The sequence below is a fragment of the Nuphar pumila genome, chromosome 4 (genome assembly GCF_984573655.1).
Source record: "Nuphar pumila chromosome 4, dmNupPumi1.hap1.1, whole genome shotgun sequence".
NCBI classification, from domain to species: Eukaryota; Viridiplantae; Streptophyta; class Magnoliopsida; order Nymphaeales; family Nymphaeaceae; genus Nuphar; species Nuphar pumila.
This window is the reverse complement of record NC_143252.1, coordinates 110,958,359-111,030,447: the sequence shown is the minus strand read 5'-3', so window position 1 is coordinate 111,030,447 and position 72,089 is coordinate 110,958,359. Positions and strand designations below refer to the sequence as shown.

Below are 72,089 nucleotides of genomic sequence, written 5' to 3'. Positions count from 1 at the left end.
TTACTGTTAATGAAATGGATGTCCCTTTCATGTTACCTTGTGTTGTTTAGCTTGCTGTGTTTTATTATGCCATTGCTACTTGCTTTTATTGTTTGCTCTCTCTCCTTCACACACACTTATAATGAAAACCTATCCACTAGAAAACCTACCAACCCTACCCACTATGACATATTTTATTGGATTATTTATTTATTTTTATTTTTTGAAATTTTGGCCTTAAGGATGTGATCAACATGACTGATTTACTAGAAATTGACATTTGGATCATGCATTTTGGATGGAAAAAATGGTATTTGGATCCTCTAAAATTTATGAAGATTCTAGGTGGTCGATTTTTTAAACCTTATAAAAACCTATCCATGCATTGGAATCAAATGCTCCAATAACAAATTCCTATAAAAACAAGCACATGGATTATATATGTAAGCTCAACATTTTGAAAAAAAATTGAAGATCCAATATAATGTTTCTTAGTGGATAAGGTTGGTAGTTTTTTTAGTGGGTAGGTTTCCATTACCATATATGTGTATATATATTTTATGAGAAAGAACCCTTGTCAAAGTGAGAAAAAACCTCAAGTGGGACCCCACAACCACCCTGGCATATGTGGCTAACTAGTGGAGTTTGATCAGAGTTCTTTAACTCAACACCTTCACAACGACATTGTTGGCCATGCGGACCACCCCCACTGTTGTCCCTGTAAGAACATGTTTGTTCACATCTAATTGTTGCTCAACGTGTGGACATCCATGTAAAAACATGTTCGCCTACTCTGGAAAACCCTTTCGATGGAAACACACTCAATATGAGACATTTCTGCATGCCCCCACCACAACAACGCAAACATGATGATCTCTTTCCATGAGAAAACATAATTTCCTTTTCGAGGGGTGAGAATTTGTTTTCCACACCCACGACAATGTGCCCTAAATGTTTTATTTCACATATTTACATGCCTGACATGCTTATGTATCAAATGCAACCTACGAAAAAGTGCAGAGTTTTGGGTGTGGGATTAGACCAATTTAAATAGAGTCTTTTGCTGCTTTCTTACATCCATATTTAGCTGGGAAAACAGTTTATTGCCATAATGTGACATAAATTAAAAGCCAATAGAAGGTAACCCATTTCATGGTATTTAAGATATAGAAAACCACTCTCTAAAACAAGTTTCAATCTAAAATATCACAACTACCACTCGACCCGTCGCTAAAGAAACTATATTCAAAATCTTTTTTATTTGGCATTAGATTGAAACCATGTGCATCCCAAACACCTCTTACTAAAATCAATATAGTATGCATACTTACACCTGTCTGGGTTGCCCTCGTGGTAGTGAGACTGAGAGAAGATGTTGGCCCCTTCATTCAAGGTTTGTCTGTCACATAGTGTGACAGTGACTTTCACTGGTGGGCACACTAAGAGCTCATTTGCATGCTACGGAAGAGGAGGTCGTGGCACCTCTTTCATGAAAATAAAATTGGACCTCCCCCACCACGGGAACACTTTTGGTGAAAAAGGGGGGTCATGCATGTATTTTAGCATGCCCATCGAGGCAAATCCACATTTTCATGTTTATTTTGTCATAATTGGGCCCCACAAAAATACATGCCCGTTGATGCATTTTTGCGGAGAGCACCCACTTTCTGTGATAGGCAAACGACCCTAAAGGCTTGGGTATCAGTGACCACACATGGAGATGACCGACTTTAGCAGGGACGTTCATCATAAAAAAAATATAGTACGCAAACCTAAAGCAATATAAAGAAGTCCATATGTGTTTCGCTTCTACAAGAGAACATGTGCTAAGAGTACGTAACAACAAAGACCATTTGATAGTTTGGAGATGGCGCTACGTGGGCCAATGAACCCCATTATCAACGAATTGGATTCAAATCAATACTTTTAATGTGTATCAGGATTGATGGTAGGTAGGGTATGTAATTTGGGATGCTCAAAGACGTATCTTACACTACAAGAAAAATGTTAATTAGCGACGGAAATTTGCGACGGAAATTTGCGACGGATTTTTTCCGTCGCAAATTAGCGACGGATTAGCTAGAGAAAACTTTCTTCATGAATCCGTCGCTAAGTAGCGACGGATTAGCGATGAAAGTTTTCTCTAGCTAATCCGTCGCTAATTAGCGACGGATTAACGACAACAATTGTTTCGTCGCTAATTCTCAATACCGAAAAAACATTTTAGCGAGGGATTTAGCGACGGAATTTTTCCGTCGCTAATCCGTCGCTAATTAGCGACGGATTAGCGACGGAAAAATTCCGTCGCTAAATCCCTCGCTAATTTTCGATTTAAACCGAGCGCGAAATTTTCCCTCTCTCCCTTTCGAAATTTAAATCGATCACACTCGATTTAAATCGATCGCACTCGATCTCTTTCTTTATTATTATTATTCAACAGATCGCTTTCCTTTTTGTGAAGTGAACGAGGGCGGACTCATCGGCGTGTTGCATTCAACGAAGCAGGCCGCGGTGTTGAAAAGCAGGAAAGGGAAGGAAATCGTGCTTGACGCCCACGAGCTTCTCCATGAGCTCAACACCACGCAAAATCGCCTCGTCACGACCGAGGCCCATCTCTCCGAGGTGCAGAACCAGCTTCACTCCTCCAACACCCTCCTCGAGAACCTGCTCACGGAGCTGGCTCGGCTGAAGGAGTCGCTGCCGGAACGGGGGAGCAATAGCGGCCAGAACGACCCCGTGGTCCTTGAACAATATGATGGTGCCAAGACAGATCACCTGGCTGGTTGGGGCCCCGATGTCCCCGACGAGGTGAGGAACGTGGTGGGTCCGCACAAGCTGCCGCTGGGTTTCTCGCCCACCTTCGGCTCCGAGGAGATCTACCCACCGGTGGGTCACGCCTGCCGACGGTTCCAGGAGGAGCTGAAGCAGTACATGTCGTACGACATCGGGGGGACGTGCCCGGCGGACGACATCTTTGCGCAGCGGCTGATGATCAAGGGGTGCGAGCCCTTGCCCCCGAAGGCGGTGCCACGTGGTCTGCCTTCGGCGTCGTCGTCCTCCGGTTCACGGAGGACGACGACGCTGGTTCACAGAGGACGACGATGCCTGTCGGGTGCGGTATAAGTCTGGCTTATTGCTGTCGGAATACCGCCCGACAGGGATCATTTTTTTTAATTTTTTTTTTAAAATTTAGCGACGGATTAGCGATGGATAATGTCTGTCGCTAATCTGTCGCAAATTAGCGACGGAATTAACGACAAATAAGTTTTTTCGCTAATTAGCGAGCAAAAATTCGCGATGGCCTCTATCCATCGCTAATCCGTAGCTAAACTGTTTAGCGACGGCTTAGCGATGGATTAACGATGGATATAAGTCGTCGCTAATCCATGATTTTCTTGTAGTGTTAAAGGCAGGCTGGTCTATTGATAATGCGTAGGGATGGCAGTGGATCGGGGTAGGGGTGGGGGACAAGGTATCCACCCTCGCCCCATATCAAAACTTTGCCTGTCATCCCTGCATGAGTTTTGGTTTTAACCTCCATCCTCGGTCCATTATCGATTTCATGTCCTCTATCCCTGGTCCAAACGGGGCAAGGTGGGGCCCTGTTTTCCTCGTCCTTCCGCTGCTAGAGGAAGGATGAGATGAGATAAATGGGAGCTTGAGTGGCTCGTAGAGGAAGGAGAGGAGAGATTCAAGAAAAGGGTTTTCTGTTAGGATTAGGAATATATATACTAGTTAAGAAAATTACTATTATACTCTTATACATATTATAAGATCATGTGTATATATATACATGATCTTATAATATGTATAAGAGTATAATAGTAATTTTCTTAACTAGGCAAAGTGGGGTAGAGGCAAGAATAAGTCCATCCCTGCCTCCATCCTTGCACGAGTTTTGAATTCAGCCATTATCCTCAGTTTATTCTCCATTTCATGTCCTCCATCCCTGGTCCAAACAGGGCAAGGTGGGGTGGGGCTCCATTTCCCTCTGGTCCACTGCCATCCCTAATGATGCATCCATTATAGAGATAGAGAGAGAAATCAAATTTTGGATACAGATTTTGAACACTCTTTAGGCTTTGACTAGTATTATACTGGAATCATCACAAAGGGATTTGGTGATTCATATTAATCAAAGTTTGGAAGGCATAGGAAGAGTGAATGGTTCCATGGAGCAGCTCACTCAATGTTTATATTGTTTTTATTATGTTGTAGTTCGGTTTGTTCCCAAGGCGCGTAATAGAGAAGCAAAATCTCTTGCTATAATGCTACAACCACTGATGATAGACACTGGTCTCATTTGAATCCAGTATGGATTCTTCTATTCTATATATATAATTATTGTTATCATTTCAATAAATAAGTATGGGTCTGCCTAACCTAGCTTTCTATGTCAAAAAAGACGTCCAGAGAACTCTGTTGTTAAGAATAGAGAATTATGATTTGCAGTAACTATTAGAGATAGGCATTAAGACTCAGGTTTGCATCGGATCCTGACCTTTCGATTTCTATTTCGTAAGGCTTTTGTTCTAGTATTCTAGTTAGTGGATATGGTGATGAAGATTTAGGTCTTTGATTGTTAATTTTTCAATCACACACAGTGGTGGAGCCAGTAAAATGAGAAACTACAGAGTGTCATAATCATAATTAGGAACCTTATACATATACATATATATTTTTTAATAGTTGCACAGTAAAAAAAAAAAATTACAACAATAAACTATGCTAACAAGTGCAAAAAAAATGAAAAACTACATAGTGTCATATTCCTAATTAGGAACCTTGGTTGAAACTAAACATGTTTTCAGTAATTAAAAAAATTATTTAAAATATGCAGAGTATCATAATAACATGGATGTATACTTCAAAATTTAGGTTTGTTATATATAAAGACCAAAAAAACATCTTTCATGAATAATGCAATGTGACTAACCTTAAGTTTTGATCTTGAAATGCATTCCGCAAGATGTAACAAAGGAACACAAACACCCTACAAATAAATAGTATTTTAATTAGTTACTCTTTCAAAAATCTAATCATATATATTATATAAATAATTAGAAAAAGTACAAGTTACACAAAACAAAAAAGAACATCAAACATATTTAATAAATTTTGTGTTTTTTATAAATTGATTTTTATTATAAGGTTAATAAATGAAATCACTAATCCAATGAACAAAAGACAATAAAACTAATAAGAAAGCACTCAAATTCTCATCTATGCTAATTAAAAAAAAAAACTTTAAAATTTGAAGTTCTAACAAGAGTCAATTTTCATTATTCATAATTAAGGATAATTAAAAAGAATGCATAACATCCTAAAAGAATAATCCAAATTTTATGTCATTTAAACAAATACAAAATCAAAACCCTAGTTTTAATTATACAATTATACTATCAAGCATGTAGATTCATGTTTAATGTTAATTAAAAAACAAAAATTACCTAAATTGAATATTCATCAAATTTAGAAATAAAATAAAAAACTAAATGCTATTCAAAAAAATACATACAACTCTAAAACCTAATTAAATATTCATGATATTTTAAAAAAAACTAAATGAAAACTTCAATCCTAACAAACAACATTCATAGTTTTCATACATCAGCTAATTAAAAAAAAAAAACAACAGAACTCCAAATCTTCTTACTAAAATCAAGTATGTGTATAATTTATAATATTAATTAAAAAATACAAAAATACCTAAATTAATATTTTTTTTTGTTTAAAAACAAAACAATCTAAATGTTATTCAAAAAAACACCAAAAGCTCTAAAACTTAATTAAAAAATAAATTTATTTAAAAATAAATAAATAAAAACCTTAATCTTAGCAAACATCATTCATAGTTTTTATATATAAGCTAATTGAAACAAAAAATAACAAAACCTACAAATTATTTAAATGCAACTATTTAAATAAAAACCTAAAACCTAATCCTAATCCTAACCGACCACAATCACAATTTCATGTTCAAATTGAAAAAATATAATAAAAAACACTAATTTATAAATATCTATTAAAGCATCCAGAAAAATGAGAGAGAGAGAACCCTGTACTGTGTTGTGTGCTTATGTTGTTGTATTGTAAGGTCGCGTCATCGCGGGGAGGGTGAGGGCATGCATAACTGCATAGTGGGTTTGCTTAGAGAGAGAGGACCACAGGAAGTGGAGGAGGCCCAAAGAGATAGAGACTAGGACGAATTTGGGGGAGGAGGGGGTGAGATTAGGGAACAAAATAGGGTCGTCAAGCATAGTGCCCACCTTGACTCAACAAGGGTGGGCACTGCGCATGTTATACACGGGTTAGGATCCCCCTTAAAGGATTTTAGTTGGTCAGGGTGGACACTTGCCCACCCTCACGTTAATACACACACACACACACACATATATATATATATAGTCACTAGAATATCAGAATTAGAAATATGAGAATTGATTTGTGAATTGTGATTTTCATGGATTTTTTATTCCTTTCTCTTGAATCTAAATATACAAATGTGATCTACATGTTTGGTTTTGTAAGAACACGCTCTTGAATCATCTAATTTTGATGCATAAACAAGATTTTTTTTTGAGGCTTTATAATCATTAGCCCATAATCTTTATAAATATTCAAGCATTTAAAAATCATATTTTTCATCGAAAATACACAATCCAATGGTCGATTCCTATCAAATTTACCATGGCAAGTACATCTACATGGTTGGATTTGCAAAAAAAATATTGGAAATGTCAATATTTTTAGTTCTCATATATATATATATATATATATATATATATATATATAGAGAGAGAGAGAGAGAGAGAGAGAGAGATGCTATAGTGCACTCGGAGCACCTACTCCCACATATTAGAAAACATAGTTGTGGATTACATATTCTCAATCAAACCTTGTAGATGTATTCAACATACTTTATTTATTAGCAATTTTGGATGATATTTTTTGACATAAAAGTAGGCCTCTTAACTCATGAATGTTGATTTTTAGACGTCTTAAAAAACCTACATGTATGTTATAGTCATGTAATCCAAAACTTGTTTTATACTAAATAATGATTGTAGATCATATCTACAGGAACTCATCAACAAAAGAAGTTTTAAAAAATTAAAAATCTAAAGCTTCTATTAGGTAGGAGTAGGTGCTCTGAGAGCACCCTATCATTACTAATATATATATATATATAATATAGGAAAAGTGATAGGCAATTGAACATTAGGTATTTGACACGAAACTTGAACATGCTGGAATCCATCGTGTACTTGATGGATGGCTAGCATAAAAAAAATTTAACTTTTACCATAATGAGAAATAGCGATGACATAAATCACTGCTATTGACCTTTGGTGGTGATTTTTGTCATCGTTATTGACCTTTAGTGGTAACTTTTCTCGCTGCTATTGCTTGTTTGGTGAAAAAGCTCATTTTAACGCTGGTCGTCAATCAAACCTTGTATGCAAGTATGTGGAAATAGGGATGGCAGTGGACCGGGGGAAAGCGGGGCCCCGCCCCGCCTCGCCCCGTTTGGACCGGGGATGGAGGGTATGAAACGGGGATGGAGGCGGGGACGAAGGTTAAAATCCATCCCCGTCCGGGGGTGGAGGCGGGGATGGACGTGCACGTTCCCCCGCCCCGCCCCGCCCCGCCCCGCCCCATCCCCGCCCCATCCCCGCCCCGGCCCCGGCCCATCCCCGTCCCGGCCCCGCCCCGCCCCATCCCCGTCCCGGCCCCGCCCCATCCCCGCCCCATCCCCGCCCCCAACCCTTATACTCTTAGTTGTTTTATTTACTAACCCTAACTTCCTAATCCTAACCCTGGAGCCGCCGAGCAGGGCCATCGTCTCTTCCCCTTCCCCAATCCCCATCCGCACTGTCATTGGAGCCGGGCTGTCGCCGACCACCATTGGCCGTCGCCGACCACCGTTGGCCGTCGCCGACCATCTCCTCCCTCTTTTCTTTTTCCTTTCCCCGTCTGTAGCCTTGCATCGTCGGAGCAGCGTAAGTTCTCTTTTAGCTTGAATAGTTTAGAGCATAGCGCCCGCTTGATCATGAGTAGGTCAGGTGATAAGAGTAACTACTTGCTTGGCCTGGGTGGGATAGGTGATCAAGCGTTAGCCTTTGTTACTTTGCAAATTGAAAGGGGTTAAAATATGGTAGAGAGCAAGCAAGGTAGCTTGTCGAGAAAAAGAAAAACAGGAATTTTCCAAAGCTGATATTTGAGAAATGTGGAATTTTGAATCTTCTATTAGTAGAAATGTTAAGAATCTTGGAAATTTTGCACACTTGGTTTCATGTAACCACTCCCTAGATTTGATGAAAATCTGGAACTTTTTGTTGGTATTTGGTAGTACATAAATAGTTGGAATGACAAAAACCGTGACAATGTGACTTTTTTACTTTTTTTTTATCATCCAAATGTACCCTAAGTTTAAAATCCTAGGTTTCGTGAAGGATGCTTCCTTTTCTTAATGCTTTTACTTCATGGCTTGGATACCATTCTTCTTGTTAGTCTATAAGTCACCATGTGAGGCGATTTTCTGATTTATGCAAGTGACCACAAAAATCTAACTCGATTAAATGAAGATGTATGAAAGCAATTGAATCCAAGCTAATTTTTCAAGAAATTCATTCTGTCAATGTTTCCTGATTAAATTACGATAAATTATATAAAGTAATCAGCTAGAAATATTTTCTGGGCAGCTTACAATTATGCTTACTAGTGCAACTATAATTTGGTTTGCGAAACACCTGGTTCAATGCTATTTCTAGAATGTCCGAGCCCTAAGATTCCCTTGTTCTTAAAACTTGGTTGTTTTATTTTTTGTTGCCACATGCAAAATCGTCCACCTTGACATGGTCATAACCCTTAGGCCAGTCCAGATGCATCTTTGATATCAAATGTGCTCAAGTTGACCTGTACCTTGAATGTACTATGATAATCATGCAAGCCTGACTGGAATGCTTTTGCATTTTTCAACTGCATTTCTTGGGGATTAATTTAAAGTTGTAAGGATTAATCCATGGTTGGTAATAGCTTGTCCTTAAAGGTCATGTTTTTTATTTTCTAGTCTGGTTGTCTGGATCTGTACATTGCTATAAATCGTGGTAAGTTTATAATGATATTTTCCTTTTATTTGGAGTACAGTGAAAATATTTGGATATACTAAATATTCAGCTTGGACTGTATGATAATTATGTGTCACTCTACTACTTGATAGCGTGCCTTTCTCTTTATTAAATATTTTTCATCGAAGTTTCAAGCTTATTGCACCTGCTAACATCCAAGCCATTTTCAATTTTGGTTGGTTTCGGTTGGTTCAAGTTGTTTCTGTATAAAATTTAATTATGGAGAAATCAATTAAAGTTCATATCTGATAAGCAGTCTGAATATTTGTTGATAGTCTCTTTTTTGTGAATGTTTTGTAGATCTATAAGTTGGTGGCCAGTAATTTGATATGGAAGAGGAAGAACCATTAACCAATAAATTAAGTTCTCAACCTTCCAGTTCACATAGTATGTCTCAAGCTCTGGTTACACCAGTTGATAGCAACCATGTTTCAATGGAAGATAATGAAGATCAATCAACTGATTCAGGTAGATTTGCACTTGAACAGACAAGTAGGCATAAATCAGTTGTATGGAAACATTTCACTAGGAAAAAGATTGGTGGAAAGGATAAGTCAGAGTGCAATCATTGTCATAAATGTCTTGCTGGTGGTGCCAAGGCTGGAACTACTCATTTGCATGATCATATTAAGATTTGTCCTAGGCTTAAGCATAATAATATGAAGCAATATATTTTGGCTACAAACAATGCTACAGTGAATGCCGAAAAAACAATAGAGAATTGGCAATTTGTTCAAGATGCTGGAAGAAGGGATCTTGCTATGATGATTATTCTACATGAATATCCTCTTAGTATGGTTGATCATTATGGGTTTAGAAAATATTCTAATACTCTTCAACCCTTGTTCAAAATGATTACTCGAAACACTGTAAAGAAAGATATTCACAAAATTTATAATGTGGAACGAGACAAGACAATAAAATTGTTGGAAAAAACTAAGAGTAGAATTGCCATCACTACAGACATGTGGACATCTTCCAATCAAAAGAAGGGATACATGGCTATCACTGCACACTTCATTGATAATTCTTGGAGATTGCAAAGTCGAATCATAAGGTACTTGTCAAATGTCAATCATTTTTTTTTAATTCTTACTAACATGTTTTTGCAATATCAATATTTAATCGCCTTATTAAATTATGTTCAGGTTTTTATATGTACCTTATCGACATACCAAAGAAGTTCTTGCTGAGTGTTTGATGGATTGTTTGTTTGAGTGGAACCTTGATAGAAAGTTGATAAGTTTGACGATGGATAATTGCACCACTAATGATGCAGTTGTAGATATTTTATTGGATAAACTTCCATTTGGTTCATTAATATTACATGGACGGTTGTTTCATATGCGTTGTTGTGCCCATATTCTCAACTTGATTGTCCAAGATGGTTTGAATGTGATTGGAGAAAGAATTGAAAGAATTCGTGATAGTGTTGCTTATTGGACATCATCTCCCATGAGAATACAAAGATTTGAAGAGTCTGCTCATCAAATGCATATTTCAATTACCAAAAAACTTGCTCTTGATGTTAAAACTCGATGGAACTCAACTTTTATCATGCTTCAAACTGCTTTGCTTTATAAAGATGTTTTTACTCGTTTGACATATCGAGATCTCCACTACAAGCGTTGTCCGACGGAAGAGGATTGGGAGGTGGCACAAGACAATTGTGAGAAATTAGAGTTATTTCATCGTGCAACAGAATTATTTTCAGGTACAAAGTATCCTACAGCAAATGCCTACTTTCCAACTATTTGTGGGATTAGAGTTGAGATGACTAAGTGGCTAAATGATCCAAAAGATGTTGTGAAAAACATGGCGCTTAGAATGCTAGAAAAATTTAATAAGTATTGGAGTGTGATCCATGGTATTATGGGAGTGGCCACTGTTTTAGATCCAAGATACAAGTTGAGCATGTTGGAATATTATTACAAGAAGATTTATGGAGACAATGAGGCTTTAAATGAAATTATGAGGATTAAGAATCTTTGTGTGGAGTTGATTAGTGAATATGAAAAACAATAAAACAACTCCAATGAACCTGAACTTTTTCCTCCTCCTCCTCAATCAAGTATTGGATCCAAATGTTCACTAATTGATGATCTTTCTGACTTTGATAAGTTTATACAATCTAAAGATATTGAAAAAGCATGTGGGAGATCAGAATTTGAACATTACTTAGAAGATGGGATGATGCCAAGAACTCCAGATTTTGATATACTATCATTTTGGAAGTCAAGTGGTCCCAAGTATCCTCTTCTACAAATGATTGCAAAGGATATATTTGCCATTCCTGTCTCCTCAGTTGCTTCAGAGTCTGCTTTTAGTACAGGCGGAAGGGTGATCAGTCCACATCGTAGTAAACTCCTTCCAACTACAGTAGAGGCTTTGATGTGCTCTCAAAATTGGTTGTGGGCTGAAGCACGAGGTAATGAAATTTCATTTTTTTATAATTAGTGAATGCTTATGTTATAATGTATAACTAATGCATTATTTTTAATTTATAGGTTCATCATCATCGAAGGATCCACAATGTTACACATTCTTAGAAGATATGGATGTGGTAAATTTTATTCTTTTACTCACTTCTTTTATCTGCTACTATTACTTGTTAACAAAATCTATTTTGTTTGGTTCATAGGAAAGTGAAGTAGAAGATACAAATGCTATCAATGCTGATGATATTTAGAGTTTAATGAGCTAATGGTAATTCTTTGATGTTCAACAAAATCACTTAATGTTGTATTGCAGCTAATGATATAGTGCATTTGACTATTCCACAGGTCTTGGTTGTAAGAAATGACTTGAAGATGGGGAAAGGGAAGATTGCTGCTCAATGAGTTACAAACTTACACGAGTTGCCTTTATTCATGAAAGTTCCTGTAGATGACACAATTTTACTTCTGCCAGGGTGAGTGCTCAGACCTATGCGGTATCTCAGTGAAACATCTTAATAGGTCTAGCTGTGGATTTGCTGATGCTTAAGCTGTTCATGCATGTAATTTGTAAGGAGATGCCCTTAGTTTGATATATAGTCTCGTTAGTAGGCCAAGCTGGACGTTCAATGGTTATCTGCTGTATGCTTGATTAAAGAGAATTTTGGCTACTATAGCCCATGATAGTTGATAAAGTTCACAAAATCCAAGTAGGTCACTTGTTAGAACTTATCTTCAAGGATTATTCTGTCCAATCTAAAATAGCTTTGATATGTAAGTGTTTGGTTCACATATGCTGACTACTTATAACAGTTGCTAAAGAAAGACTGCTGATTATTTATGTACCATTGAGATAAGGGCATGTTGCTACATTAACCAAGTTAATGTAAATCCAATGCTATCTAGATATTGTGGCCAAGTTCCATTTCTTGGATCCTGAACCAAAATGTTATTTGGAGACGCCTAGAAGTCCGACACTTTTGTGTTCAGTCATGTTTGATACTGACACCGACACCAACACTTCTTGACATGGGTTGGCATGATTATTTTCTAACTTTAAAGTGCCCAATACTATTGGTATGCTAGATATGGCATGTCATATGGTGAATAGTGATGACCTCTAGCAGAAAATAGCCTTTTGAGCTTTATTTTTCACAAGATCTTAGAAGTTTTTCATCAAAATTTCAATGTTTTTACAAATTATATGTGTAGGTTTTAGCAGGTCTGACAAAGTCTCAGGCACGTCACTATGCTGTTTGTAGCTCTTCAATCCCAAAGTTTTTCCGCCTTTTTTGTCACAATAGCTTCAAAAATAATTTGAATCTACTTAGTGCAGTGTTACCTGTGACTGTGAGCATCTGCAAATTACAGAAGAAAAATGGATATGTTGATCAAAAGTTGGGTTTTCTCTGTTGCTATATGGAATAATTGAGCTAAAATAAGGTAGCTATGAACTAATAGTGGTATTACAGGTTATATTGGTTTTTAACATATGATCCATTATGTTTACAAACACCTTCCCTTGCTTGAATGAATATTTGTGAGACTTATGCTTTGGTCTGGGGGTGGGGGGAAAGGGTGCATTTATTGCCTTGTTTTTCATGACTGCGTGGAGTTTTGGCACATTGCAAAAATTAAAAGCTAAAAAATAGTAAATGAAGGTTGAAACTTTCTTAGATTTGTTGTGAACAAAATGGCTTGATTTCACTGAGATACCCAAAAAAACTCTAACAACATGTTTTTTTCTAGTCAAGTTGGGTTTGTCACCCTTGGCGGTATTGTTGAGTTTCTGCTATTGTAGAGCTAAGGCCTGATTTCTCTGTTGGTGTTGGTTTGATACCATGAATTTCGTGGAAAGATCTGTAGCAAGTTTATAGGTTATGCGTTATCTTGACTGTTTTCCATGTGGATGAATTCATTTATCATCAACTGGAATATTAACGTGAATGATTTGTAAGTAGGGATGCAATTTGACGGGGACGGGGACGGGGACGGGGACGGGGACGGGGACGGGGACGGGGCGGGGACGGGGACGGGGCGGGGCGGGGACGGGGCGGGGACGGGGACGGGGACGGGGCGGGGGTGGAGGACATGAAACGGGGATGAAGGCGGGGGTGGAGGATAAAATCCATCCCCGCCGCGGAGGCGGGGCGGGGGTGGAGGATAAAATTTTGAGGCGGGGCGGGGGTGGAAACCTTGTCCCCCGCCCCGCCCCGCCCCACTGCCATCCCTATGTGGAAAGTACCTAATGTTCAAGCACCAACACACTACTCTCTCTCTCTCTCTCTCACTATATATATATATATATAGAGAGAGAGAGAGAGAGAGAGAGAGAGAGAGAGAGAGAGTTTTTTTTAGATTTTTACTCAAAGAAACTGGACCAAGCGTAAGGACCTAGCAGCATTGGCTTAGTCTGTCGTAAACTCTAAGGGCTTATCTCTTGATCCCAAGGAGTTGCTAAGTTTCGGCCAACTCATGAGGGTTACACCCATGGGATTTGAATATAGACTGCCAGTCAAACTGTCTAGGCCCCCCTCCCACTAGGCTAAACCCCTTGGGTTTAAGAAAAAGCAGTCGATTTACTGGAAAACGAGACTTGGATCATAATTTTTTGATGAAAACAAGTTTTTTTAAGCCTTAAATGTTTAGAAAAATCTTAGACCATCTATTTTTTAAACCTTATAAAATCCTAACAGCCCATCAGAGTCGGTTCTTATAAAATCAAACATGTTGAACTGATCTGTAGTCATTCCTACGATTCGTTAACTGAGGACCCAACCAATCCGATCCGAGACATTAATAAACCGTATCAGGATCTTCAAAAAATTGGGCGCGGAGAGCTTCCGGGTTGGGAAAGCTATAAAAGGCGAGGCGTTGCCCGCCCTTCAGAAGCAGCAAATGGCGTCCGAGGGCTCTTCAGAACCCGCGATGGTGGAGGTTTCATGGCGGCAAGACGTCGCCGAGAAGCTCCACCGCCTTCATTCTCTCCTATTCGGCGCGGAACTCGCTGCAGAGCGGCGAGATCACGACGCCGCCCGGATCTTCGCCCTACGCCTCCTCGGATTCCTAGATTCCCAATCCAAAACCCTAACGGACGATGCGTTGATCCATCCCATCCGCAGGGAGGTCCTCGCCAAGATCAACTCTGCGCGCCGATCACTCGCTGCGGAATCTGATCGGTATGATTCATTCCCACCATTAGTTCTATATTTATCTACACGCCAATCGCTTGCTCCTGAATGTGATCTGTTTGATTCCTTTTCACCATTAATTCTATATTTACGTGGATTCCAATCGGTTGCTCCTGAATCTGATCGGGTTTGATTACTTTCGATCAATAACTCTATATTTATATGCACGCCGATCGCTTGCTCCTGAATCTATTCGGTTTGATTCCTTTCCACCATTAATTCTATATTTGTCTGTACGGGGATTGCTTGTTCCTGAATCCGATCGGTATCATTCATTACTACCATTAATTCTGTGTTTCTTGATACTCTTTTCGCGATTTTGGAAGTGTTCTTCATTTTTTATTGTGGATGAGTGTGAATTTTGGAAGTGTTCTTCATTTTTTATTGTGTATGAGTGTGGATTTTGGATGCATAGACGAGGATGTGGGTCTTGATGAATCCGTATGCTTGAACTCTACATCTGAATGCTGTCGTTCTGTGCTTCAGTCCTCGTTCTTGTCCAGTGACTCGGAGGGTTAGTGCACTTTTGGGGTTCCGTGTGTTAATTTTTGTTTCTACAGTTTTAGGGCTCTTATTTGAAGGCAGTAGGTGGTTGTCTGTTGCAGAATTTAGGGTTTCACGGTTAGTGCTCTCAGAATTTCAATGTGTTTGATTATTTCAGAATCATAACACTGTGCATATGTGCACGTCTGTGTGTGTATGAGTGCATGTGCACGTCCGTATATGTGTGCGTGCGTGAGTGTGCATGCACGTCTGTATATGTGTGCTCTCTCTCTCTCTGTGAACTTTATATCACTGTGTAGCTGAATTCCACAAATTTGATTTTAAGTTGAGAAAACAAGCAAATGGGGTTGCCGAGGTTTGCTTGTTAACATATGATGCCAATATATGAACGGTATTTTTTTTGTCATTGATTGTTAACCAATTATCGGGAGTACATTTAAAAGCATACTTTTTAGTTATTGTTAAATGCTGCAGTTTGTCTGCAATGCATAGAAACTAATATTCACTATGTTGATATCATAACATGGCACTACAGGTAAGATGAAATGGAAAATTTGCAGAATTGCATAACCTAATTTTTCTATTAAAACCTATTTCAGAAAACCATGATTTTTTTTACTCACTGATATCATATTGGACTTTTGCCTTTTTTATTAAGGCATGCTTGTTTACTAGCATTTCATTTATGCACTTCCTTCTATTTTTCATCTATAATTTCTAATGTACATGCTATGCTCTTTTCAGCCAAGCATTTGAACAGGCAAGGAGAAAACAAGGCTGCATTTTTGTCAAGAGAGGTGATGTGGACATGGAGAAGGTGATGAAATCAAAGTATTTTGAACCTTATTTTCGTCAATCCAAGGAAAGTGTTTCCTATGCACAGGTATGAGCTGTTAACTTCTACTATATGTAGCATGCATGAAATTATTTTATGTTGTAATTGAAATAAATTTGCTTGTACATTTTCAGAATTCAAAGTCACCACGTCAGCCAAGTTATGGCGGTCTTCATCATTCAAACATCTTGAAGGAGAAACCATCTTTTCAAACAAGCCATCTAGATAAGCAAAGCAGCGAGGGAGTTTCCAAGACGACCAAGGTTCTTGCACAAGCCAAATTGACATCTCTATATGGCAATACTGTTTTTAAGCCAACTAATACTTCATACAAGAAGCTAATCAAGTCTGGCAGCAACAGTCCAAGTGAATCCATCTATTTGGAGAAGGCAAATTCAAATGTGCTGGATGGTTCAAAAGGAAATGTGCCATCTTCACCTTTGCAAGTTGATGATGAAGACAAACTGAATGAAAAAGTTTTGAGGACAAAACGGCAGCACATGGAAATGACAAGGCCCATTATTGAGAATACAATGTCTCCTCCAGAAAATGGCAGTTCCAATCCTGATTCTGTTACCAGTAGCTTTGTCACTGCAAGGATGAAACTGGTACTAGTTCTTTATTACTCTAGTTGTTACTCCAGTTTCTAGCATCAGATGCTTTACTCTGTTATTGTTTATTGTTTTCTTCCTCTTTCTCCTACTACACCTGGTAAATAATAATGATAATGATAATAATGTAACTGCGACTACTACTACGCTGATACAACACCAACACCAACACCAACACCAACACCAACACCAACACCAACACCAACACCAACACCAACACCAACACCAACACCAACACCAACACCAACACCAACACCAACACCAACACCAACACCAACACCAACACCAACACCAACACCAACACCAACACCAACACCAACAATCCTTTACATGTGTTTGTGTCTCTGCATCTAATGGCTTTTCTTGGAAAAATAATGGTAAGATATCCAAAACATTTCTTGCAGAATGAGGGGAATTGTCAAAAATGTGAAAAAGAAGCTATTTCTTATTATTTTATTATGATATTTAGAAAAAATACATTTTTTTATTTTTCTCCCAGGATATTTTGACATTCATGTTTTTGTTTGATCCTCTTACTGTTTTTCCTGGAATTGTCTCTTACAAGAATAAGTTTGATGGTTCTCTGTCATCTAGGCCCGTTTTCTTTTAGTATTTTATTTTCTAGTGGTGCAACAGATGCTTAAGAGATTTATGAATAGTGTGTCTGGAGGCTGTCATTGTGAGTCCTGATGTATAATAGAGATTTTCTGGTTAATGGCATTGATATTTTAATATACCATAAACACTTGTAACATGTGCAATCCTTTTATCATGTTCCAGATAGCAGACTCTTATTTTAATATTTTCTAGTGCATAGACTCAGTATCTTAGATTTTCCTCTTCCTGAACTCTACATTTGTTTGAGGGAGCCTATGATTGATGTTTTGCATCTCAAACCAGATTGAAGATCTTGTAAGAAAATTTTAAAATTTAATCTATGATACTGTTCTATTATCTATTCTTTGAGTACTTATTGGTAACCACTTTATCCTGCAGGCAATGGATTCAAAGCAAAAGAGTTCATTGACATATTCACCTGGTGTTTCTGCCTCCTCACCTACAGGTTTTGCCCATCAAAATGACAATTTGTCGAGAAATGACATGCGACAATATGGTGTAAGACCTGTTTTAATTCCACGGCGTGGATTGCGCAGCAATTTTGTTCCTCCTGTAAGATCTAATGGAACCACAGTGAGTGGTACATCTGGCTCTCGAGTCCCTTGGAAGAGTGATGATGCACTTGAAGACTCAACAAGAAGATGGTTTGTACTGTGTTATGCGTCTCTTGCATTTTCAGTTTGTTATGTGATTATTAATGGGATTTGCCATCGAAAATTGGATCCTTCATTGATGTTTTGGTACCTGTTTGTATTTGTTTGAGTAAAACTTACCTAGGTTTCTCCAGTCTTATTTATATTTTCCGATGTTTATATGCTTTATTACTTAAATTAACTAACATTTGATTTCTGATTTGTTTCAAAAACCTTTAACTGAACTAGTTCAGTGTTGTGATATTCATTTCTCTGTATTTTTGTGCAACTTATACTGGCAAAACATAATTATTAATATACCTCATAAATGATCATATTTTTCTCAGATAAAGTATTTTATGTTGTGTGTTTCACTTCCAGTTTGTTTTGTCCTGCTAATTAGTCATTTCCCTGTTTGTAATATGTCTTGCTTTCATTGATATGTTTGAAGTTACAGCTATTTCTACAGCTACGTCACATAGGTACTGGTTAGGTTAGATGTACGGCATGGGAATTTCTATAGGGTGGTTACGGGGTACAGCTATATATAGCACATGCACATAGAAAAATGCAAACTATATTACAATCTGAAAATGGTCTATCTATAAAGTTGTAGACTCTTAATTCTGAACTAAAAGTCTAAAACATGTCAAAGATACATAATTAACTGACAATTAATAATACAAGAGTATGTAGTTAACAACTTAGCGTTTTCTACTTTCTTCTTTGCAGTTTGGAAATGCTTTGCGGACCTGATGGAGAGCTTCCAGACAAGCTAAGAAATTTAGAACCACGGCTTATTGAGCATGTGAGCAACGAAATTATGGATAGGGATCCAAATGTTCGATGGGATGACATTGGTAAGACGTAGTTCTGCATGATTCAAAGCAGTTTGGGTCTATTGAACTTTTCTAAACTCTTTAGATTAGTTCCTAAATCTGTATTAACCAATTTTCTGCTCATGAAGCTGGCCTGGAGCATGCAAAAAAGTGTGTTACTGAGATGGTTATATGGCCTTTACTACGTCCTGATATATTTCGCGGTTGCCGTTCACCGGGAAGAGGTCTTCTACTATTTGGCCCGCCTGTAAGTACTTTGAGAAGTCATTATGCCTATTTGCATTGTTGAACTGCATCCTATATAGCCTCATCTTTTACTTTGAGAAGTCATTATGCCTATTTTTACTCTTGAACTGCATCCTATATAACCTTATCTTTTCTTAGGGTACAGGGAAAACAATGATAGGGAAAGCAATTGCTGGAGAGGCCAAAGCAACCTTTTTCTACATATCTGCTAGTTCATTGACGAGCAAGTGGGTATGCCCATATTACCAAAGTATAATTTTGCGATGTTTTTTTCTCTACAATTTATTACCATCCCTAGTCAAGAAAATGCAAGATTTGTGATTGTAAGAATCAGAGTTGTCACAATTAGTGTTATCAGTATCATATCGTACGATATGATATGGCTTATCGTAGTATTGCTGGTCTATGCGATGCGATATACCCACCTAAATCTTTAATGCGGTACAATACAATTTTCAATTATTTTAAATTTTATTTTATTTTTGTATTATTGTTATAATTTGTTTTCTCAAAACCTTTTTCTTTTGTTTGTTATCTAATGTGACTCTTTAATGGTAAACCTTTTGTTTTTGTTAGTTGTTAGTTTGTTACAATATCGTTTCACATGTTATAGTACTACATGTGTACCTGTAATTGTTCATAATGCTTAAATTTGATTTCTTTTTTTTTTTTCTATGATTTTTTTGGAATTTTCTGAATTTTTTGTATTTTTTATTTTTATAAATTTTAAAAAAGGATTTTTCGTATCTTATGACACAATACAATACACCCGTATCGCTAGCCCTTCTGATATGGGTTCCGATATGATAATTACAACATTGGTCACAATTGCTCACCTTCCCAAATATTGAGCCTTTACACCATTGTCTTATTAATGATATTTGGTGAAGTTGAATCCATGTAGATTCCCAGGTCAATATCAAATCTTTGTGAGAGAGTTGCAATTTATATTTGCTTAATGAATTTTGTCTTGTATGTTTGTATTATAGAAGTATGTTGTTTCTTTACAAGGCATGCTGTTGTTTTAGGAGTTAGACATTTTTTATGTTTTTAATGATATATTTATTTCTTGGCTCTGTTATTGTTGGTCTCTTTATACACAAGTGTTTGAGTGAGCAGCTTCTTTTGTTTATCAACTTTCATGGAAATTTGTTTTCCATTTCCATTTCCATTTCCATTTCTGACTACTTTTTTGTTTTCCTATTTTCTTTCCTGGAATATTGTTTATTAATTTTGTTCTTTACATTCTTACTTTATTTTACCGCTATGCTTTAGTGGCTTTTAGGTTGTCAGCGCCCACTTCATAATACTAAAATTGTCTTGCATTTGATGTCTTGTTTTGTCAATACAGCTATACTATCTAACTCTTAATCATTATGTAAAAAAGAGTACCAGATCACCAATCAGCCCTAAAAGGGGCGGGGTGTTCAGGTCTATGCCAAACCTTTGTCTTTGATTTCTCAAGGAGTCACATAATAAGCATGGATCAGGGTGACACTTATTAAATAAAAATGCGATATTTAACACATCACACTATGAGCAAGTATTTATATAGTGCCTAATGTATTCATAACCATCATTGTTGAAAAGCATAAGACATCTGCTTATGTGCTTTTGCATAGGACACAACTGTAACTCCTGCATACAAGTCAGAAAAGAACATTTTTTTCAGGTGGAGGAAAAACTTGGTCAGAATGACTAAAAAACCCATCTTTCATGGAATAAAATATTGGCTTGTATGAGTGGGAGTTGTTGGAGAGGAAGCTGCTGGTGCAACAAGGTATGGAGCGAGTTCCTAATGATGTAGTTGGGCAGTCGCCCCCTTCTCATAACAACATGAGAATGTAAATAACCCTATTCTGGTCTGGTATGGAATGAACTTCCCATCTGATGATGATGATGATGATGGAGTCGATTCCATGATGTTAAGTTCAACACCCCAGCCCTTTCCCCTTTTTTGGTGGAACAGATCTACTAATTCTTCGATTCTAGTTAATTTAGTAAGAGGGATTAAGAACTAAGAAATAGACATGGTTCGGAGTCTCGTACTAGCCTCACCCTATCTATTTCTGACTCGTTTTCATTATAGCCGAGCGGCGGCTCAGGAGTAGCGGGCGAATCCTCGTCCACATGTAGGGTCTTTTACAGATGAAAGTCCACAAATTGGGCCCTACACATGGGATGTCATTTTGTATGGGTGGATCAAGTGGCCAAAAGTGTTTTGGCTTGTATTGATAGTTTGTAATCTGACCATTGAGTTGGCCTAGCCTGGGGAATGGATTGAGTACACCCAATTTGATTCTGTACTCTAAAACTTTTTGGAAATCAAGATCATACTATTTTAATCTTGTTTATATATTACTACATAAAGTAACAAAGATCTCAGAACATTTGGACATATGGATTGTTTAAGCTTTGTACCTGGATTCAACTAGATTCAAAACCATTTTATCTATGTATATTGACCCCAAAATGATGTTGTTTTTAATTAATCCAACAAAATTTGTCCTAACTAGGAAAACATGGCTGTTCAAGAAAGACCTGGTCAGTGCTCTGGTCCGTCTTGTTGTATGATGTAGAACCAAATTCAAGCTTAAAATTGTATATGAGAATGCAGGCCGAACATGGAATTATATATCCCAAATGAACCAAGTATACTCTAATATGGTGTTCTTAGTAGAGTTGATTCATGCAGCCTATGAGCCATCGGTAGTTTTATCATTCTACTATGACTGGGCCCTCTTACTGTTATCTGCAAAACACAATTTTCATGGGCCTAACTACTGTTAGGGTGACCCTACACATCAAAACTGATAATACTTACACCGCATGTTGTACGAAGGGATTTAACCGCTGGTGGAACCTTTCCAATAGTGGGATTGTATATGCTTCACCCATTCACAACATTACTTTGTTCATAGCATCTGAAGCACATATTGGGTAGTTATCGTTAATATCTAATGGAGGCTATAGGATGTCTAACAAGGTTATCACTAGTATGATAGTATCCAAGATTCCAAACTTCTCCACCAATTATATAGTTATTCTATTTTTTACATAGGGAAACTCCATTTAGACATACCCCTCTCTCCACACACATACACAAACAAAATATAAAAATGATAGTTTTGTGAAAGTATCTTCAATAAGATACTAATATCAAGACCTTAATATTCTTGATATTAAACCCACCACGAAAGCACAATAAGAACACTTTAGAACACTTGTGCACAAAAAGCACAACCCACAAATAACTCACAAATGCACAAAGGCATAAAAACAATGGAATCGATTTATTGAGAACTTGGGCTTTGACTCAAAGCCATGAAAAATACAAGGGGGTGAAACCCCTATTTATAACAACACAAGAGTAGCCTTGGAGGGGCTCCACTCATAGACGTTGGAGCCCCTCCAACGGTCACAAATGTGACCGTTGGAGAGGGCCCAACGTCTATGCTAGTGGGCCCCCAAGGTACCTTTTGGTACTTTACAAAAAGAAAAATAAAAAGAAAGAAAAAGAAAAATAAAAAACAAATTACAATCACATTCATAAAATGAATGTGCGTAAAATAAAGGAAAAGACTATTCTACCCCTACGGCTAGACAAAACAGAAATATATATTTTATATATATAATAAGTAGATACATATACATATATATTAATATATGTATATGTATTACCTTATATATATAAAATATATATATTACATTTGAATGATTAGGTATATAATTTAACACCCCCCTTAAACTTAGGGCAGGATGACTGAGAGTTTGCTAAGAAGAAAGTTGAAGCGCGGAGCACACAAGGCTTTAGTGAAGAAGTCCGCCAATTGATATTCGGATGTGACATATGGTAGGTCAATGATTCCTTTGAGGTATGCCTCCCGAACGTAGTGACAATCCATCTCTATGTGTTTGGTCCGCTCATGAAAAGTGTGATTTTTAGCAATATAAATTGCACTTTTGTTGTCACAGCAAAGCTTGGTAGGCCCTTCAATAGTGATCCCCATGTCTTCCAACAACTGATGAATCCAGACAATTTCCATGGTAGTAGTCGCCATAGCACGATATTCCGCTTCAGTTGATGATAGAGATACCTTTTGCTGCTTCTTACATCTCCATGAGATTAATGAGTCTCCTAAGAATACACAAAAACCAGTGGAGTGACGGTTATTTGGGTCACCTCCCCAATCAGAGTCAGTATATGCAATCAATCTTAACTCAGAAGAAGAAGACAGAAAAACTCCCTTATTAATAGTGTGCTTTAGGTATCTTACGACCCGTAAGATAGCACCCATGTGAACCGAAGTTGGTGCATGCTAAAATTGACTTGCCGTATGCACCGCATGTGAGATATATGGTTTGGTGATACTTAGGTACATCAACGATCCTACTAGTTGCCTGTAGGGAGTAGGATCGGAGATGGGAACACCATCATCAATCTTCATTTTAGCTCCTATTATAGCAGGAGTTTCACAAACTTTATCATCTGTAATACCTGACCTGTCAATAATCTCAGATGCAAGCTTAGTTTGAGATAGAAAATATCCTCTATGAGAGTAAGCTACCTCAATACCCAAAAAGTAAGTTAAGAAGCCTAAGTCAGACATTTCAAACTTATCCTTTAAAATGGATTTTATGCTTTTAATCCCTTTAGAGTCGCTCCCAGTTATAAGCATGTCATCCACATAAAGTAGTAGAATGACAATCCCTGCATTAGATTTTCTAACAAACAAGGCAACATCAGTAAAGCAGGATGAGAAATCATTTTTCTAACATTATGGAGTTAAACCTGTCATACCAAGCTTTGGGAGCTTGTTTTAAACCATAAAGTGCTTTCCGAAGACGAAACACTTTTCCTTTAGGATACTCAATTCCAGGATGAGCATCCATATATACTTCTTCGTTTAAATCTCCGTTTAAAAACGCATTCTTAACATCCATTTGATAGATGTTCCATTTATTGATTGAAGCAACAATTATAAGACATCAGACGGTGACCATTCGAGCAACGGGGGCAAAAGTCTCCTCATAATCAATCCTATATTTTTGACCATATCCTTTTGCAACTAAGCGGGCCTTATATCTCTCAAGAGACCCATCACTCTTAGTTTTGACTTTAAATACCCATCTACACCCTATTGCTTTCTTGTCTTTAGGAAGGTCTTGAAACTCCCAGGTCTTTGCTTTCTTTAGGGCTTCAAGTTCATTATTCATAGCAACTATCCATTCCGGGCATTTTCGTGCTTTCTCAAAATCCCTAGGTTCTATGTATGAGTGAATGGCGCTTAGACATGCTCTATATTTTGGTGAAAAAGACTCATATGAGATGAACCTAGAAGGAGGTCTTCTTGATCTTTCAGTTCTACGAAGATTTCCTTCACTTGGAGGGGTAGACTCATTATCATATCTTTCGAGGGCACTTCTAAAAGTACTCCTATCTCTATGAGAGTAAGTTATAGGATCTCTATGTGGTTCTTCATTGATGTGTTGATCAGAATGAGTTTCATCATTTTGATTTGTTTCATCATCACTAGTATCATCATCTTCAGTTAATAAATCAAACAGAAAAGAATAGTCAATATTCTCGTCATTGGTTTCAAGTTTTTCGAAACCACTAACATTTTCTAAGAAGCTTACATTTCTGGAAACATATAGTTTATCACTCTTAACATCATAACAGCGAAAACCTTTATGAGTTTCAGAATAACCAAGAAAGGCACAAGGAATGGCCTTAGGAGAGAGTTTGTCATTTTTATCTGTAAGGACAAAACATTTACATCCAAAAACCCTTAACCTGCCATAATCAGGTTCTTTTTCATATAATTTTTCAAATGGGGAAATCTTGTTCAAGTTTTTAGATGAAAGTCTATTTATGAGATAGACAGAAGTAAGAGCGGCCTCCGCCCAAAGTTTTTTCGGAATATTTTGGGAAATGAGCAAAGTTCGTGTGGTTTCAATAATATGCCTATGTTTTCGTTCAGCCAACCCATTTTGTTGGGGGGTTTTGGGACAAGACTTTTGATGGAGAATTCCATAGTTTTCAAGATAGCTTTTGAATTCATTGGAAAGGTATTCACCACCCGAATCGGTTATAAAAATTTTTAGATTTCCATTGAATTGATTCAAAACCATCATGTGAAATGTTTTAAATGTTGAAAAAACTTCATGTTTATGTTTAAGAAAGTATATCCAACTAAACCTAGTGAAATCGTCCACACAGATAACATAGTAAGAAAAACCTCCCTTGGATATCACCGGAGCCGGACCCCATACATCAGAGTGAACAATTTCAAAAGGTTTTGTTGTAAACATGGATCTTTGAGGAAAAGGAAGACTTCTCATTTTTCCAAGAATACATTCATTACAAACAAAATTTTCATTACAAAGATGCTTAATAAAAGGCAAATAAGAGATTTTAACAATGTTGGGATGACCCATGAATATCTTTGTTTTGAGCAACATTACAAAATTGATTCTTGGGAATTTTAAGAAAATCAACATAGTAGAGGTCCCCTCTCCTAGAGCCTTCCCCAATCAATTTCTCGGACTGGCGATCCTGTATCCAACATTTATTAGAAGAGAATTTTATATCGCAACCACAGTCCGAGAGTTGAGAAACGGAAAGTAAATTTAAATTTAGTTTTGGTATAAGACGAATTTTTGGGATAAAGAAGTCTTGTTTTTCAAAATTGCCCATTCCTTTAATTTCAAGAGGGGTTCCATCCGCCGTTGAGACAAAAGATGAAGGACAATTTTTAAAATAATCAGAAAGAAAACAATGGCTTGGAGTCATATGAAACGAAGCACTGGAATCAAGTAACCAAAATGTCTTACCAAGAGAGGAAGAGGATGACATAGCGGCTCCAGAAATGCCTCCTTTGAGAAGAGGTTGAAGAGCATCCACAATTTGATGAAGCGAAAGAGGTTCATTTGAAGTTGAACGCCGTTCCTTCGATTGGGATGCTAAAGCCGCGGCAAGAAATTTCTTCCATTTGGGACAATTGGGTTTAATATGTCCCGGTTCTTTACAAAAATGACAAGTTAATTTGCTATAATCTCTCTTGCCATATCGATCATTTTGCCCTTGATTTTTGAAATGAGGCGGTTTGTAGGTCTACAAATTATTTCCGGGTCTTGACACTGCATTAACCACTTCATAGTCATTTTGAGAAGGTGTAGCAAGAATGCTTGAGTTATTTTTACTAATCCCCATACGTGTTTCCTCACCACTTAGCTTGGTGATGACATCTTCAATAGATGGGGAGGTGAAAGCCGATAGAAGAGAGGACCAAAATTGCTCAAATTCGGGTCTAAGACCATTTAGGAAGTTGAAAAAACGATCTTCCTCTAGTTGTTTGTACCTTAATTCAATAGCTTCTCCGCTCCATTTTGGTTCGAGCATGGCAAGCTCGTCCCAAATAGATGACAATTCGGCAAAATATTCCCGAATAGATAAATCATTTTGTTGAAGAGTCAATGCTTTCTTTTGGAGATAGTATTTGTGAGACAAGTCCCTTGAAATATACATTTTTTCAAGGTACAACCAAGCTTCGGAGGCCCTTTTAAACTTAATGATGTTGGCATTGATCTTGGTTTCTACGGACGAAAAAATTCAAGACAATATTTTGAAGTTCTTCATTTCCCACTCATCATGCCTTTTGGAATATTCTTCTAAGGCCTTTTGTCTATCTTCTCCTTCAAGAATCTTAATTTCCCCTTTCTCTATAATAGAAAGCTTGGGTTCGGGTTCCGATATGGAACCTTAAACGTAACCCCAAAGGCCTTTCCCTTTGATATGGGCTTCCATATTGCCGGCCCAAACATGGTAGTTCGAACCACTAAGTTTAAACCCAAGGGAGAAATGGGAGTCTTTTTCACCCATTAGAGAGAAGAGAAGATGGAAAATAATGCGTACCTTAACGGATTTTCAACCTTTTCTTGACAAAAGTTGCTTCTAAAATATTGCCCGAAGTAAATGCTTCACTCAAAAACTTCACTAGCTTGAGGGCACGTTTTTCGAGGTGCTTCACAAGAGACGAGATGCACGATCCTCTTTCTTCCAACGAGGCTTTGATACCATGTGAAAGTATCTTCAATAAGATACTAATATCAAGACCTTAATATTCTTGATATTAAACCCACCACGAAAGCACAATAAGAACACTTTAGAACACTTGTGCACAAAAAGCACAACCCACAAATAACTCACAAATGCACAAAGGCATAAAAACAATGGAATCGATTTATTGAGAACTTGGGCTTTGACTCAAAGCCATGAAAAATACAAGGGGGTGAAACCCCTATTTATAACAAAACAAGAGGAGCCTTGGAGGGGCTCCACTCATAGATGTTGGAGCCCCTCCAACGGTCACAAATGTGACCGTTGGAGAGGGCCCAACGTCTATGCTAGTGGGCCCCCCAAGGTACCTTTTGGTACTTTACAAAAAGAAAAATAAAAAGAAAGAAAAATAAAAATAAAAAACAAATTACAATCACATTCATAAAATGAATGTGCGTAAAATAGAGGAAAAGACTATTCTACCCCTACGGCTAGACAAAACAGAAATATATATTTTATATATATAATAAGTAGATACATATACATATATATTAATATATGTATATGTATTACCTTATATATATATAAAATATATATATTACATTTGAATGATTAGGTATATAATTTAACAAGTTTATCAGCCACTTTATTGGGAGATTTTGAATATTTTCAGTTTCTTGGGTTTCTATGGGAAAATTTTGTCAGAAAATAAAATTCTAAAAAGAAAATCAAACTTTAGTTTTTTTCTTGAGAAATGTTTGATGAAAATGAACATATCACATTTTTATGCAATATACTTTTTTCAAAGATAAAATTGCAGTATTTTCATTATGTTATGATTTATTGATATTTTTAACTTTTCATGAAAAAATATATTTTTTGTGATATTTTGGAAATATCATGATTTTTCCACACTGCAAACACATGCGCCCATGCACACACTCACACACATGTAAACACATGCGTGCAAAAATGCATATACATAGGGATGCCAATGGATCGGATTTTATCCGATATCCGACCAAATCCAACTCCGTTAAGTCGGATTTGGTAAACTAATACCATATCCGATTATAATCGGATGTGGAAATGATTTTGATTTTTATCTACTGAATCCCCTAATGTCTGAATCTGGTTACATGTACAAAATTGGATTTGGTATGAACTTTTCACCGTCTGAATCTGAATCCTTTTAGCCAACATCTGATTAGTCGGATCTGGTATTTGCCACATCCAGCTCATATCCATACTGTTACATCCCTGTGTATAATATGGTTTTCATGTTTCCATTGCAGCCTGGAGTCATCCCAGTGGATTAGGGCCCAGCGTATGCGTAAGCATGTTTGAACTTTTGTGGTGGATGCGCCTTCTTGTCAATGCGATATATGAGCATAGGAACCTTGTCTCATTTGCACACCTAGACACCTCAATGTCCAAATAACTCCAGAAACCCATTAAGTGAATTTGAAGGGAACAATACTGAAAATACAATGGTCTGCTCTCTTATAGAGCATCTGTCTTTATTTTTTTGTTATGGAAAACAAAGACAGTTTTCGTACAGTCACAAAGTTCACACGTTGAAGGAAACACATGGAAAAGAAAGATCCTCCAGTTGTATGCTCAAAGAAAAATGACCATGACCATTTTTTTGTTTTTCTTTTTCCTTCTATAATGCTGACTGTTGGTGATGTGGCTGAATTTTATTCACTATTTTCATTAGTATATTTGTTTTTTCCTTTTCTTTTAAGTTAATTATAATTTATAATTTCTATAGATCGGTGAAGGTGAAAAGCTTGTGAGGGCTTTATTTGCAGTTGCAAGCTGTCGCCAACCTGCTGTTATTTTTGTGGATGAAATTGACTCACTCCTTTCCCAAGTATGTTTTGCTGCATCCTGAACAGTATTGTGTCAACAATGAGGTTGATCATGTACCGAGTGTCTCTTTTGTTATTCAGCGAAAATCTGAAGGAGAGCATGAATCTAGCAGAAGGCTTAAAACACAGTTTTTGATTGAGATGGAAGGTTTTGACAGTGGAAGCGAACAAATTTTGCTTATAGGTAACTGACTAGTTTGAACTTTTATCTGTCATACATCAAATAATCTTTGAGGTTGAGTCATGTTCCTGACATTTGCCTGGAGTCTGGACCATCCTCCATTTCATGCATAATATATTAGTTGGCACTGGCAGTCAAACTTTGAATATATCTGGCACAAGTATCTCTGATTGTTTTAAGATAGAGCAATATTATCAGGAGATTTTTCAAAATATGTCAAAATTATCCCATTGCTATTTGTTGGAAATTCAGTGATTTCAACATATCATAATTTCTTTGTGAATTCCCAATTTAAGTATGATATATTTTTAATGTTTTAACTTTTTATATTATCAAGAAACACCAGTGATCTTTTTCTTCTGACCCCCCTTATTGGCCAAATCTTTCTTTTTAAAAGTTGCCGGCACCTTGCCAAGAACTTGTTGGTAATAACAATTATTTTTTACATTCACTCGAGAAGTTGCCTTACAAAGAAATTACTGATAGTCACTTTGTTTTTAGTGTGACAAATTGCGTGGAGCAAACTTCCATAGTTACAGATAGGATGGTAAATGGGTTGGATATGGGTCAGCTCAGGATTGATCTGGCACTGGATCCAACTTTCAGTCATGGTTCCAGCTCTGTATTTGGACCAGACTTGGAACAGATGGTAGATTCTGGATTTGGATATGATCTAACCCCAGCTGATATTGGGTCCACAGAAAGCAGGTCAAGTCCGTGTGAAATAGATAAAATGGGGTGGCCAGACCTGGTTCTGAACGTATTCATTTATCAATTCTGACCTGGATCTGACTAAACCCATCATTATTTGTTTCAATTGCAAAACTTTTATAAAACATGTACTATTTTTATAGATGGTATCACCCCGAAATGTCTTCAGTTGGTTCATAACTGAATACAGATCCAACCGATTTGCACCCACAGTTATAGGGGCACAAATGGGTTGCAATTCTGACCTGGCTCCGAGCTGAACCTGACCCAGATTGTCAGACCCTGATAGTATATATGCAGGTATGGATCAGATTTAATCCGACCTATTCATCTTTTTTTTTTCACCTGAAAATCAGTGGATTTTGTTGGTTTTCATCAGACCCCATGCCATGGAGGTTCATATCTCAACCGGATGTAAAACACCATTGTCAGATCTGATAGGATCTGGATCTAGAACCAGACCCACACTTCAAGAAAGGGATTCAATATTGGGCTATGTCACATGGGTGCGGGTGCGGCGCAATTCCAAAAAATTTGGACACGGGGACTCGGCTATATATATATTAAAAAATATATATTATAAATATATATATTTTAAATATATATAACAATAAATTAACACATAAAGATTGTAAATTTTAAAGCAAAAATAAAAAAGCAATTCTTAACAACACAAACTTACCAAAATATAACACATAAAGAAGTTTGCGAGTGTGATAAACAACAAAACTTATCATAAATCTGGCTTATCGTCTCAATTAGAGGGAAGAACAGGATCGAGGTAGTGCATGTTGAGAGTATGTAAATTATGTTCTCCCTCCAAGTCAAAATCTTCTGGATTTACATCCCAATTTTTGGATGGTCCACAACTTCATCAAAAAATGACTATATTAGTATCTAACTTAACTTTGAATACAAATATTTAAATACAAACTTTGAATACAAAGAAAAAAAAGTACCTATACTCTTCTTTGGTGCGGCGAGAAATTAATCGTAGATTTAAGTGAACATAAACCACATCCTCTGCTCTTTTACTAGTGAGTTTGTTTCTTTTAATGTTTTGAATTTGAGCATATGTACTCCAATTTCTTTCACAACAAGATGATGTAGCAGGTTGGGATAACAACTTCATTGCAAGACGTTGCAGATTTGGTGTCTCTGATCCATATGTTGCCCACCAATTAAGGGGATCTTTCTCGTCTCTTGCCACAAGTGCTGCTAAAGAATCAAATCTCCCAGTAGAAAACTTGCCAAACTCACTATTTACAACCTTAAACATGTGAGGATCATTAAAAAGTCTTCCCAAATATATCATTCTATTTCTTGATATCTCAGGATCTTCATTTGGAGAAACACGACCAACACCTGTTGTCAACCATTTTTTGCATAGTATTTTGGATTGAGAGAGTGTGCCATGCAATGCAAACGTGTATTGCTTTTATCCCATCTTCTCACTAAAACTGAATGTACATGATTGTAAAATTCTGAATCATCAAGTGCAATATCTTTCTTCTCATGTTTAAAAATGATACTTTGAACTTTTTTAATCATATTGTCCCACATTTCATAAATTCTATGAAGCATGGGTACATCTCTGTCAACTTCTCCAAACATTTCCCAAATAGGCTCTTTAAATTCAATAAAATATGTAATTTTATCCCACCAAAAATCATCACAGATGCATTTTTTGATAGCTTGAGCCTTGACATCATGTTCAGTACGATAAAAATCTCAATCTTGATCAGCCACCATCATCATCAATGCATTTTTGAGTTGCTTAATTCTTTTTATCATAACAATAAGAGAAGCAAAACGAGTTTCAGCAACTTTCAGTAACTTGAGATCAGAATGCCTATTAAATATAGAAAGGACATTATGATGGTTTACAACAAAATTTCTAATATTTCGAACATCATGCTCTATTTCCTCAATCCATAAGCACATTTCATGTGCATCTGTATCATCTTTTCATAGATTGCATATACTCTTAAATGCCAAATTTAAACTGTGTGCTGCACAAGGAGTCCAAAAAATATGTGAATATGTATCTTCACTTGCCAAATTCATTCCTGCACGACTGCAAACTGGAGCATTGTCAGTAATGATTTGCACCACACTTTCTTCACCCACTTTTATCACTTCGACAAATAATCTCTTTAAATATTCAACATCTTTATACTCTCCGGATGCATCAACAGTCTTCAAAAAAATTGGCCCATTAAGTGAGTAAGCAATGAAGTTTATCAGTGGTCGCCTTTGTATATCAATCCATCCATCAGAAACAATGGACACTCCATGTCGTTTCCATGCAAATTTTTGGGTCTCTAACAAGTCTTCAATTCTATTTTTTTCCTCTGCAAGAATGACTGTTCTTAGTTTTTCTGAACTAGGAGACACATAACCACTCAAATTGCAATTAGCCAAAGATGTAATCATATCTTTCCAGTATGGACTTTTAGCTACATTAAAAGGAATTGAGCTTGAGTAAAAGAATTGACCAATCTTTTATCAATTTCTGCTCTTGCCATGTTTTTGAATGACGTTTGTATTGTTTTATTGCTTTCCATCTTTCTTTTCTTTAAAAGCTCTTCTTATATATCACTAGCAGTAGGAAAAGACAAATTAATCGAATCACTTCTTATCTATGCAATTTTCTTCTTTTCAACTTCCTCTTGTTCTTTTTTTAATTGCTTTAACATGTCTTTGTCAACTCCAGAACATGCCCTAATTCCTTGACCACGAATATGCAAAAGATGTTCTTTCACACGGGTATAAGAACCTGTGAAAACAGTCTTACATAGATTACAATGAAACTGCACATTCCCACCACCACCACTAGTAGCTTTTACCTCTTTTGTCACAAGCCTCCAAAGTGGTTGAGAAACTTCTAATTCAGGGTTAGAACTTGAACCAAATGTATTGACACTACCGCTAGAACTCGTCATTAGATCTCAAAAGTGAAAACTGAAAAGAAAATAAGTAAATAAAATAAAGTTAATAAACACTTCAAAATAATAGTAATAGGAGCTCCATGTTCGTTCCCTTTGTGCAAATCAGGTTCAAACCATGCCCTCCTCTGCAAACCAGGTTCGAGATAGGGGGCCTACCCACTATCTAACGCAAAAAGAAGAGGCAGGGCAAGCCCATGCTGAACCTTATCCGTGCCAGGGGCTTCGCCCTTGCCAAAAAGCCAAAGGCAGCAGGGGAAAAGATGAGGGGCCGAGCCTCTCCTCATTTTCCTTTTGTTCGGCAGGGGTAAGAAGGAGTGGGGGAAGGAGGGGGCTCGGCTGACAGGCCGAGCCTTGCTACGCCGGATAGAAGGGAAACGAGGGGCCGAGCCCCTCTTCTGTGAATCGAAGGCAAAGGGAGGGGTCGAGCCCCTCTTCTGCGAGCAGAAGGTGCAGGGAGGGGGGGTTGGGGGGGGGGTCCTGGCACCCTCTGCTCGCAGAAGAGGGGCTCAACCCCTCCCTTTGCCTTCGATTCACAGAAGAGGGGCTCGACACCTCGTTTCCCTTCTATCCGGCGTGGCAAGGCTCGGCCTGTCAGTCGAGCCCCTCCTTCCCCCACTCCTACTTCTTACCCCTGTGATAAAAGGGAAACGAGGAGGGGCTGAGCCCCTCCTCTATGAATCAGAGGCACAGGGAGGGGCCAAGCCCCTCTTCTGCGAGCAAAGGGTGCAGGGAGGGGGGGGGGAGCCCCTCTTCTGCGAGCAGAGGGTACAGGGGGGGGTTTGCCTGACATAAGTGAAACGCGGAGGGGCCAAGCCCCTTCTTTATGAATAGGAGGCACAGAGACGGGCCGAGCCCCTCTTCTGCGAGCAGAGGGTGCAAGGAGGGAGGCTGCAAGCAGAGGGTGCATGAGGGTCGATCGACATACCTGTTGAGTGTTGATGGAGGGGGAGACGGTGGCTGCCTGTGCGTACCGTCGCCGGAGTCTGGATTGCCGGCGTGGGTGTAGGAGAAAGCTGCAGGGGCTAAGGGGGAAAGGCAAAATCGAGAGGGTAAGCCCCCCCCTCCCCCCTCCCTGTCGATAAACCCCTTTTAGGGTTCGACTGCAAAAGAAATTTGGATCTAGGTCGGGTCGGGTTCGGACCCGACCCAACCTGGATCCAAAACGTAATTTAAAAATCAAAATGGACATTTTTGGACTCGATCAAAGTTGTCTGAGTCCAAAATGTGGACGAACTCGGCCTCGACTCATTGACCGAGTCCGACTCGGCGTTGATCGAGTTCGGGCCGAGTCCGAAGCCGCACCCGAGTCCGCACTCGTGTCGGGGCGTGTCGACTCGGGTGCGGCACCTCCTTAGCCGAGTCCGTGTGACATAGATATTGGGTCAAATCTCAACCAACCCATATCTGACCAGTTTGCAACCTTACATGCTACATCGTTACTTTTTAACCTTTTTCTTTTTTGTTGTTCTTATATTCTAGTGGATCATTTGTAGCTCTTCCTGCAATGGGTAGGAGAATATATCTATATTTAGGTTTCCATTGTATCTTGTACCCTAGTTTGTTAGTGTCGATCTTGGAATTTAAGGTGATTAAATTCTTTTAGATGGAATTTTACCTATATTATCGTTTGCCAAAATTACAACGACAATATCACGATATTTTGAAAATATCGCCGATATATGTGACATATATATATATATATATATATATATAGGAAAGGGGGGCCATCCAACCAAAGGAAGGTCCAAAATCTACAACCGATGATAATTGATGGCGTTCCTTCTCTAACAATTGAGTTTTTCATCGATCGGACTTTACATATTGGATTTTTATCATTCATTTAGTGAGTGTCATGTTTTGGTTGATGAATTTTTGATGTTTAGATGTGTTTTTGAAAGCACTAAAAATCAATGTTCTACAATACTTTGTATTGTAAAGTTTTAAATGCATTGTGACTTGTGAGCTGATTTTTCACGTTTCGAAAAACATGCCTATATGTTGTAAAGTCTTCGTGTAAAGCATATTTCTTACTAAATAAATTATAAAGAACAAATATATGAGATCCGATCGATGAGATGCTCACGCATTAGAGAAGGGAAGCCGTCCAATTGACATTGGTTGTAGATTTTGGACCTTCCTTGGGTTGGATGGTCCGCCTTCCCTATATGTGCACACATATCTATATATGTTTGTATGTCTACAATCATATCCAATACATGTGGGATGCGTAGAACGACCTATATATATATATATATATATATATATATATAGCACGAAAAAGAGTAGCCTAGTGCATAGTGACAAAAGTTAAAAACGATGAAATATCAGCAGCAAAAAATCACAAGAATTTGAATTTTTATTGAAATTCTTGTATTTTTTGACAAAATATCGACAATAAAAATTAAATAAAAATATGAAAACTAATTTTTATAAGGAGATATAAATAAAAATATTTAAAACTAAAAAACCACATGGTTTTTAATGATAAATAGCTGATAAAAACATACATATCACATTTAAAGCATGATATTTGTGTTTTTGACAAAAAATTCACAAGAAATTACCGTTTTTAACTTTCGGGTAATTTCTCGTGATATTTTCTCAGATTTATCACTATGGCCTAGTGTGTAGGCACAACAATGAACTGCGACCAACCCTATATATATTTCATTGTCATAGATATTGGCAATATTTTCATATCACGATATTATCACTGTAATTTCAGCAAACGATAATATAGGTAAAATATTGTGATATTTTGAAAATATCTCCAATTTGATAATATCATGATATTATCAATTATTTTTACATCTTAAATATGTTTTTTCTTCATTCTTTTACATTTTACTTATTTTATTAGATATGTATTTTTTGTTTAAACATGATATTTTCTTACTTATTTTTGTTATTTGTTTATATTTTTTAAGCCCTGAGATTTATCATCAAACCTATAATATCACTAGCAATAGCTGATACCGATATTTGTGACTATGACACACACACATACATATATATATATACATACACACACACACACACATATATATATATATATATATATATATATATATATAGAGAGAGAGAGAGAGAGAGAGAGAGAGAGAGAGAGAGAGAGAGAGAGAGAGAGAGAGAGAGTAGCTGCCAATGCTGCTCCCGCCAACCGTGGCCAACACAATAGCTATGGATGGTGTGCAATTTTTTTTCCTGCTGATTGGGTCTTTAGCGGCAGATAGCGCCCGCCGCCAAAGCGTTATATAACTCACGCACGGGGTGCACCAACGTCATCCATCACCCGCGATGGACGACGCTGGTGCATTGGCAATCGTTGGCAGCTACTGTCTCTCTCTCTCTCTCTATATATATATATATATACACACACACACACACATACACTAGCTTACAAGTATATGTTCCGATACACTTGGGATGTGTATAGTGACCAATACATATATCTTGTTGGACTTAATTTTTTATTTCTTTGTTATTTCTCCGCTACTTGTGTTTGGAGTATCATTATAAGTATGTCTTTTCATGCTAAGTAAGTTTCTTTTGAGGACTCCTTGAAGCCTGTCTTGAACTAGTCGAGAATCTGGCCTACCAATGTGCCAACTTAGTTTAAGTGAACTGTCATTGAATAGTGTTGTTTGTGCAAGTAGTTTGAGCTGGTCAAGGCTGTTAAATGCGATAAGGCGAAGCGAGGCGTTGAAGCGTAAGCTTCATGATCAAAATAATAAAATATATAATATTAATAAAATAATGAAAATTTTAAATAAGAACTACTAATAAACGACAGTATACAATAAATACTACTTTCCTATAATTAACTCGTATTATTCATTTTCTTATATGCATGCACATGTAAACCACAATTAAGTTAGACTCTATGTCACACAGACTCAGCTAAGGAGGTGCCGCACCCGAGTCGACACGCCCCGACACGGGTGCGGACTCGGGTGCGGCTTCAGACTCGGCCCGGACTCGGTCAACGCCGAGTCGGACTCGGTCAACGAGTCCAGGCCGAGTCCGTCCACATTTTGGACTCGGTCAACTTTGACCCAGTCCAAAAATGTCCCTAAAAAACCAATTTTTTCTATTTTTTATTCAAAAAAAAATATATATATATATATATAAAAAGAGTGACAATGCTGCAGTCACAGACTTTGACTGTGCTGCAGTCACAGACTGTGCACAGTCTGTGCAGTGTGCACAGTGCACAGTCTGTGACTGTGCACAGTCACAGTTTGTGACTGTGCACACACAGACTGTGCTGTGGCATTTTAAAAATAAAATAAAATTATATATATATATATATATATATATATATATATTTTGCCGAGTCCCCGTGTCCAAAAAGTTTAAAATTGTGCCGCACCCGCACCCGCACCCGCACCCGCACCCATGTGACATAGGTTAGACTCATAGTGCAAGATAAAACAAGTTATATCTACAATCATGAAATCATATTGAATACATGTGGAGCCATCTTCAAATCGACCTGTTCTAGAAATACCTTCTATGCGCAAAATTTTTGTTGTAATAATAGAGTTCAAATGCACAATTAATACAAAATAAGTTAATTCCTCAACTATTGTACAAAGCTAGACCATGATAGAAATCAGTGTTTGGATCTTGTTATTCCATTATGTATGTAAGTTTTTACAAGGGCTAAAGCAACATCTTATAATGTAACAAAGTTTCAACCCTTATAAAATCGTATTTTACTTTGAAAAATCATAATTCAATAGTCAATTAGCTGATTCTTACTATTTTGACCATGCTATGGGTTGGGTATGACCCGATTTAGACCCGTAGTGAATTTGATTGGGTCAACGATTGGTAACAAAGAAAGGAGTCCAATTAACTATTCGGGTCAGACTCATGAAGTCCAATATGGTTTATGAAATTTTATACCAAAATCGGATCCATCCCGAGTTTCATCCACAAATTTCAATGTAAAAAATATTATTTTATCTAGTTTGGTTTATGTAATCCTTATCGAATCCAAGTATGGTCTTTCTGAAGAAATATCAGATCAGATCCGAATTTGAATATGATATCGACACTTCCTACTCAGATCCGAGTACAGACTCACCTGTAGAATGTGCATATTTTAAGTATTATATGTAACGCCCCGAAATTTAACCTAATTTTTTTTTAAGGATTTTTTTTTTAAAAGCAGAAACAACTAGTAATTCCCGGGTTAAGCATTTCAGAACGATACAGGAAGGTAAAAGCAAACCACACCATTTATTTCCACTTCAATAATAATAAAATCCACATCAGAGTTTTCACATTGTGAATCTCAAAACAAAAAATCTCAATCTGAAAGAAAGCAGAACCGCCAGGGAACAAATAGATCAAGTCTGGGTCAGCGCCTCATCCCGCATCGCTCATAGAACTACTCTTCTCCTGAAAATAATAGAAATTATAGGAATTAGACTACCACGTCTAAGTAGGAAAACTATAATTATTCTTACAAGTAGATCATGTGTCAAGTGTGATGTGGGTGTCGTGTTTGAATTTCAGTCTAACATAAACACATAAGGAATTCGATGCAACAACAATCATAGACATATATCTGAATAGAAAGGTAGATTATGTAACAGTTATACTTAAGCACAAAAAACATTTTATGCAACTACAACAATTAAGCAAGGTATTAAGCGATTAAAGCAGAACTTACACTAACATGAATAACATCCATAATATGAATTCAATTAACTAATAAATACACAATTTAGGCTGTCGTTTCCTCATATGCACCGAATATAAAGCATGATGAAAGAGTAAACAATTGTCTCTTTAATGACTCCAACACAGTGATACCTAATTGTTCTAGTTAATGTTTATCTTTTCTTATCCCGCGGGTACACACGGGCCAAGGCAACCATCACAGAAGAGAACGTTCGGGGGTATATTATTTAAGGTTGTTTTATTAACCCGAACATTCTAACTGTGACTGAAATCCCAAGGGAGCGACCAGTGACCGAGAGAAACTCCCAAATGCCAAAACCAAAACAGGATGCATCCCTAACTTCTGCAGAAGAACATGGAACTACCGCCTAGGACACAATTGGTAGTCCGGGTCCCCCGACTCTGAGGACTGGGACCAACGAGTCGCTTTACGCTCGAAACCAAACACATATCCCCAGAGTTTTGTACCACTTACCCTCTCCAAGGTAAGCCTGAAACTGAGTGGGTTAATCTTTTCATTTAGTTAATTTCCCGAAGTATGGGGCACTTCCCCAACTTCTTTCTACTATCATAGTAGTAGGATTCTCAACCTTAGTCATCTTACCCAGGTGTATAAAACCGTCTCAGTCATTTGTCATTTTAATTGCATAACCCACCCACAGTGCTCCGGTGCCTTTAAACCAGTCAAACACACAAGTTATTATTTAATTTCCTTACCAATATACTTGAACCAGACCACACACCTTCATTAGGCACTTAACCCGTATCGGGTAGTTCACTCTGTCTTGCCCATTAGGCAAGGCACATGTCTAAAGATTGCAGCGTACACCAAGTTATGTGCTGAATCAACATCTAATATATAACAGCTTCTATGTATGCTTAGCATAATTTATTATCATGCAGGGTCTCAATATGAAAATTTCCAACAAACCTGGTAACTACCAGTATCTTCAATAGTTAACATGAGTTATCATAAGCATACCATATCTCCCAACATAATACATAGACAAAAATAGGCTAACCGGAATTTACCTAGACAAGTTAGGGTTTACATAATTATATAGTGTCAATCGGCCAGCATAAACATGCTATATTTTACAGGATGAAACCATTAGCATCAGTCAACATAAATTCTGTTATGTTTAACATAGGTTTACATAATAAGTTAATCAACATAGGCTGATTATAAACTATGCTAAGTTCAGCATAACTTTCCAGACTAAACCATCAACATTGAGCAATAACAAGAATATCAAGTGGGTGATCAGAATTAACATGGAAAACTTATAATCACAAAGCAACAACTGTACCAATCGGCCAGCATCAACATGCTATATTTTACAGGATGAAACCATTAGCATCAGTCAACATAAATTATGTTATGTTTAACATAGGTTTACATAATAATTTAATCAGCATAGGCTGATTTTAAACTATGCTAAGTTCAGCATAACTTTCCAGACTAAACCATCAACATCGAGCAATAACAAGAATATCAAGTGGGTGATCAGAATTAACATGGAAAACTTATAATCACAAAGCAACAGCTGTACCAATCGGCCAGCATCAATCAACACAAGCATGATATATGATTCAGAATAAGAAAGATATGATCTCTTAAACAAGATTTTCATAAGCCTAATTTGTATTACAACATTACTTTTTAAAAAAAAAACAGCATGCATCATCACAAGCCTGGAAGCAACCCCTCCGAATTTGGGTTTATCCATTGCTACCTCTAAAGTTATCTCTTTACGAAACTGTGAAACACGGACAGTCCCCTCTTTATTTTTACCTATGTTATTTTTTTTTTGTATAACAATCTGAACCCCTCCCCCAAATCGCAGATTTTGGGGATTTTGGTTTGGGGTCGACAGCCGACCCCCAAATTGGAGATACCCTTGAATAACAAGGAACAGATACAACTGTTTAGGTATTTGAGAATCCCATGACAGAACTCAGCCACAAGTTTATCCCATTCGCATTCCCTCTCCCTTCGTTATACGCACCCCATATAAATCCTTCGGTTTGGGTTTTAGACAACCCGCACCCTACCAAACCCATGATGAACCTGAAAAAAAATCACAGAAATCCTACCATTTTACGGCGAAGTTGTTGCGGCAGCTACGGGAGGAGGTCGGTTGCGTCTCCTGACAGGGCTTCACACAGCAGGCCCGAGCTCGGGGGTGATCCGAGGGTTTAGAGAGAGAAGAGAGTGAGAGAGAGAGAGGTTCGGGGTCCCCTCTTTGTAGGAGGGTGGCCTCCCGAAAAGGAAGGAGCTCCTCCTCCTCCCGGTGGCTGCGGTGTGCTCCCCCAGCTCCCATCTCCTTATGTGTTAGGGTTCGGCTGAACCCTAACACCCGATAACTCAGGGGAGAGGGTTTTCCCTCTCAAAACTTTTTATCGGGCAACCCATATCGGGTTGCCCCCCCCCCCCCCCTTATTAACCCCTCTTTTAATTTAACAGGGGGTGGGTCGGGTCGGGGTCCGAACCACGACCCGAAATGCTGGACCCAAATTTGATTTGGGTCCGGGTCGCTTAAACAGCAGTGGACCCAAGGGTTGGATCCACTTGGGTCCGAACCGTGGATTTGAAATATCTAATTTCTTAAATATTTATTTATATACTATTACTAAAATACTCTAATATCTGAAATTTTCTTTTGGGTCCAATAACGGATCCTAGGCCCAAATCCACATAATTCTTAAGTTTTAGTGTAAAATTTGTGGTTCTTACATCCTTTCCTCCTAAAAAAAAATTTCGTCCTCGAAATTTACCTGTCGGTGTTTACTCGAACAGCTCGGGGTATTTTTCTCGCATATTAGCCTCCGGTTCCCACGTGCTTTCATCGATGCCATGGTGTTGCCATCTCACCTTAACGAGAGGAATGGTCTTTGATCTCAAGACTCGCTCACTTCGTTCCAATATCTCCACTGGTTTTTCTTCCATTGTTAGGTCTTCCCTTATATCTACGTCCTCATATTGGATGACATGCGACGGATCTTGAAGATATTTTCTTAACATAGATACATGGAATACATTATGTATCTGAGCATACTGAGGAGGTAGGGCTATACGATAGGCTGTTTCTCCAACCCGTTCCAAAATCTCAAAAGGTCCGACATATCTGGGACTCAATTTTCCTTTCTTACCAAAACGAAACACACTTTTGGTGGGTGATACCTTCACAAAGACTCGATCCCCCACATCAAAAGTGAGCTCCCTGCGCCTTTAATCTGCATAACTCTTTTGTCGACTCTGGGCTGTGAGCAGTCTATCTCTTATCATCTTTATCTGTTGGGTGTAATGTTGTAACACGATTGGTGATTCTACCGACCGTTCTCCAATTTCATCCCAATACACAGGTGATCTACATGGTCTCCCGTACAGAGCTTCGAAAGGAGCCATGCCAATACTCGCATGGTAACTATTATTGTAAGCATATTCGGCTAAAATAACATGCTTGTCCCACTCACCTTTCCAATCCAGCATACATGCTCGCAGCATATCTTCTAGTGTCTGGATAGTCCTCTCTGATTGTCCGTCAGTCTGGGGATGAAAAGCGGTACTCAGCTTCAGTTTCGTACCCAAGGCCTGTTGCAACTGACCCCAAAACCGAGAAGTAAATCGAGGATCTCGATCTGATATAATAGAGACTGGTACTCCATCCAGTCGAACAACCTCTCTGATGTATAAGTCTGCTAAGCTCTCGAGGGATTGATTTATTCGTATGGGTAGAAAATGAGCCGATTTAGTCAGTCGATCCACTATGACCCATATCGCGTCATGTTGTTTCCGTGTTTTCGGCAAACCCACCACGAAGTCCATGGTGATTTCTTCCCATTTCCACCGTGGAATCTCCATTTGCTGCATCATTCCACCAGGCTTCTGATGTTCCACCTTGACTTGCTGACAAGTCAAACACTTCGAGACATAACTTGCGACCTCACGCTTCATTCCATTCCACCAATACCCACGTTGTAAATCTTTAAACATTTTCGTGCCTCCTGGGTGTATGGTGTATTTGGACCTATGTGCTTCACCCAATAGTTCTTCCTTCAACTTGGGATCACTAGGGACCCAAAGTCGCTTTTTCATCCAAATACTGCCATCTTCCTTGAGTGAGAAATGTGACTTCTCTTGTTGGGCTAGTGACTTCAATTTCTCATATTGGGGATCCTCTTTCTGACCTTCAATAATCTTTGTAAGGATCTCCGGATAAACAGATAAATTAGATAACTTGATACTCCCCACGACATCTGAAAACGGTTTCCAATCCATGAATTCCTCCACCAAATTCCACCCTTTTGTCAATAGACTGGACAAACTACAACCAGCTTTGCGACTGAGAGAGTCAGCTACCACATTTGCCTTTCCTGGGTGATAGGAAATGGTAAAATCGTAATCCTTTATAAACTCCAACCATCGTCGTTGTCGCATGTTCAACTCTTTCTGGGAAAACAGGTACTTGAGACTTTTGTGATCAGTAAATACCTCGAATTGTTCCCCATACAGGTAATGTCGCCATATTTTCAACGCGAACACCACGGCTGCCAATTCGAGATCATGAGTTGGGTAGTTTCGTTCATGAATCTTTAATTGGCGAGAGGCATAAGCTATCACCTTACCATTTTGCATTAAAACACATCCCAACCCAGTACCTGATGCGTCGGAGTAGACCACAAAACCACCATGACCTGAAGGTAAAGCCAACACTGGTGCGGTGGTAAGCTTCTTCTTTAAGATTTGGAAACTCTCCTCACACTTATCCGTCCATTCGAACTTGATTCCTTTCCTCAGGAGCTTGGTCATGGGCATAGCAATCCGTGAAAAGTCCTGAATGAATCTTCTATAATAGCTGTGACTGAAATCCCAAGGGAGCGGCCAGTGACCGAGAGAAACTCCCAAATGCCAAAACCAAAACAGGATGCATCCCTAACTTCTGCAGAAGAACATGGAACTACCGCCTAGGACACAATTGGTAGTCCGGGTCCCCCGACTCTGAGGACTGGGACCAACGAGTCGCTTTACGCTCGAAACCAAACACATGTCCTCAGAGTTTTGTACCACTTACCCTCTCCAAGGTAAGCCTGAAACTGAGTGGGTTAATCTTTTCATTTAGTTAATTTCCCGAAGTATGGGGCACTTCCCCAACTTCTTTCTACTATCATAGTAGTAGGATTCTCAACCTTAGTCATCTTACCCAGGTGTATAGAACCGTCTCAGTCATTTGTCATTTTAATTGCATAACCCACCCACAGTGCTCCGGTGCCTTTAAACCAGTCAAGCACACAAGTTATTATTTAATTTCCTTACCAATATACTTGAACCAGACCACACACCTTCATTAGGAACTTAACCCGTATCGGGTAGTTCACTCTGTCTTGCCCATTAGGCAAGGCACATGTCTAAAGATTGCAGCGTACACCAAGTTATGTGTTGAATCAACATCTAATATATAACAGCTTCTATGTATGCTCAGCATAATTTATTATCATGCAGGGTCTCAATATGAAAATTTCCAACAAACCTGGTAACTACCAGTATCTTCAATAGTTAACATGAGTTATCATAAGCATACCATATCTCCCAACATAATACATAGACAAAAATAGGCTAACCGGAATTTACCTAGACAAGTTAGGGTTTACATAATTGTATAGTGTCAATCGGCCAGCATAAACATGCTATATTTTACAGGATGAAACCATTAGCATCAGTCAACATAAATTATGTTATGTTTAACATAGGTTTACATAATAATTTAATCAACATAGGCTGATTATAAACTATGCTAAGTTCAGCATAACTTTCCAGACTAAACCATCAACATTGAGCAATAACAAGAATATCAAGTGGGTGATCAGAATTAACATGGAAAACTTATAATCACAAAGCAACAGCTGTACCAATCGGCCAGCATCAACATGCTATATTTTACAGGATGAAACCATTAGCATCAGTCAACATAAATTATGTTATGTTTAACATAGGTTTACATAATAATTTAATCAACATAGGCTGATTTTAAACTATGCTAAGTTCAGCATAACTTTCCAGACTAAACCATCAACATCGAGCAATAACAAGAATATCAAGTGGGTGATCAGAATTAACATGGAAAACTTATAATCACAAAGCAACAACTGTACCAATCGGCCAGCATCAATCAACACAAGCATGATATATGATTCAGAATAAGAAAGATATGATCTCTTAAACAAGATTTTCATAAGCCTAATTTGTATTACAACATTACTTTTTAAAAAAAAAACAGCATGCATCATCACAAGCCTGGAAGCAACCCCTCCAAATTTGGGTTTATCCATTGCTACCTCTAAAGTTATCTCTTTACGAAACTGTGAAACACGGACAGTCCCCTCTTTATTTTTACCTATGTTATTTTATTTTTATTTTTTATTTTTTGTATAACAATCTGAAACCCCTCCCCCAAATCGCAGATTTTGGGGATTTTGGTTTGGGGTCGACAGCCGACCCCCAAATTGGAGATACCCTTGAATAACAAGGAACAGATACAACTGTTTAGGGATTTGAGAATCCCATGACAGAACTCAACCACAAGTTTATCCCATTCGCATTCCCTCTCCCTTCGTTATACGCACCCCCATATAAATCCTTCGGTTTGGGTTTTAGACAACCCGCACCCTACCAAACCCATGATGAACCTGAAAAAAAATCACAGAAATCCTACCATTTTACGGCAAAGTTGTTGCGGCAGCTACGGGAGGAGGTCGGTTGCGTCTCCTGACAGGGCTTCACACAGCAGGCCCGAGCTCGGGGGTGATCCGAGGGTTTAGAGAGAGAAGAGAGTGAAAGAGAGAATAGAACAGAGAGAGAGAGAGAGGTTCGGGGTCCCCTCTTTGTAGGAGGGTGGCCTCTCGAAAAGGAAGGAGCTCCTCCTCCTCCCGGCGGCTGCGGTGTGCTCCCCCAGCTCCCATCTCCTTATGTGTTAGGGTTCGGCTGAACCCTAACACCCGATAACTCAGGAGAGAGGGTTTTCCCTCTCAAAACTTTTTATCGGGCAACCCATATCGGGTTGCCCCCCCCCCCCCCCCCCCCTTATTAACCCCTCTTTTAATTTAACAAGGGGTGGGTCGGGTCCGGGTCCGAACCACGACCCGAAATGCTGGACCCAAATTTGATTTGGGTCCGGGTCGCTTAAACAGCAGTGGACCCAAGGGTTGGATCCACTTGGGTCCGAACCGTGGATTTGAAATATCTAATTTCTTAAATATTTATTTATATACTATTACTAAAATACTCTAATATCCGAAATTTTCTTTTGGGTCCAATAACGGATCCTAGGCCCAAATCCACATAATTCTTAAGTTTTAGTGTAAAATTTGTGGTTCTTACATTATATTTGCTGGAAGTAACTTCTGTTGGATCTGATATTTGATTTGGATCCGACCCACTTACACCCCACTTGGGAAAGCGACCAGGCGAGGCGGTGTCGCCCAACAATACAAAGGAAAGCTTAACAGTAATGAGGGAGAGCTCAAAAAAATGAAAGAACGGTCTACCCGCGTCTCTCTCTCTCTCTGGTCTGAAGCCACCATCGTCGGAGAGAGACCTCTGCCAGAGATCGTCCCTCGCTGGAGAGAGAGATCCACTGTCGGAGGCTCACGCCAGACTTCCTCCATGGACCACCATTACCGGAGACACCCGCCAGAGAGAGAGAGAGAAACCCCTTTTTCCCAAGTTCCTCGCTACACCATCTCTGCCCACTATTGCTCCTCCATCACCAGACCACTGTCACTCTTATCAAACCTAGTTGCTTGCGAACCATCTTTCTCAAATCCCTCTTACCTTCCCCTATATCCACCTGATATCTTTACCACCTTCCTCAAAACCCTCAATCACGGAGAAGGACGACTCCCATACCTAAAGGAAGATCGTCAGGCCGTAGCATTCTATAGGTTTTGGCCGCCAGGGGTTTGAGCGATGGAGTTTGATTGACAGGTTTCGATAGTTCTTGATCGCTGGGCGACAAGGTTTTGATCGACAGGAGTTTGAGCGATAGGGGTTTGAGCGCGTACGCCTTAGAAGCGAAGCGCGCCTCAATGCGAGGCATGCGCTTCACCCATGTGAAGCGTGTGCTTCGAACCTGCAAACGCCTCCCTACAACGCCTCGGTTCCTTGAGCTTGCGCTTGGCCTCTGAGGCGTACGCTTCAGGTACTGAGGCGTTCACCTCTAACAACACTGGAGCTGGTCATATTGCTGAAGTCCCTGCTATCTCAATATAGTCAAATTGCCAATATGCTCATTGGCCTTTATGTATTGATTGATTCCCAGGACTTTACACGACTCTTTTCTTGCAGTGCATTGTCTATGTGCAAGTAACACATTTGTTCATTTTGATTTGATTGTTGGTCTGTAAAACAGGAGCAACAAATAGACCCCAGGAGCTCGATGAAGCAGCACGTAGGCGTCTCACTAAGCGCCTTTACATACCTCTTCCTTCCTCAGGTATGCATTGCCTTTAGATGTTATTTGATCCATCCAAATAAGTAGGTATTACAACACTATAATATTGGTGATGCAGAAGCAAGAGCCTGGATAATACGTAATCTTTTGGCAAAGGATGGTTTGTTTAGCCTCTCAGATGAAGATATCAATTCTGTCTGCAGGTTTACTGAAGGTATAAGGCAATCTATGTCCAGGTTGTCCTTTCTATGTTTTGTCATATGAGTTTCTGCCAAAAAATATCATGATCTGGTTGTTTTTTATTGTTGAGTACTCTGTATTTATTTATTTTCCTTGTTTTACCTTAGGATATTCCGGATCAGACATGAAGAACTTGGTTAAAGATGCATCCATGGGGCCACTTAGGGAAGCACTGAGAGAGGGTGTTGATATTACAAAATTGGAGAAGGATGACATGAGACCTGTTACTCTTCAGGTAATCAGTAAATATTTAGCTGCCCATTGACCAGAGTCAAGATTCTAGCATCTGACAATTTTTTACTGTTGTCGGCGCATTGGATTCCTTTTGCTTGAATCTCTATCCAGCCTGCCCAAGTGTTGGCTGGGTTCAGATTTGAACTTGGGCCAACATGAACATGAACATGAACATGTTAGCCTGGTTGTTATTATCTATTTACCATGAAAAAGTTCCATTTTCACTCCTTCTAGAAACATTTGGACTTGGGTATGGTCAGATATGGGAAGGGCATCTGTCTAAATATATGATTGGAGTCTAATCCAAACCAAGTTTGGATCTGACTAAATCTGACATGCTTCTTGTGCTGTCTTTTTTGTACCTGTATCGGTCCTAATTTGTTCTGGGGCCAAATGGGTCTGCTGACAACCTTGCCCTTAGTCCTAGATTAGGGTTGTGTGGATTCATGCAATTCGACAGATGCCTCTTGTCAGACTTCATGAATTGTCTGAGCAGGTGCTGAGCCACACAGAGTCAATTATTGACATAACTTGACCCAATCTGTTTCCGTTTAATATTTGTGTTGTCCTTGCTTGGTTTAGTTCTGTTCTTGAACCCCTAAAGCAGCTGCTTTGTAATCACTTGTAGGACTTTGAGAAGGCATTGCAAGAAGTGAGGCCTTCTGTCTCAGAGAATGAACTTGGAAGTTACGATGAGTGGAACAAACAATTTGGCAGCCTATCAGTCTAAGGTATGTTTCTGGATAATGAACCTTTGTTTGAACTGTTCAGATAATGTGTTTGCTTGTTGTGATTGGAGGATCCCTATGAAGATTCATTTTTCTTTTCTTAGCAAGCTGGGGTAGCAGCTTTCCTCAATTGTGTGTATCCCATTTAAAGGCTTTTCTTTATTTCTGATTCGTGATGATAGTCCTAAACTGGACATATATGGATGCTTTAGGTTTCCAGAGGATGTCATTTTGGAGAGGGGATGTTGCTTGGTTTATGATGAGCCATGGGAGGAATCAGCGCCTTCTTCTTCTTCTCTGTGTGTAGTGATTTTAGTGCAGCTTGTGATATCCACTCTGTAGATATAAAGATGGAATTTTTCTTTTAGGTAGAAATAGAATAGTTGTCTTTTGAGTCACCCATGTTTCAGTTGGTAAATGCTACTGTTTTCATGCATGGAATTGTAATTTTAACACCTATTAACACCAGAAGGTCCACTGATGATGTTGCTGATTCCATTAGCATTCATGGATAGGTTAGCCATGGAAAGATTTGCTGGTTTCAACCTATGTCACAGGGATTCGGCTAGCAGGGTGCCGCACCCGCGTCAACGCGACTCAACGCGGGTGCGGTCAACCCGTCCCTGGGTGCGTGGACTGCACCCAGGGTCATTTCGGTCCATTTTTTGGATTTTTTTTTAAAAAATTTGCCCTATGAAATGGGCTGCGAAATTTAAAAAAAATCTTGGTGGGGTGGGGGGCTGCCCCCCTATACCTTACCGGCCAGGGGCGGCCCCCGCTAACTGTGTAGCGGGACCCGCGCCCGGGGGAATCCCCGACCCCTTCTATATATATATTTTACATTTTTGCCCCTGCCGCACCCCCCACCCAAGGTTTTTGAAAGTGCCGCACCCGCACCCATGTGACATAGGTTTCAACAGATGATGATGGTGTGTAATGAAACACAGATAAAAAGGATAATGTCACTAAGTGATTGAGAGATGCACAAGCATACAAGCAATAGACCACTAATGGGCAAAAATACAATAAACCAGAAAGTGGCAATTGATTAACACACACTATATGAGAGAGAGAGAGCTAAAAAATATGTAAACTCTTATTGAGAAAAGCTTAAACAAGCACCTTTTTATTTTGATGAGGAAGTTTCCTTCTGAAGTAGGTAATTTCCAGTTGGGGTCACTGACATCCAAGCCCACAGGTGTAAGACACCTGCACACCCAGTGGGAGTCGAACCTGGGATAAAGGGGTCAGCACCTTCTCCCCAAGCCTGCTACCACGTGGGCAATTGAGAAAAAACTGGTACAAACTCTCAATTGTTCCTTGTGAGGTGCTTGCTGCATCAATGAATTCATGATCGAGTTCATAAACTTGTTCACGTTTTGGCTTTGTTGACATTATCACCATCACCATTAAAGCTTGCAGCAGCGTAGCTAGTGTAGGTAAACGAGTTGAACAAACCAAACATGGCATGTTCAGGCTTGAATTGTTTACACTGAGCAATCGACTAGGCTTGTGCTCATGCTTATCCGAACCGAGCTCGAGCTTAGCTCGTCCTTAAACGAGATGAGCCGAACATGAGTGGGCTCATGTAAAAAAATAATTATGTTATTTATGTATGAAATATACATTTTTTATATATTACTCTTATTATGTATATTGCACTTAATAAATCATATTTTACATATATATTTTCATGCATCCTTCACTTTATATGTGTATTCTATGCATTTTTCTATTTATATACTACACTTAAAATATATATCACATATATAAAATATGTGTATATTTTATCTATACGAATTGAGCCGAGCTGAACACCTCGTGTTCAACTCAACTCATTTAAGCTAAATGAGCTGCCTGCGGCTTGGCTTGCCAACTATATGAGTTGATCATGAACGAGTTAGTGATGAGATGAACCAAGTTGAGTTACGAGCTGTTCGGTTCATTTTTAGGCTATAAGTGTAGCTTACATATGAATGAAAAAGTTTCACGTGGTGGTGTACTTTTAGTATTGAAATCATGTGGTTGTTGGTTAGGTAAATCTTGATCTTGCCTCTCGGTTGCATGGTCATTTTATTCGGCGACCATGTAAAACTCGAGATTTTCTTGATGATTAAAATGAATATATGATGGAGTATTGATGTGATTATGACTATAATTATGCATTCTTGATTTTCTTGATCTTCTTGAAATTCTTGATTTTGTGATATTCTTGGTTCTCTTGACTTTTTTGATTTTCTTGATTTTGATTAATTATGAATCTTTGTTTCAAGTTATGAATAATATTTCAAGAATAATCGAAAAAGATAAATTCTGAAGACTTTAGGAGTTTGGTGTGGTTTAGATCTTGAACTTCAGTTTTGGATCCAAAATCGTCATTTGGATCTAAGTTGGATCTGGGGTGAAATTCAATTTGGATCCAATTTAAAATGTTATTTGGATCCAATGAATATATTTTGGACCCTCATAGGGGACGTCCTATGTGGACCCCATTAGATCCAAGAGTTCGTATGGATTAAATTATCATCTAGTTTTAAATTCATAAAAATAAATAAATAAAAAGGGGATAATTAAGACTTTTAATTTAAGCATTTTTAAAGATATAAATAAAGGGATTAAAAGGGCAGGACGTCCCACACCTCTAGAAGAGTCCACACAAGTTGGATGGGCTGAAGTTAGTTGTTGAAAAGTCAAACCTAATTATCTCACTAAAAAAAATTGAAAAAAAAAATTAATATAGTTAAAGAATTAGGAGTCTAAAAGTTAGGGTTCTCTCTAGAATGGACTCTTCTCTCCTTCTACACGATTTTGGAGAGGGAGGGTCCAGATTAAATCAGCCTAGGGCTGGGAAGGGAATATAAATACCCCCTCCCATATGCCCCCCTCACATCTTTTGAAAAAAAATATCTTCTCTCTCTCTCTCTCTTCTTCTTTTCCTTTCTTTTTCTCCTTTGTGGTTTTTGGTTCCTCTCTCCTCCAAAACGTCTAGGAGGTCTGGAGAAGACTTGTGCAGCCATTAAAATTTCCCTTATCTCGTTGGTGGTGGTGGTGGAGTAGAAGTCAGATTATCCGATTTCCTTGTTCTACCCTAAAGTTCTATCAATTCACATGTAAGATTTACATAGCCGATGCTCCTTACGTACATGAAGCATGCATGTCTAGATTATTTTAATTTTCAACACCATATGGACATGTTTTGATCTGTTCTACATGTTTTCTTGGTGGAAGAATTCATTTCTTGGGTTAAAAAAAGATAAATAATAAGTTTTTTTATAAAAATAATTTTGAGAAATATGCGTAATTAGGGTTTTGTTCTTATTTCGTATTAAATTCAATAATAATGTGATTTTTATGGTGTTATTTATGTGTTAGTTCATATTATGTCTATTCAAATCTAAAATAATAAGATTTCAAAGGTATTATGATCTTAAAAATGGTTTTTACAAAAATGTTTTTTACAAAAATGTTTTTTGAGAAACCAAAATATGTGATGTTTGATATATTATTCCTGACAAGTTTCGGAAATAAATCAATATCTTCTTGAATATCAGTCCCAAAAATCTAAATAAAATCACTATGATGATCTACACATATTGATCTTGAATTTAGAATCTTGTTTCATCTGCTTTGAATTCGTATTGATGAAGATACACCCGTTTTAATAGAACCCCAGTTTCTGGTTCTGGTTACAGGAGGGTTTCGACCCATCTCTAGTAAATGATGTAAAAACCCTTGAAAAATGACTCAAAATATTTTATAAAAATTTTGGGTGAATCTTAATACATAATAACAGATTGTGTAAAAAGGGTTTTGTAAAAAACGTTCTATATAAATTTCAAGAAATACATCAATCTGGTAAAAATTTTGTAGACTACAGATTCTTGATCGAAACTCTGTCAGAATAGGGTTCCGTAAAATATTTTTAATTATTTCTGTATTTATTATTTTTGAGATTTGTTTGTTGGGTTATGTTCTTGACAGGTACAGGTAACCACGGTAAAAATACCATGATTTTATATGAGTTTTGTTATTCTTGACAAATTTTATAAAAACAGGTCAATAGGAATCTGAGTTTCTTTGAAGACTTATGCTTGTGTTTAAGTAATAACATGTTAGGGACCTATGGTTTCAATATATTTCTAACATGTATTGCATATTATGAGTGTTTATTAATCTTATTGCATAAAAAATAATGTGTTAGCCATGTAAGAAGATCTAAATGATGGTTTATGTGAATTGTATGTGTAAGACATGACTCAATTCATATTGTCTTGCAAATTAATTATTTTGATTGATTTCAAAGGCAACTACTTTTGTTATATGATTATATTCAACATGTTAATTTGTTAGAACTCTGGATTCATGCTTGATTTAATGTATATCTGATGACTTCTTCTTAATAGAATTAAGACTCCGATTTCTAAAAATTGATTTAGGGGTTTTGAGCTTTTTAATTGATTTTGATGTTCCAAAGGCATACGTAAATGAGATATGAATGCTTACAAGTTTGTACAACATGAATTGAGTTAAGTAATGTATATTCATGTTGTTTAAGAATAATTACAACTGAACGTAATTAGGAATATGCGAGCCTTTCTGGTTTCGGCGTATGAGGGCTTGAATCGAGAAAAAAAAACTTATGTGTTTTTAGTTACAAGCTAGTTGTAGTGAGTTCTTTAATATGTATGCTATCATAGATATTTTATTTAGATTTGATATTATTTGAGAATTGAAAGACCAAGATATTAATTGGAGTCATATCGATTTGCTCGGTGAGAGTTTATGAGAGCTCTTATCGGGAAAGTCAGGTTTATAACTTTAATTATATTTTGATATTTTCTTTAAACTTTTCACAAATTCAGTTTTGAATCATATTAGATTCGATATAATGTTTGTAATAGAGATAAAGGTGAGTTTGATTGCTTTTGGTAAGATAGGATTATGCTGTAGTGATGCCCTGTTTCTGAGAAAAAAGGCTCCTACACGTATTGTGATTTGTGAAATTGTTCTATTATTATAGTTTAATTATGTCATTTTATGATAAACTAATTATGAGCATGTTGGTAAATGCAAAGCATGTGAAAAATGAATATGAGTATGATAATTTTGTTACATATATTTCTTATTGTGAGAATGCATGTTATGCTTTGAGATGCAGTATTTGAAAATGTATGCAGGATTGATAGAAATTCCCGAGGGTTGTATGAGCACTTGGTGTGGTTGATGAAATTAAAATAATTTACTGGTAGTTGCATTTACCTATGACCTCATTCATAAAGATTACCTTGTGATATATTTCTATGTATGTTTTTACCAAGGTATGCTGAACCAGAAAGACTTGTTTGGTCTACCTTAAAGAGGGTAGATGGTATGCACTCTTTAGATCCTTATTTATTTTGAGCTGCGAGGGACAATACCTCGATGGTCTCCAAACCTAGAGAATTTCGGGGGACCAGGACTATTACTTTTATCCTCGGTGGGCATGTTCCTGGGAACTTCTACAGAAGTGAGTGATCATGAACATCATTGTGACCTGAAGCCATGTCCCTAAGTAGAATTCTCTTAGAGCACGCCGTTACCTCTCACGGTCTGACTCTGTTTTTGGGGGATACGACTCAATAGTCACTCGAAAAAACTAAAATATATAGCATAATAAACACCCTGGTATTCTAGTCTATTTCGGGTTGGTCCTATGTCATACCCAGGTAAGCCATGGTAATCAAGTGAAAAATAAATTACTTGTTCACTTTACTTTATCGTATCTTATTTTTGTTCCTGAAAGTTTGTGAATCCATGCTCATTGATACATATCTTGATCTCATTTAGAATTGATGCTATAAATGCATGATATTGATATTTCATACTTGTTTATGGATTATGGATGCATGAATACCTTATGGAAATCTTGTATATGCTTTTTGATAGTTGATGTAGTTCTTAGTTATTTATATCATGAAAGCTTTATGAATTGTATCTTGCATTAGCTGTGCAAATTTTATTGAGACTTTCCAAAGTTTCATGCTTTCAAAATAAAATATTTTTTAGGTGATCTGTGATGGTTGGAGCAAGTGTAGGATGCTGGAGGGGGTTGTGCACGTCGATGTTTTCGATGATCCCAAGGGTTCCTTGTTTCTTTTACGTTTGATAATTATTTGATTATTTGAATGATTATTTAAATCAAACAATTGCTTTAATGGTTCAATACTTGAATACAATTATTTAATGTTCAGTAAATTTCTAATCATGGTATGTGATGGTAGTGATGTTTGAAATGTAATGTATTCGGAAGATTTAACCAAGAAACTAGTTTATGAAATTGATTTCAAAATCAATATCTTTCCGCTGTGTTTACTCACATAAGTAATAACTTAAAGATTTTGTCATTTGGATGCTTTAATTTTGAACTTTATTTTATAAAGCTATTAAATGCCGATGCATGCGTATGCTGACCCCCTAGAGCTTACTTCGGTTAAGGCAATGCTAATGATGAAATACTTGGTTTAATACTTTTTTTTTGTATAATGGTTCAATCAAATTCGTTGACGGTGGTTCCGTACTGGATCTGGTACTAAAAGACTACGACACGCTTGCGCTTGTGCTCAGGCGGGCCGTCTAGTACTTGGTACGATTGGAACGAGTCCGTTGATAAGATTGCAGCATTATTATATTTTAGAAAAAATAAAAAAATAAAATCAATATTTTGTAAACTTGAAAAAAGGACCGACATGCTTTTTTTATATTTTCTCTCTCTCTTGCAATCTCCTTTAATTTCTCTTTCTAATCCCTCAACACGCCGAACCACTGCCGAACCTCCAGCCACCTATCAGCCGCCTCCACCATCGATGCGTACCCTCCCCGTGACACCACAATCCTTCTCTCTACCTCTCTCTCCGTTTCCTGTGTAGCCCATCCACCGATCGATGCCACCATCACCGTCGGGTTGGATGGACCCCCGACAGCCTCTTCTTCCTCTTTTTACACATATTGACTTCCACTAAGTCTTCTGATTTCTCTTTATTTATTTCTATATATTTTTTAAATCATAAATGAGTACTTGTTTTGATTTTAGGGGTTATATTTGTTTTTGTTTTTTCAATTGGCATAATGCATGATGTTTTTTAGCATTTAGGTTATTGATTTAGTTTATTTTTTAAATGACATAAATATTTAATTAGGTTTTTAGGCTTTATTGTATTGTTTTATTTTCATTAAGAATGTAATGAATGCTTGATTTTCACTAAAATATTAAAGAAGTTTTAATTAGCATAAATACATGATTTTTTAGGATTTAAGGTATTGATTTGGATTCTTGCAAATAACATGAGTGTTTAATTATGATTTTAGGATTTTTTATTTTGATTTTTCAAATGACATTGCCATGCCTATCCATCGACACCAACAGTGGCGTAGCTAGGATTCATGTGAGGGGGGGCAAACAGGGGTGTAGGAAAAAAAAAGCTGGTTTGATAGTCGGGGGTTTGGGGGCAGCGTCCCCGAATTTTTTTTTGAGATAAAATAAAAAATGGCTACAATTATTAATAAAAATCTATTTCATATGGAAAAATCAAACTATTTGCTGCAGTCAAGGCTGGGCTTGGACTGGGCTACAAAAATGGATAAAAATCTATTTCATATGGAATCGGGGCTGGGCTAGGACTGGGCTTTAATTTTTTTTTAACTGTTTCGGGAGGCAGGACTGGGCTACAACCCAGTCCTGTCCCCCCCTAGCTCCGCCTATGGACACCAAGGACATGTGATGCCCATAACAAATGGGAAATCATTGCCCATCTCTTCGAAATGATAGGCAATTAGGCACTTGATTTTATAGGTGGGCCTTAATGTATATTGCTAGTGGGCACCTCCCCATTTATGCCATGCCGGGCTTGACTAACTCATACAATATGCTATTGACCTGCATCCTTGATATAGTTAGATACAGCCAACGAATCATGGTTGATACCGATACAACATTGGAGCAGCTTGTGGTATGGGTTCGGTTGTACTCATCATTCATGTTTGGTTTGTTTAGACGGGGAACCGAGTGCGCGCTTTGCTTGCTGTAGATAGTTGAGTTGAGCAGTATACTTGTAACTATCAGGTGGAGGGTTCCATTAATGATCTTGATCCTTTATGTTACAGTTATTTATATTTTTGCTTCTAGAATTTGTCATTGTCTATATGCATTTCAATTATTTCCTTGAATTTTCTCTTTAAATTTTTAATGGTCATAGCAGTTAGAATTGTTCCAGAATTTGAACGTGGGATTATCTGCACCTTGCGCCCACATATGCCTGTATCCTACAAAACATTTTTTTTTGAGGAAAAAAGACCCTTGCTCTTAACCTCCCCAATATGAAACAAGACATTATCCTACAAAACTGTTGTTCGATCATTTTATGGGTCAAAGATGGAATGATTTCACAGATTTTTTTTAGGGCTCAAGAAAGAGGCTGTATGAAGAAGGAAAGCAGAAGACCAAAAACAAGCTCATAGGTCTTAAGAGTTGGAGATGGAATTGGATGAGGTAGGCACATCATGGTTTTTTTTAAATAGTTCGTTAAGATGATAAATTGGCATGGACAAACTATGTCACACTAACACTTCAACATGCCATTTTACCTTTGTAAATAGAAGTTTGTATTCAATTTATAATTTACAATTTCAATTTGGAACTTAATGTTTTAGATATAGTATGTATATTTAGATTATATTCAGTTTATTATAAATTTATTTTATATTTATATGATATTTAATATATATTTATATCCGTGTGTGTCTCGGTATCCACATTTTTTTGAAATTGCTGTCACCGGTACCCAGGTGACAGGATAAAGATCTGACACCTTTCTAACAGTTTTATTCAAAGCAGCAGGTACATTTTGGTGAGACAATCAAGACGGCTTTTGTCAACTAAATATGTAAACATTTATATGACTAGGATGGTGACAATCAAGATAAGTCTTGCCCACTGAGTAGGATTTCTATTGAAAATGTACATGAAAACGAGTTCTTTTGGATCATTTAGGAAAATGAAATGCCCACGAGCAATATTTTACTGCCTTGACTTGACAAGCTTGGGGAGCTTATTAGTTTTTTTAGTATAATTTTTCACAAGTGACGTGGCTATCCTTATTTAATGAATAATAATAACAATTATTACTATTGCTACTACAGTAGTAGCAGTACTAATAATACTGCTGGTATTGGTGTCGTTATGGCCATTGTTATTTTTAGAGAGAAGGTGGCAAAAGAGATGCATGGATTGTGAAAAGGGAGAGATATTCATAGGCCTTACACTGGAGAAACCCAAAAAGGGGTGGGTAAAAATGAATGCGGTGTGGTTTGATTGTGCGTCCCATGGCACACACTCTCAGGCAAATGCTGGATATGGTGGATGCGACCAGGGGAACGACGTTAACAAAAAAAAAAGTAGTGTGGAGAGGGTATACCTCAACTCTCCCCTCATTGGTCTCTCTCCCTTTTCTTTCTTCCCCCCTCTCTCCCTTTTCTTCTTCCTTTCTTTCTCTCTTTCTTTTCTTCTCATCTCTCTCTCTCTTTTCTTCTTCCTTTCTCTCTTTCTTCTTCTCATCTCTCTCTCACATTAGGGTTTGAATTAGAGATTTTCCAATTAAGATTTCAATTAGGGATTTTTGAATTATGGCTTTGGTTTAGGGCTTTTTGAATTAGGGTTTCAAGCTAGAGCTTTTCCTTTTAGGGTTTCAAATTAGGTTTTGAATTAGGGTTCTGAATCCTAGCTTTTCAATTTAGGGATTTGAATTAGGGCTTATTGATTTAGGTATTTTTGAATTAAGGTTTTGAGATTTAGGGTTTTGACTTAAGGCTTTTCAAATTAGGGTTTGATTTGATTAGAGGTTTTTATATTTAAAATTTATATATAAAAATGATTTCATATTTGAGTTGAAACAAACTCTGAACAAATCAAGTACAATTATTATAGAACAAACAAAACATGTGTTCTGTTTATTCTGTTCTGTGCATTCTTAGACAAGCAATCAAATGGACCCTAAGGCTGTGTTTGCATCACGGGATGAATGCCACAAGGGCAGAATTCGTGGTGTTTCTCAGACTTGCTAGTCGCACATCTGGGGTTGGGCCAGCTTGCGTCCTGACATGCACATTCCTTTGGTTTGAGAGTTTGAATTCCCACTTTTCTTTTACCAGTTTTTCTTAAGCAGAGAAAAGATAGCACACTATGGTAGTTTTCTTTTTTTAATATGATGATGAGGGAAACAACCGTTTTTTTAGAGCATGTTTGATATGCAGGAACACACCTGTGCAGGGATAGACCAGTCCCTGCCTGGGCACTGTCCCATGTTTGACACATGTGGCGCACAACATCCAGGACAGGACAAACCGCATCTTGTGCGATGCTTTATAAAGTGTCGGCACAGGATGTGCCCTGTCCTGGGACTGAAGAGCCAGAGGCCTGGCCCTCCGACTCGTGTCCCAAGTTTTTTTTTTGACAAAACAGCCCTGATCATGCATCTTGCAAACACAGAAGAACCCTATAAGCAGGATGCATGTGTCCGATGGACGAGTGCATCCTGCATGCAAACCACGGCATGACCACACTGAATTATGGGCAAATCTGGTGAAACCTGTTTCTTGTAAAACCACTATACAAGAGTGAGACTGGGGGGACCTATTTTCTACTTGCTATGCCAAACAGACCGGGTAAGTGAACCAATCCTACGATAAGTTGTCTCGGTTCGTCTTGGTAGTTATCTCATTCAGACATACAACAACCTTGTATTCAGCTCATTGTGAGCCCATTATGTCAAAAAGCGTTGAACCTAAATAGTGGTTGTTCATCTCGGCTTGGATCAGAGTTGGTTCAATGGACTCTCAGACATGCTCGGTGGCGTTTGTCCAGAAATCGTGATCCCCACCTCATGGGGTGCAATTCACATGTTTCAGATCGCCTCTTTGAATTTACATGGGTCGGGACAAAGTGGTCCCTGCAGGGACTGATTTGTTCTTGTGTTTCAAATGCAGGACAAGTCCTTTGCATGGTTGTTTTTTCCCCAGTGCGGGACTTGCTGAGCCTTTCAGAATGGGGCATGTATAGTGCGAAGCTCTATTGAGTGAAAAATGGACCTGCAATATGTGTTGACTTGATTGGTGACGTACGGTGGTAGTATGACATGCTGTCAGGTAAGAGTATCGTCGTTGGTGCAACGATGTATGACAGCACCGACGTAGAGCGTTGTTTGGTTAAGCAGTGCCAACGAATTAGAGAATGTTGTTTTTGGGGATTTGGTTAAGGTCCTTTTGACTTGGATGAATTTTTCATGCGTAGCGTTTGGACGCATATGGTACGTGTGAGTTAGGACTATTTTTTTCAAGAATCACATTAGGTGGTTTCAACCTAGTATGATAACTTAGGGTTATGCGAGTGAATGCCTAAGAGTCGATGAACGAATATGGATGATGCTCTTTGTTATGATATACAATCATCAACTGGTCTTCGGACTGAGGGTCGTAAAGCCTTGCCCTTCTGTGGTGAGGTTATGCTTGGGCGTGCCCATGGAGTTGTGATACGCGCTTGATGACATGCAAGGTTAAAACATCTGTGTGCTTGCTAGTCGGTATGAGACGACTATGCACATAAGTGGCATGGATCATATAGAATATACATTTAAAAATGCGCTTGATCAGCTTTTACTTGATAGCTTTGCACGAAGTGGTGTGCAGGGCTAATGAAATGATTCAACATATGAAAAAGTATTGGTACGCCATCTTTGATCGTTAGTCTGGCCAGACTAGGCAGTTTGGTGCATCACGGGTTTGCAAAAAATTCTATGATCATGACAAATTGACATCAGAGCAGAAAGGTTTACGAAGTCCTTGTTATTCATTGAGTATAATACTGAAGATGGCAATAATGATTTATCCTGTTTACGCAAATTTGTACAGCTGAAGTGTAGTTGATCGAGCACAAAAGTAAGTTGTTGGCAGGGTGATTTGAGTCATCTTGTTGATGGTAAGCAAAAATGTAAGGTTATTGTTCAGTTGAATAAGGGAACATGTACAAACCAAAGATTTCTACCTGTTGTTCGTCAGGCTCGTAGGTGAAGCATGACTTTTGCCTTGTGCATGCATAGAATGCACGTTAGATTCTGTTGGATGAATTTGCACCTTTGAGTATGAGATACTTAATTGGACTTCTATGATCTCTCTCAAGATTCTACATGTAGATATTGAACCTTTTTTGGTTTTCCCTTCTTGAGTGAAAACAAACACCCATAATATCCACGAAATGGTCTCCATATTTTTGTAGCGAACAACTCCTTTCTTACGAAAATCAATTCATACCTTCCCCATAAGGGATGGTGTTATTTTTAAATGTGCACCTTTCATACAAAAGACATCTCCCCTAAAACAAATAGGTCTTAAGAAAACGTTTTTTTTTTTTTTTGGGGGGGGGGGGGGGGAGTTAGACTTCTTTTCCCAAAGAGCTCTTAAAAAGTTTGGTTTGAATGACAACCTTTTCCAAAGTAAACCACAAGTTGTGAGCTGTCAGTCAAATCAATTGGCTGAGGGAAAAGAAGTAAACATCTCTCATGCTAATAGAATGCCTTTTTTAATGATGTATAAGCTCCCCATAGGAGGGAGCTTTTGGTACTACATTGGATCCGTACAAAATAAGATTTGGGAAGCACACTTTTGAAGCAGGATGTTCCATGCTTCTCCCAAAAGGGAGAAACGTGAGGGAATCATGCGCCTTTTTAAAAAGTTAGTTTTTTTTTGCTAAAGAATTCTTGAAAGTTTGGTTAGAATGTCAACCTTTTTGAAAATAAGCCACAAGTTGTGAGTAAAATCAATTGGCTGAGGGAGAAGAGGTTGGACATGTTGGTGCGGAAGACATGCAAAAACACGACACAATGAAATAACAAGAAAACAATCAATCACACAAGATCTTGAATTTAAATTGTTTGACAAAAATGCTTATATTCAAAGGAAGAGTATGAGAGAAATCTTTAATGAAACCGACAAGTATAAGTTGGAAGGCTACAAAAAACAAGAAGAAATACACTAATATTCAGCTAATGCAGATTACTTAGATTCGACAACTCAAAACCAAAATTTGCACTACCTTCTTTCTCCTCTCTTGTTGCAATCTCAACAAGTTGCCATTCACCCTTATGAACAAGAACCCTCAAAGACATCACTTGAAATCACAATTTCGAACCACCCTCTGTACCTCTTATATAGATTTTCAATACTTAATTTTCAAAACAAAGAGGAAAACTCCCAATAGGTTAAGGTTTCTTTGCTAACATAGGATAAAGACTTTAAGTGAGTCCCTTGTCTCATATGGCAAGGCAAAGCCACATTACCGAACATGGCCAGCTTCTCTAAACATCTTGCACGCTAATAGAGATCTTTCGTAATAATATATAAGCTCCCCACATAAGAGACCTTTTGGTACTACATTGATCGGTCCAAGATAAGATTTGAGATTCCTTCACGTAGATTATAGTTACAGGAAACACATTTTTTTTTAAGGCAAGCTGGGGTTACGCAGATCCCCACCAGTTATTATTCAACATACCACTGGGGTTTGAACCTGCAACATCCCACCACAAGGAGAGCACTGACAACTCCTACCAACCATGCGGAGCCCCCGTTGGTAAAAGGGGAAGCACACTTCCAAAACAGGAAGTTCTGCACTTTCCCCCAAAGGAAGAAACATGGAGAAAACTCAGCTTCTCATTTGAGGGAAGCGAACTTTCCTCGCTTCCCAAATTGTTTCTCACATCTTTTTCATTTCTCCTTGTTTTCCTTTTGCTTCCAACTCACTTCTCCCTCACTTTTCTATTGTTTTTTGTGTTTTTCATGTTATTATTTGTTTTTTAACTTCTCCCTCGCTTCCTACTATCTTCTCACTTGGTTCCTCGTTGTATCTCTAGTAAAGAATCACCACATTCCATGTTCTGAACCAATATTTGAGTTTAATCCTATTCAAGATTAATAATATTTAACTCCAGTTCATGGCTTGAACAAAGCTTTTACTCTTCCACTTCCAGAACTATAATTCTTTCTAATTTTTGACACGGATGAATTCCATTAGCAACTACTTGGCTTTATTGCCCACAAGTGCTTTGCAAACATGACTAGATGGGTTGGCTCAAGTCATTCAAGATGTCACAGTCTTGATATCTGGGTTTGCGCATGCCTTGCTGCAAGGTAGAAGCCAACAGAAAACGATTTCTATTAGGCGAGGGGGAAGTACTTGTAGAGTGTGGATGAATTCCACTGGCAACTACTTAGCTTTGATGCCCACAAGATTTCCGCACACCAGGCTATGTGGGTTGGCTTAAGGCATTCATGTTGAAAGGCATTGCAAGTTTGATACCAGGATTAACCAACAGGGGCTCCCCTTGTCTGGCAGGAGCAGTTAGTGCACATCACTTTGTTTTGGGACGTTGCAAGCTCGAATCCCAATGGTATATGGTTGTATAACTGGTAGGGGTCTGCGTAACCCCAGCTTTCTCTATCGAAAAAATGGTTTGATAACCGGATTATGCATCCCTTCCTGCAAGGCCAAAGCCAACAGAAAACCATTTCTAATAGGCAAGGGGGAGGTACTAGTAGAGTTATACTGTAAACACTGAAGGGCCATTTTTTATGTTCAAAGAAACTGTGATCTTCAATGATGTTCTGCCTCTGGTTGAGGCTGAGTATCATAGTTCTAAATGCTTGTTACCTATCCAAGAAAGAATTTTGTGCTTCAAATTTGAAGGGCAGACAAGTTCTTCAGGCATGTGCTTGAAGGTCTGGATGCCAGAAGTAGGCCTACCGGACCTGAATCCGAATAGCTGGATTCGATCTTAAAAGTAGAGAACCCAAACATTATTTGGATTGGATTTGGCTAGACTCAAGCACCATTTGGTTTCTGTTCGTGCTGTGACTTTTGTTGGACATACACAAGAGGTGTGTCCTCGGTCCTCTCTGGAACTCATTTTATCAACTTGAGATGGAACCCGAACCTGACTAAGTATTAGATGGACAGATTTAGGAAAACCCAAACTATTGAGATCTCTGTCCCCTAGGGTTTTACAAAAGTTGTTCATGAGGCCAGCACTTCATCCACTCCATGTGACATAGCCTAGTGGTTTTAACTGCTTCTACTTATCTAGATAAGTTTGATAAAATGGGATATTACATTCTGCTTTGCAATGCAATTTCTCAGCTTGTACTAGATACTTTTTTTGAAAGGCAAGTTGGGGTTAGTCAGACCCCCACCATTTATCATTCAACGTACCTTTGGCTTTTGAACCTGTAACATCCCACCACAAGAAGACGTGCACTGACAGCTCCTAATAACCACGCGGAGCACCCGGTTGGTTGTCCTAGCTACTTGGATAAGTAGGCAGTGCACCCAAACACCTTAGGAGAAGAAAGCTACTTTGGAATCCACAACCATACGAAAAATGCAGCATGTGGTGATCCATAATCACTTTGAAATATACCAACGGGGCTTTCCTTGTCTGGTAGGATCTGATAGTGCATGTCACCTTGTGTTGGAACATTGCAGGTTCAAAACCCAACGATATAGTTGTATAACTGGTAGGGGTCTGCCTAACCACAACTTGCCTTTCAAAAAAAAAAACATTGAAACTGTTCCCTTGCGACTTACAGTGTACAATTACGCTTAGAGTCTGTTTTGCTTTTGATGTAAGCTGCCCGGTTCAGGTGAATCAATACCCCGAAGGGGCAGTCCGTATACTTGAACTGTAATGGCCTGCGGGAAAAATTGTGAATGAAGTAAATGCGTTGAGCTTTCTTTTGTTCACCCTCGTTGTGATTGCTTCTTGTGATTGCAATTTCTCTCCCTCTATTCTCTCTTGCACTCTGATTACAAGCTTCCACGATCGGCAAGCGAGCTGACAAGTAGGCTTGCGGCGGTGAGGAAGAATCGTCGTGCCGCGCTGGCCCATTGAAGGAAATAGGCCCGTGACAAGTGGTACCAGAGCCCGTTCTCGTGCTGGGGAAAGGACTCCGGAGTCTGTGTCGACAGACACGCCGACAAGCTGCGATTTGTGAGCAAGACATCGTGGCGCCTTATCAAAACTTGCGCAACACCAAAGACAAGACAGTTGTCGAAGCTGAGGAGATGGGTTCACCTCGGGGCCAAGAAGAGTTGGCTGCAACTGTTAACAAGCTGGTGGAAGATGTGACTTTGCATGAGGAAGCGATTTCACGCGCATGTGAATCATTCAATGGATTGAATGATGTGGTTGCGAGCCTGCAAAAGCAGGTAAACTTACTAATGGGGCAGGTCACTTCGTTGACGACTACAGTGACCGACTTGCAGACTGAAATATGGGAGCTTTAGTTGAAGAGCCGTACGTTGCAATGGACGGTGACTCTAAATGGCGGAAATGGTGAGAGGTCATCAATGATTGATGTGCCAAGACCTGCAAAATTCAATGGTTCTTGTGACAACAAGGTCATTGAGAACTTCTTGTTCCAAGTAGAAGACTACTTGGATATCCAGAATGTGACCCTTGAAGAATTGAGGATTAAGGCTGCAGCGGCCTTACTTGATGGAGATGCTATCGCTTGATGGAGGCGGAAGCACAATGACATGGAGAGGGGTCAATGTGTGATAAACACCTTTGATGACTTCAAAATGGAGTTGCACAACTACTTCATGCCAAGAAATGCCCAGAGACAGGCATACCGAATGATTCATGAGCTTAAACACACTGGTTCGTTGCAAGACTATGTCAGAACGTTCCAGAAGCTTATGTTGGAGATACCTAACATGCCAGAAGACGACATGCTCAACTGGTTCATTGTGGGACTTCAACCATGGGCACAGTCTGAAGTGGAAAAGAGCAACCCCCGTATTTTGGAAGATGCATATGTGGCGGCCGAACGCTTAGTTGACACTCAGTGCAAGCTTTTCACCCCATCAACCAAAGTTGAGAAGAAGCCTGACCACGGAGGCAAGAAGGATGAGCAACATAATGATAAAGGTGAGGCGTCGACACGCCATCAATCCGAAAAGAAACAGAACTTCACAAAGCATAACAACAACAACAAGGGTGCAGTTGTGACATGCTGGTTCTATGGCGATAGACATATCTCCAGGCAGTGCCCAAAGCGCCTTGTAAAGGACGACGGACAAGCCAATGCTGCACAAGAAGAATGCAACGATACTGAATGCTGTGACACTGAAGGGATGAAACCAAGGATGGGGGCCATGCGATCGATTAACGCAGCTAGAAGTTGCGCGGCTAAGAACATGCAGGTCAGTAAGGAACTTATGTACGTAAAAGTCATTATGAATGAAAAGTCTACTTCAGCAATGATAGACTCCGGGGCCACACACAATTTTGTCTCGTGGGAAGAGGCAAAGCGGTTGAGCTTGAAAACTGGGCCAAAACAGAGGACCATCAAAACAGTAAACTCTGAAGCCAAGCCCATCCTTGGTGAAGCAAGAGATGCGGCTACTCAAGTGGGGAGTTGGGTCGGCAAAACCAACTTCTTTGTGGTGCCCCTGGACGATTTCAAGGTGATTCTGGGTATGGAGTTTCTGCAAAGCCAGAATGTTATGATGCTGCCAAAGTTTAACACGTTGACGATCATGGGGTCAGACCTGTCCCACACGGTGCAGTGCCTTACGCAGAAAGGCAAGTCTTCAGTGTTATCAGCAATGCAACTGAAGAAGGGTGTCAAGCATGGGGAGCAGACATTCTTAGTTGCAATGCGTGCAGAAGAAGGGAAGGTAGAAACAGCAGTGCCGCAGACCCTAGCCCCACTATTGGAGGAGTTTAGGGGGGTGATGCCTCAGGAATTGCCAAAGCGTCTTCCGCGAAGACGTGAGGTCGACCACAAGATTGAGTTGACCCCGAGAGCGAAGCCTCTCGCAATGGTTCCATATCGTATGGGGCCAGCTGAGCTGAAGGAGCTGCGCAGGCAGCTAGATGAGATGTTGGACGCAGACATTGCTCGTCCATCAAAAGCCCCATTTGGTGCCCCAGTCCTTTTTCAGATGAAACATGATGGCTCCAAATGGTTATGTGTGGATTACCGTGCTTTGAACAAGGTCACGGTGAAGAACAATTACCAATTGCCACTGATAGCAGACTTGTTCGATCAGCTAGGCAGCGCCCGTATCTTTTCCAAGCTAGATCTTCGATCGGGTTACTGGCAGGTGAGGATTGCTGAAGGTGATGGGCCGAAGACAACTTGCGTCACCCGCTATGATGCTTACGAATTTCTAGTAATGCCATTCGGGTTGACAAATGCTTCAACCACGTTCACGACTTTAATGAACCAGATCTTCTACCCTTACTTAGACAAGTTTGTGGTAGTCTACCTGGATGATATTGTGATCTACAGCAGCAACATGGCAGAACATGTCAGGCACTTGCGAACAATGTTTCAGGTGCTGAAGGAGAATGACATCTGTGTCAAACGAGAGAAGTGTCTCTTCGGACAGGAGGAGATCAACTTCCTTGGCCAGGTTGTAGGGCGTGGTGTGCTGCGTATGGATCAACAGAAGATAAGGGCCATCCAGGAATGAGTTCCGCCAAGCAAAGTGCCAGAATTGCGGTCATTCCTCGGTTTGGCAAACTATTATCGGCGTTTCATCGAAGGCTATTCCCTCATTGCTGCGCCCCTCACAGATTTGTTAAAGAAGAATCAGGTATGGCTCTGGACAAGAGCGTGCCAAGATGCCTTCGATGGCTTGAAGAAAGCCTTAGTGAGGGAGCCAGCGCTGCGATTGCCTGATCATTCGAGACTCTTTGAAGTCCACACAGATGCTTCAGACTTTGCCATTGGCGGAGTTATTATGCAAAATGGTCATCCGATCGCATATGAGAGTCACAAGCTGAAAGATGCAGAGAAGCGTTACATAGTGTATGAACGTGAGATGACCGCCACTGTGTATTGCCTCAGGATCTGACGACACTACCTTTTGGGTGCTGAGTTCGTCGTCAAGACGGACAATGTGGCCACGAGCTATTTTCAGACGCAGAAGAAGTTAACGCCTAAACAAGCTCGATGGTAGATGTTTTTGGCTGAGTTTGACTATGCCTTGGAGTACAAGGTTGGAAAGACCAATGTTGTGGCGGATGCTCTGAGCCGAGGGCTGAACTGGAAGCTGTGCGCGCAGAGCCTTCTGAAGTGCACTTGGAGGGCGCATTGCTGAGTCGCATCCGTGAAGGTACGCAGCAGGATCCGACCGCACAACACCTTGTTTCTCTGGCGCAGGCAGGGAAGACTCAACGATTTTGGCTACAGGATGACCTCCTCATAACAAAAGGGGGACGCATCTTCGTACCGCGGTGGGGAAGCCTCCGCCGAGAATTGCTTAAGGAGTGCCATGATACACTATGGGCCGACCATCCTGGTCAGGAGCGGACCTTAGCACTCCTTGAGCGCGGCTACTATTGACCGCAGATGAGGGACAGTGTTCAGGGGTATGTGCGAACATGCCTCATCTGCCAACAAGATAAGGGGACAAACCAGAAGGCTGCCGGTCTTCTTGAGCCTCTACCAATTCCAGAACGTCCTTGGAAAAGCATCTCTATGGACTTTATTGTTAGTCTGCCAAAGGTAGAGGGCCTCAGTTCTATTGTGGTTGTGGTAGATCGTTTCTCAAAGTATGCCACCTTCATCCCAACTTCCAAGGAGTGCCCTGTAGAGAAGACTGTAGAGTTGTTCGTAAAGCATGTGGTGAAGCACTGGGGCATACCAAAGAGCATTGTGAGTGATCGCGATGCTCGCTTCACGGGCAAGTTCTGGCGTGAAGTATTTCGGCTACTTGACTTTGATTTGCTATTTTCAACAAGCTTCCATCCGCAGACAAATGGGCAGACAGAGCGCATTAATGGGATAATGGAGCAGTACCTTAGGCACTTTGTTAGTGCCAATCAGAAAAATTGGGCGAAGCTCCTTGATGTGGCACAATTTTGTTATAATTTGCAAAAGAGCGAGTCTTCAGGCCACAACCCGTTTGAGATAGCCACGGGGCAGCAGCCACTGACCCCGCACACTCTTGCCGCACAAGAAAAGGGAAGGCCATCCTTCGCCTATCAGTTTGTTCGCGTCTGACACAAACAAAATGAGTTGGCGAAGGCATTCTTACACAAAGCGGCAAAGAGAATGAAGAAGTGGGCGGATAAACACCGTCGGCCCGTAGAGTTCCAAGTTGGGGACGAAGTATTGGTGAAGTTATATCCTGGTCGCACAGGCATCTTCCGCGGGCGGCACCGCGGAGTACTCAGAAAGTATGAGGGACCATTCACCATCACAAAGAAGGTGGGCAAGCTGGCATACAAGCTGGAGTTGCCCCCAGACTTCAAGGTGCACCCGGTGTTCCACGTGTGCAACCTCAAGCAGTTCCATCCAGATGATGGAGACCCAGAACACAGTGTGCCACAACGCGCTTCCATCATGCAGAGGACCCCGGCAGCACAACGGGCCGAGAAGCACCTCAGTCAGATCTTTCGCCACAAGGTCAACTACTTGGGGCAAGCGAAGAAATACTTGGTGCAGTGGGAGGAAACATCGAAACCAACGTAAGAGCCTGCATTTCGAATGAACAACCGCTACCCGACTGAAGTCAAGACTTACCACGAAACAAATGGCACCGAGGACGACACATGATTTGAAGGGGGGTGCATGTTCCCTTGCGACTTACAGTGTACAGTTGCGCTTAGAGTTTGTTTTGCTTTTGTTGAGTCTGATGTAAGCTGCCCGGTTCAGGTGAATCAATACCCCGAAGGGGCAGCCTGTATTCTTGAACTGTAATGGCCTACGGGCAAAATTGTGAATGAAGTAAATGCGTTGAGCTTTTTTTTGTTCACCCTCGTTGTGATTGCTTCTTGTGATTGCAATTTCTCTCTCTCTATTCTCTCTTGCTCTCTTGCACTCTGATTACAAGCTTTCGTGATCGGCAATCGAGCTGACAAGTAGGCTTGCGGCGGTGAGGAAGGAGCTGACATGTTGGGATATTGATTGGCAGAAGCCATATCAGTAAGTATAGATAGAATAAATGCTTCATTTTGCAATCCAAAAAGGTACACTCTACAACTAGTAAAAGTTGTACATCAGTATAACAACTTTTGCTTGTGATTAAGAATTTTTGAAGCACATCACACGTCTATTCACAACCTTACATATGGCATCAGTATGATTAAACACTGATTTTAATTGATAAAAATAATTAAAAATAGTTCAGTCACATGAAACTCATGAAGCATATTTTATCTACTCTTCGGTATTATCTTTTAGATAGTTTATAATTGCCCCTCCCTTACAAGGCAAATCCAAAACCACTCTTCCCTTTTCCCTTTTTTTGAAAATCATCTTTCCTTTTTTTTGCCAACTGTGTCAAAACCATAGTTACCAAGAAGCAAAATGTATATGGGAAGTGATGCATGAAGCAGAAACGAGTGTTAAAAAGTGGTATGAAGAGTGAAACAGAGATTCGTTTTGGAAGCGTATGAGAAGAGAAAAAGAAAATGAGGGAGAAAAGCGAGAAGTGTGGGGAAGGTGATTGGGAAGCAAAAAAATAAACAATAACATGAAAAATACAATCAACAAAAGGGAAGCGATCAAGAAATGAAGAGAAAGCAAGTGTAAAGCGAAAGGAAAACGAGTGAGAAGTAAAATGAAAGCGAGTAGAAGTGCACTTCCCTCTAATTGGAAGCGCGCTGACCCCCTCAAGGAGGCACTTTCTGTAACTATGGTCAAAACCATCCTTATGCAGCGTTTGGCCACTTAACCTGGATGAATATAAGAAGGTGGGATATTCTATCATAGATGATAATGTCATTTCCCAGCTTATCCCGTTTATTTGGATAAGTGGGTGCACCCAAACAACCCCTTAAGGTAACTAAACAGTCACATGAAGGAAATGAAAGTGCATTTGTCCTAAGATTTAGAAATGTACCAACACGATGCTCCCCTTGTTTGGTAGGAGCAGTTAGTGCACGCCACCTTGTGTCGGGACGTTGCTAGTTCAAAACCCAATGGTATGAGTTGTATAACTGGTGGGGGTCTACCTAACCCCAGCTTTCTTCGTATAAAAGAAAACATTTCCAAATGTAAGGATGATTTTGGAAAATCAAATTATGGGATCTTTTTTGTGTATCGTCCCAGGATGATTATGAAAAAGTTCTTATTTTTAACGTAGGCATACAATAGTCTATAAGCAGAAACTTGTTTTAAATCATGATTAAGTGAATTTGGACTTACCCCATTTGTTGGAACACTGGTTGAGTAAAGAAGCTTTTTAAAGAGCAATGGTACCAACCTATCTCCTATTTGATTACAATCGTGCAGCTTTACAACTGGCTGATAAATTTCTAAGTCAATGTTAGGGATCTAAATAGATCAGATTGGGTTCAGATCTAGGCATTAGTGAGCCCAACCTATCTCCGATTTGATTCAAGCCTTAATCGTCCGATTCACTCAAACTTTCGAAAATCGATTAGGTTCAGAAACCGAACATTGTAAATAATTGCAACCATCTGATGAACAGAAACCCTCTTGGTTGCCTTAAAGTGACAACACTGGGTTTGGAGAATGGGACTTTGTTTTGTAGTTGAATTGAGTGCAGGCTTTCTTATTTTACCGGATGAGTCCAGTAAAAAAACATCAGTTACCTCTAGCGAAATCCTAGTTGGTTTGTTGTCCTCTCTCTTATAGAAATCAGTGCTTGGATCATGTTACTCCATAACGTATGTAAGGGTATTGAATAGTTAACCCCTTTTTAAAGGTCTAATTTTGCAGGGGATAAAAAATCAATGGTTTATAATGTACCAAATTTTCAATCCTCATAAAATCTACTATTTTTCCCATGCTAGAACATATAGACGAGATTAGATTTGGTAAACAAGCTCCCACTAAGAGTTAGGACTAAGGGTTTCCTTATCCGTTAGGGTGTAAAGCTCTCTCTCTCTCTCTCACATACATATATATATATATAACATTTGGTAATATCAATATCATGTAAGAACACCTCTTTTTTTTTTTGTTTAATAGTTGGTTTCCATGAAACTAGCCTTACAGATGTTGAGATGTAATCTACATGTTTTAGTTGGTGAGAATCGGCTCTTGAATCATCATATTAAGACGCATAGGCAGGTTTTTATAAGACTTAAAAAATCAATGACCTGATACTTTTTTGGGTTATAAAATTATATTTTTAGTCGAGAAACGCGATCCAAATGCTGATTCCCACTATTTTGAACATGTTAAAAACAATTTGTGCATGGAGATTATTTGTATATAATGATACCATTACAAAATGTTTCTCCATATATATATATATATATATATATATATATATATATATATATATATATATATATATATATATATATATATATATATATATATATATATATGGGCTGATCATGCACACTAAGCATCCCTATATACTCTACCATTTTCCTGCCATTGTGTTGCCGAAAACTGGCAATGTGAATACCATCTTAAAGGGTGTGATGCTCTCTACCCATATTCACTGCCAGTAATTGGCCATAAAATGTTGTCTCATGAAGCCCTTTTATTGTTATAGTTGAGACAATTTTGGACCCAGGTTGACCTGAAACAATTCATCCCTTGACTTGCATCCTTTTGGCATCAAATTGGCCGTAAACCATCAGGGTAACACCGTCCATACTGGCTGGTTTGATCCTGACAGTTGCAACCAATCTCATGATGTAACGTGGCCAGAAAATGCTAGTGTATCACAATGGTTATACACTAAATTGTACAAAACATTATATATTCTTTTTGTGTGTGTGAGAGCTCCTTAATTCCAATTTTCTTTGTTTCTTTGTTCAAAATTCAAATTGTATAAAGCATTCAACCCATAGCTTATTCTAAAAAAGACTCAATCCATAGCTATATAGGTTGAACAACTTGTGCTTGTCATGCAAGGACTCA

General features: G+C 38.8%; 1 protein-coding gene across 1 annotated transcript; it reads left to right on the top strand.

The window, feature by feature from the left end:
• The first annotated feature begins 14,443 nt into the window (after positions 1 to 14,443).
• Positions 14,444 to 48,600, top strand: LOC149840565 (P-loop containing nucleoside triphosphate hydrolases superfamily protein). The gene is made up of 14 exons (XM_090005094.1): positions 14,444 to 14,724; positions 15,985 to 16,123; positions 16,210 to 16,683; positions 17,683 to 17,948; positions 18,669 to 18,796; positions 18,904 to 19,022; positions 19,160 to 19,252; positions 28,858 to 28,959; positions 29,039 to 29,141; positions 46,903 to 46,986; positions 47,063 to 47,158; positions 47,292 to 47,419; positions 48,047 to 48,149; positions 48,359 to 48,600. Exons 1-13 carry the CDS (start codon positions 14,444 to 14,446, stop codon positions 48,146 to 48,148), a joined length of 2,115 nt encoding a protein of 704 aa, XP_089861220.1. The 3' UTR covers position 48,149; positions 48,359 to 48,600.
• Positions 48,601 to 72,089: the final 23,489 nt, after the last annotated feature.

Bases quoted from the DNA above. Each gene is read 5' to 3' on its own strand.
- LOC149840565 (XM_090005094.1), top strand. From the start codon at position 14,444: ATGGCGTCCGAGGGCTCTTCAGAACCCGCGATGGTGGAGGTTTCATGG. The intron at 17,949-18,668 runs GTTTGTACTGTG...TCTTCTTTGCAG, and splicing joins GAAGACTCAACAAGAAGATG to TTTGGAAATGCTTTGCGGAC. The intron at 47,159-47,291 runs GTATAAGGCAAT...GTTTTACCTTAG, and splicing joins TGTCTGCAGGTTTACTGAAG to GATATTCCGGATCAGACATG.